Source organism: Schistocerca gregaria, chromosome 7 (assembly GCF_023897955.1).
Source record: "Schistocerca gregaria isolate iqSchGreg1 chromosome 7, iqSchGreg1.2, whole genome shotgun sequence".
NCBI classification, from domain to species: Eukaryota; Metazoa; Arthropoda; class Insecta; order Orthoptera; family Acrididae; genus Schistocerca; species Schistocerca gregaria.
This window is the reverse complement of record NC_064926.1, coordinates 504883416-504955504: the sequence shown is the minus strand read 5'-3', so window position 1 is coordinate 504955504 and position 72089 is coordinate 504883416.

Genomic DNA, 72089 nt, shown 5'->3' with positions numbered 1-72089 from the left:
AGAAGGCAGCCACGTACAAGCGCACAGGAACCCTTCTCTGCTACCAAAATATGTACTACGAGCAAATCCGACATCGCCTTATAAAAGTTTGAACAAACATTCCAGCTGGCTTTCTTTGGGGCTAGCAGCTGGTCTCACGCTAGGAGCTTCGTGTTTTCTACTGTCTTTCCGCAGCTAAATACATTCTCCGCAAGCCACCGTACGGTGCGTCGGAGAGGGTATAAATCATTATAAATCAATAAATAAAACAGATCAATGTAAGTAGCTTGTCAGGAATATTAGCTATAGTGCAGTACTATCATCTGGGACATCCGTTGAAATTGCTTGAAGCATTTAGAAGTTCCTCATTCTAAGATTCAATGTCAATATATTTTGTCACTGTACAATACTATCTTTTGTACAACTTAAGTTATTGAAGATCATTATGTTGAACACGTCTGGGGTAGTAAGTCACCCTCGTTTGGCCAACGACCTTATCAAACAGTGTAGAGGAGCGGGTGAAGGTTCAGAGCACCCTTTTTCCATTGTAGTGGGAAACTGCCCCTGAAAGGCGCACGAATCAGCAATGATCAACGGCATGACGATGCAGAAAGGCAATGAAAACCGTCGCCTTAAAGACACATAGTGTGTATTCACAGGAAATATCGTCCGTAAATGAAAATAAATATTATAATGATCTCCCTCGTGGCAAGAGATTCCAGACTAGTCCCCCATTCAGATCTCCGGGAGGTGACTGCCAAGGGGAAGGCGACGATGAGAAAAACTTTGAATAGTCAAAGAAAGGACAATATTCTAAGATTCGGGGCGTCAGAAGTATGAAAGTTGTAGGAAAACTGTAGAAACTGGAAACTATAAAAACCAGAAAATGCTAAGGTTTATACACTACTGGCCATTATAAAATTGCTACACCACGAAGATGACGTGCTACATACGCGAAATTTAACCGACAGGAAGAAGATGCTGTGATATGCAAATGACTAGCTTTTCAAAGCATTCACACAAGGTTGGCGCCGATGGCGACACCTACAACGTGCTGACATGAGGAAAGCTTCCAACCGATTTCTCATACACAAACAGCAGTTGACCGGAGTCGCCTGGTGAAACGTTGTTGTGATGCCTCGTGTAAGGAGGAGAAATACGTACCATCACGTTTCCGACTTTGATAAAGGTCGGATTGTAGCCTATCACGATTGAGGTTTATCATATCGCGACATTGCTGCCCGCGTTGGTCGAGATCAAATGACTGTGAGCAGAATATGGAATCGGTGGGTTCAGGAGGGTAATACGGAGTACCGTTCTGGATCCCAACGGCCTCTTATCACTATCAGTCGAGATGACAGGCATCTTACCCGCATGGCTGTAACGGATCTTGCAGCTACGACTCGGTCCCTGAGTCAACACATGGGGACGTTTGCAAGACAACAACCATCTGCACAAACAGATCGACGACGTTTGCAGCAGCACGGACTATCAGCTCGGAGACCGTGGCTGTGGTTACCCTTGACAGACAGGAGCGCCTGCGATGGTGTACTCAACGACGAACCTGGATGCACGAATGGCAAAACGTCATTTTTTCGAATGAATCCAGGTTCTGTTTACAGCATCATGATGGTCGCTTCCATGTTTGGCGACATCGCAGTGAATGCACATTGGAAGCGTGTATTCGTCATCGCCATACTGGCGTATCACCAGGCGTGACGCCTATTGTTCGCCTGAAGGCACTTTGAACAGCATCCGGAACTTTGAACAGTGGACGTTACATTTCAGATGTGTTACGACCCGTGGCTCTACCCTTCATTCGAGCTCTGCGAAACCCTACATTTCAGCAGGATAATGCACGACCGCATGTTGCAGGTCCTGTACGGGCCTTTCTGGATGCAGGAAATGTTCGACTGCTGCCCTGGCCAGCACATTCACCAGATCTCTCACCAATTAAAAACTTCTGGTCAATGGTGGCCGAGCAACTGAATGGTCACAATACACCAGTCGCTACTCTTGATGAACTGTGGTATCGTGTTGAAGCTGCATGGGCAGCTGTTCCTGTACACGCCATCCAATCTCTATTTGACCCAATGCGCAGGCGTATCAAGGCCGTTATTACGGCCAGAGGTGGTTGTTCTGGGTACTGATTTCTCACGATCTATGCACCCAAATTGCGTGAAAATGTAATCAAATGGTTCAAATGTCTCTGAGCACTATGGGACTTAACTTTTAAGGTCATCAGTCCCCTAAAACGTAGAACTACTTAAACCTAACTAACCTAAGGACATCACACACATCCAGGATTCAAAGCTGCGACCGTAGCGGTCGCACGGTTCGAGACTGTAGCGCCTAGAACAGCTCGGCCACTCCGGGCGTCGAAAATGTAATCATATGTCAGTTCTACTATAATATAATTGTTCAATGAATACCCGTTTACCATCTGCATTTCTTCTTGGTGTAGCAATTTTAATGGCCAGTAGTGTAGTGAGCGTCAGTGATGTGAAATGGAAAGAAGACAGGGATATCTGGTAAGACGAGTACAGGGTAGTACAATGAGGTGACGAAAGTCATGCGATAGCGATATGCACATATATAGATGGCGGTTGTATCACGTACACAAGGTATAAAAGGGAGGTGCATTGGGAGAGCTGTCATTTGTACTCAGTTGATTCATGCGGAAAGGTGACCTACCTGAATACTGCCGCACGTCGGTAATTAACAGGTTTGGAACGATGATTGGTCTTTGGTGTGACGTCATAAGCGAGTGACTGCGTGTGAGATCGCTCTCTAAGTTTTTTATATATTTTTAGGTTTCAGATACATATTTTAACGGTTTTTGTGATAATATTTATTATATAAGTGATTTATTAGTGGTTTCTTCATTCACCTCTGCCTTTCTTGTGTTGTGAGAGTTTCGTATCGAGCAACGCAACCTCTTACCTGTGTTTACATTTCGAGCTGACCAGTTGCAACTGTAGCGGCGCATCGAAAGCTAAGTACTAATTAATTGTTTGTGTATAGTGGCTTATTTAGGAACTTTAGTAGTCTTCAACCGGTGTTTTTTGTGTTTTCTGGTGAAATAATTTCAGAAGAACGTTTTGGGAACTGTTTTCAGCTTCCTTACTGTGTAATTAGACGTTTGATTTTCTTTCCGTATTAGTCTTTAGTTATATTCACATTTGTTGTTTATTAATACTGTAAATAATAGTAGTTACTTCCGTTGTAGAGTAAGTTTATGATTATTGTAGTCAGTTTTTCTTACATCTTCTCATTGTAGTAGCGGAACTTAGAAAAAGTAAAATTTTACCATGAGTGAGAAGTGTGGGCTTTGCCGTAGGTTCGTGAGTAGTGGATTGCGGTGTGAGACTTGTTCGAAGTATTTTCACTGGGAGGAAGCCAGTGGGCATTCTGGTGAGATCCTCTCCTGGAACTGCAGGTTATGTAGCAAGAGTAAGTTAATAGAGGAGCAGGAGCATAAGATCTGTGCCCTTCAGGTGCAGATGAAAAACGCACAGGAGGAGCTAGATAGGATGAGGAGGGAGAAGAGGGTTGGGGAATGGGAGCTAGCTGTTGGCAAGAGATCTGCTAGGAGAGGAAGATTTTCAGATAGTTTTACTATTGGTGTTTACAATAGATATGACCAACTGTCAGACTCTAGTGGAGAGGAATTTCTAGTAGCTGTAGATGTAGGAAGTATGCAGCAGTTCTCAGCAGTTACGGTTGCTTGGACAGTTGCAAAGTCGAAGAGGAAGAAGAAGGTTCTGCTGTTAGGTAGTTCTCATGGCAGAGGTGTAGGTAGGCCAGTAGTTGCAGAAAGTGCTGTGAAGTGAGTACCAGGTCACCAGCATTGTGAAGCCTAATGCAGAATTGGCTCAGGTGACTGTTAACATAGGGGGGTTATGTAGGGATTTTACTAAAGAGGATCAGGTAGTGATAGTGGGTGAGGCTGGTAATAGTATTGATAGGGATGGGGAGTATGACATAGATGGTGACCTGGAAAAGATAGCCAGTCAGACTGGCAACACGAATGTGCATTTCGTGGAACTGTTTCAGCGTCACGATCGGCCTCATCTTAATACAGCCGTCAGGCGTAATAACATGAGACTTGGGGGTGCGCTGATGACAGAAGGCATGGGTCACATTTCAGTGGTGTCGATGGAGTCTATCAGGAGGACGGGCTTCACTAGACATGGCCTGCACCTCAGCAGGTTTGGGAAGGGAAGGTTAGCAAAGCTTATAGGTGACCGCATAGGTGGGGTTGGTGGGATCACTCATGGCAAAATTTCTGCAGTAGTGGGAGTTAGAGCTGCACCTTTTTTAGATTGAAGTCAGCTGATAGGTATTCCTGCTTAAGGGAAGTCTCTCTAACAAAGGAACCACTTTTGACAAAGTTTAGGTATCCGAGTAATGAGGGAATTAATATATTTCATCAAAATATACAAGGTATTAGAGATAACGTTAGTGAATTGCTTATAGATGTTGACTCTGAAGTTATTGGTATATCTGAACACTTCTTAAATAAGGAGATAATTCAGAGGCTTCCTTTACCAGTATACAGGTTGGCTGGCAGCTTTTCTAGGAGCTCTTTGCGGTGTGGGGGAGTAGCCATGTATGTGAAATACGGCATCCCATTTGAGTCAGTTGATGTTTCAAAGTACTGCACTGAAAAGGTGTTTGAATGTTGTGCAGGTGTGGTTAAATTTAGTGGAGCTAAACTTCTTACTGTTGTTATTTATAGATCCCCAGACTCCAATTTCACAACATTTTTGCTAAAGCTAGAGGAGGTTCTTCGTTCACTTTATAGGAAATACAGAAAGTTAGTTATATGTGGTGACTTCAATATTAATTGTATAAGTGATTGTGCAAGGAAGAGGATGCTGCTGGACCTCCTTAATTCATATAATCTTATGCAAACCGTATTCATTCCAACTAGAGTGCAAGGGAACAGTAGAACGACCATAGACAACATTTTTGTTCATTCCTCATTGCTAGAAGGGCATATTGTTAGCAAAAAGGTGAATGGCCTTTCAGATCATGATGCACAAATTTTAACTCTAAAAGATTTTTGTGCTGCAACACATGTTAAATATAGTCATCAACTGTTTAGGATAGCTGATCCAGTTGCTGTAGAGACCTTTGTAAACCTTATCAAGGAACAAGAGTGGCAAGATGTTTATAGCGCTAATACAGTAGACGATAAATATAATGCTTTTCTCAAGACATTTCTCGTGCTCTTTGAAAGTTGCTTTCCGTTAGAACGTTCAAAACAGGCTACTAGCACAAACAGGCAGCCTGGGTGGCTGAGTAGAGGGATAAGAATATCTTGTAGAACAAAGTGGCAATTATATCAAAACGTTAGAAGTAGTCAAAATCTAAATGCAGCAGCCCATTACAAACAGTATTGTAAGATGTTTAAAACTGTTATTAGGAAGGCAAAAAGTATGTGGATGCAGATAGAATAGCTAACCCTCAGGATAAATTTAAAACCATATGGTCAGTCGTAAAAGAAGTGGATGGTCTGCAGAGACGGGACGAGGATATAGAATCAGTGCGTAGTGGGAATGTCTGTGTTACTGATAAGTCGCATAGATGTACAGTATTTAATAACCACTTTCTGAATATAGCAGGTGAACTAAATGGAAACCTAGTCCCAACAGGGAATCATATAGCGCTCTTAGAAAAAAGTGTTCCGAGACTGTCACCTGAAATGCTCCTCCACGACACTGACAAGAGGGAGATTGAGTTAATAATTAAATCACTAAAGACCAAGGACTCTCATGGATATGACGGGGTATCTAGCAGAATACTGAAGTATTGTTCCATGTATGTTAGCCCAGTACTTAGCCATATCTGTAACTTTTCCTTTAGGAGTGGTCGGTTTCCTGACCGATTAAAGTACTCGGTAGTGAAGCCACTTTATAAAAAGGGAGACAGGGATAATATTGACAATTATAGACCTATTTCTATGCCATCGGTGTTTGCTAACCTTATCGAGAAGGTTGTATATACAAGGTTACTGGATCACTTAATTTCACATAATTTGCTGTCAAATGTTCAGTTTGGTTTTAGAAATGGTTTAACAACTGAAAATGCTATATTCTCTTTTCTCTGTGAGGTTTTGGACGGATTCAATAAAAGGTTGCGAAAGCTAGGTGTTCTCTTTGATTTAACGAAGTCTTTTGACTGTGTTGACCACAAAATTTTACTGCAGAAGTTGGACCATTATGGAGTAAGGGGAGTAGCTTACAATTGGTTCGTCTCTTACTTTAAGAACAGAAAGCAGAAGGTAATTCTCCGCAATATTGAGAGTGGTAGTGATGTTCAGTCCCAATGGGGCACTGTTAAGTGGGGCGTTCCCTAAGGGTCAGTGCTGGGGCCACTGCTGTTTCTCATTTATATAAATGATATGCCTTCTAGTATTACAGGTGATTCAAAAATATTTCTGTTCGCTGATGACACCAGTTTGGTAGTGAAGGATCTTGTGTGTAATATTGAAACAGTATCAAATAATGTAGTTCATGAAATAAGTTCGTGGCTTGTGGAAAATAGTTTGATGCTAAATCACAGTAGGACTCAGATTTTACAGTTTCTATCTCAAAATTCAACAAGAATCGATATTTTGATCGGACAGAATGGGTGTATTATAAGCGAGACGGAACAGTTCAAGTTCCTAGGCGTTCGGATAGATAGTAAGCTGTTGTGGAAAGCCCATGTCTAGGATCTTGTTCAGAAACTAAATGCTGCATTATTTACCATTATAACAGTATCTGAAATAAGTGACACTTCAACACGAAAAGTAGTCTACTTCGCATATTTTCATACGCTTATGTCGTATGGTATTATTTTTTGGGGTAATTATTCTGATTCAAAAAGGGTATTTTTGGCTCAAAAGCGGGCTGTTCGAGCTATATGTGGTGTAAGTTCGAGAACCTCTTGTCGACCCCTATTCAGTAGTCTGGGAATTCTGACATTGCCCTCACAGTATATATTTTCTTTAATGTCGTTTGTTGTTAGCAATATTAGCCTATTCCCAAGAGTTAGCAGCTTTCACTCAGTTAATACTAGGCAGAAATCCAATCTGCATGTGGAATGCACTTCCTTGACTCTTGTGCAGAAAGGAGTGCAGTATTCTGCTGCATCCATTTTCAATAAGCTACCACAAGAACTCAGAAATCTTAGCAGTACCCCAAACTCTTTTAAGTCTAAACTGAAGGGTTTCCTCATGGCTCACTCCTTCTATTCTGTCGAGGAGCTCCTGGAAGAACTAAAAAATTAAGCAAATTCCAGTGTTAAATTGTTGATTTTCTTTATTGAAACTTACGACTTGTCACCTGAATATGTTTTTTTATATCTCATTTTATCTGTTTCTAATATCGTGTTATAATTTCATGTATTGACTCGTTCCATGACCATGGAGACTTCTCCTTAATTTGGTCCCACGGAACAGTAAATAAATAAATAAATAAATAAAATTGGTAGTTGGAGCTATACGCATGGAAAACTTCATTTTGGAAATCGTTAGGGAATTCAATATTCCGAGATCCATGGTGTCATGTGTGTGATGAGAATAACAAATTTCATTTATTAGCTCTCGCCACGGAGAACACAGTGGCCAACGGCCTAGTGCAGCTGCGTTTGCATAGAGTTGTCAGTGTTAAAAGACATGCAACACTGGGCGAAATAACCGCAGACATTAATGTGGCATGCCCGAAGAACGCATCCGCTAGGACAATGCTGCAAAATTGTGTATTAATGGGCCACGGCAGCAGGCGACAGACGCGAGTGCTTTTAGTAACAGCACAACATCGCCTGCAGCGCCTCTCCTGTGTTCGTGACCATATCGGTCGGTCCCTAGAGAACTGGAAAACCATGCCATGGTCACATGAGCCCAGATTTCAGCTGGTAGGATTCGAATGTGACGCAGACGCCACGAAGCCATGGATCCAAGATGTGAACAAGACATAATGCAAGCTGGTGGTGGGTCCGTAATGGTGTGGGCTGTGTTTACGTGGAATGGAGTGGATCCTCTAGCATAACGGAACCGATCATTAAATGGGAATGGTTATGTTCGGCTACTTGGAGCATCTGCAGCTGTTCGTGGACTTCCTGTTCCCAATCAAGGTTGGAATTGTTATGGATGGCAATGGGCCATGACACCGGGCCATAACTGTCAGCGATTGGTTTGAAGAACATTCTGGACAATCACGTACAGTAGCAGTACAGTAGCAGAAAATGGGACTCGTAATGAATAGGAAACTGGAGCATAGAGTGAGTTACTATTAACAGCTCTGTATAGGGTTGTTCTCATCAGAATCGACAGTAACCAAAACCAACAACGACAGTTCAGGTATACAAACAGCCAAAAGATGTAGAGACAGAGCAAGTATATGAGAATATAGAACAGATAATTCGGTACGTAATGGGAGATGTAAATCTAATAGTAACGCTGGGGAATGCGGTTATAGAGCAAGAAGTAAAAGAGAGGGTTATGGGAGACTGTGGTCTTGGTAGTAGGAACGAGAAAGAAGATTAATTGAGTTCTGAAATATATGTCAGCTGTTAATAGCATCACAAGAGGGGGGGGGGGGGGGCTATATTTGGAAAGGTCCGAGAGACACGCGAAGATTTCAGTCAGATTGCGTCATAGTCAAGCAGAGATTCCAAAGTCAGATATTAAATTGTAAGGTTTACCCATGAGCAGATGTAAATACAGATCACAATTTCACAATGATGATGAGTAGTCTAAAGTTTAAGAGACTAGTCAGGACGAATTAGTTGCAAAGAAGTGGGGTATGAAAGCACAAAGGTATTAAGAGGTAAGTTTGAAATTCACGGAGATTATACATACTGCAGTAGCGAATACGTCAGTAGCTAGACCTTTTGAATAGGAGTGGACGTCTACTAAAACAAGCGATCAGAGAGACTGGAAAGAAAAACATACGCACAACGAAGGTAACTGCGAAGAAACCAAGGGCAACAGAAGAAATACTTAAGTTGTAAGGTATCGTAAATAATTCATCTTTACTATACTGGGACAAAGTTGAATGAGCACGGGGCACGAGTAGTCAATAAGATCCTTGACTCTGTGTTTATCTGTCGTTTGCTTGCTGTCAGTTGGGCAGCGGAGGAGCATTCTTACTTGAGAGACAGAAGTGACCAGTTGAGTTTTTAGGGAAGGAGAATTGATATTTGTGAATCTGAGGGAAATTATCTGGAACACTTTATTACGGAGATCAAACTTGTTTGTAAACATATATTATTGATTCTACTGATGGAAAAATTGTTTTCGAGAGATGTTTCTAGGTAACAAATGCATGTGCAAGAATGGAATGCTTGTTTGTCAAAACTACACTCCTGGAAATTGAAATAAGAACACCGTGAATTCATTGTCCCAGGAAGGGGAAACTTTATTAACACATTTCTGGGGTCAGATACATCACATGATCACACTGACAGAACCACAGGCACATAGGCACAGGCAACAGAGCATGCACAATGTCGGCACTAGTACAGTGTATATCCACCTTTCAAAGCAATGCAGGCTGCTATTCTCCCATGGAGACGATCGTAGAGATGCTGGATGCAGTCCTGTGGAACGGCTTGCCATGCCATTTCCACCTGGCGCCTCAGTTGGACCAGCGTTCGTGCTGGACGTGCAGAACGCGTGAGACGACGCTTCATCCAATCCCAAACATGCTCAATGGGGGACAGATCCGGAGATCTTGCTGGCCAGGGTAGTTGACTTACACCTTCTAGAGCACGTTGGGTGGCATGGGATACATGCGGACGTGCATTGTCCTGTTGGAACAGCAAGTTCCCTTGCCGGTCTAGGAATGGTAGAACGATAGGTTCGATGACGGTTCGGATGTACCGTGCACTATTCAATGTCCCCTCGACGATCACCAGAGGTGTACGGCCAGTGTAGGAGATCGCTCCCCACACCATGATGCCGGGTGTTGGCCCTGTGTGCCTCGGTCGTATGCAGTCCTGATTGTGGCGCTCACCTGCACGGCGCCAAACACGCATACGACCATCATTGGCACCAAGGCAGAAGCGACTCTCATCGCTGAAGACGACACGTCTCCATTCGTCCCTCCATTCACGCCTGTCGCGACACCACTGAAGGCGGGCTGCACGATGTTGGGGCGTGAGCGGAAGACGGCCTAATTGTGTGCGGGACCGTAGCCCAGCTTCATGGAGACGGTTGCGAATGGTCCTCGCCGATACCCCAGGAGCAACAGTGTCCCTAATTTGCTGGGAAGTGGCGGTGCGGTCCCCTACGGCACTGCGTAGGATCCTACGGTCTTGGCGTGCATCCTTGCGTCGGTGCGGTCCGGTCCCAGGTCGACGGGCACGTGCACCTTCCGCCGGCTACTGGCGACAACATCGATGTACTGTGGAGACCTCACGCCCCACGTGTTGAGCAATTCGGCGGTACGTCCACCCGGCCTCCCGCATGCCCACTATACGCTCTCTCTCAAAGTCCGTCAACTGCACATACGGTTCACGTGCACGCTGTCGCGGCATGCTACCAGTGTTAAAGACTGCGATGGAGCTCCGTATGCCACGGCAAACTGGCTGACACTGACGGCGGCGGTGCACAAATGCTGCGCTGCTAGCGCCATTCGACGGCCAACACCGTGGTTCCTGGTGTGTCCGCTGTGCCGTGCGTGTGATCATTGCTTGTACAGCCCTCTCGCGGTGTCCGGAGCAAGTATGGTGGGTCTGACACACCGGTGTCAATGTGTTCTTTTTTCCATTTCCAGGAGTGTATTAACTGAGGGAAATCTTTGTCCCTCAGATAACTTATAACATTAGTGCTAATTTTTCCTCTTCGTTCTCATTATGTCAGAAATAACGCATTTTTTAAGTGAAAGTAAAATTCACCGACATCATTCTCTGTAAAGTTCCGAATATTTTGTCGTGTGTGCATTGCACCCTACGCCACACGAAGGCAAAGATTGTTTCTGCCAAGCAGAAAAAGAATTTTGCAGTGAGTAATTTATGTTTTCTTTAGCTGCTGCATCTGCTGATTTCTATTTGCTCTCGAGAACATCAGTGCACTACACGCAAAACAACATGCTGGCCCTGAGGCAAGTTAGTTGTAATTCAGGGCAAATCTCACTTTGCGTTCTTATGAGGAAAGAGTTTGTAATCAGAATTATGCCAAGCATTGTGCTAAGCAAGAAGATTAATTTACAGTGAATAGAGTAGCTAATCTCAAACAGTTATCTTTCTTCTGAGTAGAGCAGTATTTTATTTTTGTGGATATTTCAAGTGAAAAATTGGACTTCATGTTAGGCATATTTCTTAATGTAGCGTAAATCCGGGAGAGAAGGCGCACATTTTCAAAAACGCCTATGTAAAGTGGCATGGTGCACTTTTAGTAAAATTTCCTTTTTGTGCAACTAAAAACATCCGTTGACTATGACCATTTTTTTGCTTTTTGTTTTTCAATGTAACATTTAAACATATTTGACCATGAAAAAATCTTTACATTGTGTATGCTATGGGTGATATCCTGCATGCTAAAAACCGCAGAACTACACTGTCTTTTTAAGTCACAGCCTTTACATATATACTAATAAATGATTATTTGGTTATAAGTATGTTATTAGGTGAAGAAAATACTATGAAGTGTTAACAGTAGATTCAATACTACATTATTTATACGTTTAAATAGATTACTGGTTTGGACAACTAGTTTACTTACTGATAGTTGGAAACATTAAAAGTAAGACGTACACTCTATTTACCTTTAGTTAATACACACAATAAATCTTGGTGAAATCTTAAATCAAAGACAAAAGCTACATTTACAGACTTCGTGTATTCGATTTTCTTTGTATTTTCTCGGTCACAAAACGTATCATAAACTGCGCAGTCTTTGTGTAACCATAACTTACAACTTGTGCTACATAACTAATCTTTTATGTTTTTGTTTTGCTGTTTTCAGGTACAATTCTCCGCTCTCCTTAAACATATTTGTGGATACTTTTCTTTTATTCTTTTGCATCTTCATCTGGGCCGTCGGTATCCGTGCATGCAAAGCCATTTGAATGAAAATAGAAGCAAAACAGAAGTGTTTCCACTGACGTAAAACTGTTATTTGATTTGTGCGGGAAATATCGCAAACGGAAAAATGTGCGGCATATGTACCGGATTTTCTTGCGGCATGTAGGGGAGAGACGCCTCACTGTATAAATTCGTCACCTTGATAGCCAAGATGGCCGCACCATAATCAAAACATGCCCAATAGAACTTGCGGATAATACAGGTACGCAAACATTTGGAAATATTTGACTATCTGTCACACACTAACCTCAGTTATTCCCCCAGAGCTTACGTAAAACTTCCTCAACTTAACCAAATGTTTTATTACGCCCTGGCGTCCACTGAGAAACTGCAGTACTGATGCGCCCACTACGTGCTTTGTTTGCCGAAACTAGGAGGGGTACGCAGTCTTTTATCGCATGCGGTGCCTCTCCCCAATTTAACCTACTTCAGTACTGAGTTTCATTCAAATAGTTTTCACTGAGCACACAGTTTCATTTCCATTATTTCAAATTCAGCTTTACTGTAAGGTTAGAGTTTTGGTTCACGACACTGTTCACATGCGCAACACATGGCCACCCAAATTGCAGTGTTGCTGAATACGATACGTAAACCACATGTTACACGAGGAGAAATATTTTGGAAAAAAATTCTGTATTTTCATTTAGAGATAAAGTTTTATAGAAAAGTTCCACAGTTAATCGACGAAAGAAAGAATTCCAAAAATATGCAAGTAAATTCCGGAATAACGAAATACATTTCCCTTAGGAATGAAATAAATGTGCAGCGAAGCTAAGTCGAAATGGGTGCATGAAAAATGTAAAGAATTTGAAAAAGAAATGATTGTCAGAGGGGATGGCTCAGCATATAGAAAAGTCATAGCACCCTGTTGCGAAATATAAAAAAATGGCGGTAAAACCAAGAGTACGATGGGAATTCCAGTGTTACATGCAAAGGGAAGAGTGAAAGAGTACACTGAGGGCCTCGATGAGGGGTAGGACTCGGCGTGATAAAACAAGGAACAGGAGACGACAGGGAAGAGAAATGGGATCGATTATTAGAGTAAAAGTTTGAAAGAGCTTTAAACGATTTAGGACCAAATAAGGCAGAAGAAATAGATAATATTGTATAGGAATTCTAAAATTATTAGAGGAAATGGCAGCCAAATGACTATTCAAGTTGGTGTTTAAAATGCATGAGAAGCGATATACCAGCAGACTTACGGGAAAACACCATCCACACAATTCCCAACATAGCAAGAGCAGACAAGTGCGAGAATTGTCACAGAATTAGCTTAACAACTCAAGGATCCAAGTTTCTGACAAAAATAATGTGCAATGGAATGGAAAGGGAAATAGAGGAAGCGTTAGATGAGGATCAGTTTGCCTTTAGGAAAATTAATGGCACCAAAAAGGCGGTCCTAACTTGGCAGTTGATAATAGAAGCAAGACAAGAAAAATCGAGACACGTTCATAGCATTTATCGACGTGGAAAAACCGTTCGAGGAAGTAAGGTGGTTGGTTGGTTTAGGGTATAAAGAGACCAAACTACAGGATCATCAGTTCTTTTTTCCTGAAGCAAGCAAGGCTCAAGGTACAAAAACACCCAAAGTAGGTTCTAGAAAGAAAATGGGGAAAAGGAATGGAGAACCACGTCTAAAAAGAAAGCGAAAGGAACGAATAAGAAAAGGGGAAAACAATAGAGCAGATGATCTAGGCTGGCTGACGCAGTAATAAAAGAGGATGAGCCAGCCACTCTGCAACGCATTAAAATATCCACCCCCAGAAAGACAAATCGCGATGAACGCATATAGAGAAAAGACGACCATCAAGACAAACAAACACAAAGAAAGTGCTACAGAGTTAAAATCGAGGGAGGGTGGCGACCTCTGAGAGAAGGCTAAATGCCCACGATGGTACGATAAAAACCCTCCTCACGAATAAAACGTAAAACTAAATCTGCTCTTGAGGCACTGTCGCCAAACACCGAAGGTAGGGTGCTGGGAAGGTTAGAAGTCCGCCGCAGAGCGAATAACAGTGGGCAGTCCATCAAGATGTTGACAACAGTCGTATGTGAGCCACAGTGACATAGAGGTGGATCCTCGCGATGGAGGAGGTAGTCATGTGTTAGCCACGTATGGCCAATGCAGAGTCAGCAGAGAACCACAGAGTCCCAGCGAGAGGTCTGCATGGAGGTCTTCCACACATTCGTAGTCTCCTTAATGGCACGCAGAGTGTAATTCATACTGAGATTATGCCATTCCATGCCCCAAAGCTGAAAAACCTTGTAGCGTAATAATGATCGCAGGTCAGTTACGGGGATGCCGATCTCCAGAAGTGATTTCCGTGTAGCCTATTTGGCCAGCCTATCGGCAAGTTTATTTCCTGGGATTCAGACGTGGCCTGAGGTCCACACAAACACCACATAACAACTGGACCGTTCCAGGGTATAGATGGACTCCTCGATAGTCGCTTCCAAAGGATGGCGGTGGTAGCACCGGTCGATAGCTTGTAGGCTGCTTTAGAATTGAGTACAGAGAAGAAATGACTTGCCAGGGCATGAGCGGATGCGCTCAAGAGCACGGGAAATGGCCACCAGCTCTGCAGTGAAGACACTGCAGCCACCTGGCAAGGAGTGCTGTTCAATATATACTCCATGAACATACGTGAAGCCACCATGACCATCAGCCATCGATCCAGCGGTGTAAACACTTCATGCTCCCAGTATATGTCAAGAATTGAGAGGAAGCGACAGCGGAGCGCCGCAGGGTTAACTGAGTCCTTAGGACCATGTGAAAGGTCCAGGCGAAGCTTCGGCCTAGGTGTACACCATGGAGGTGTACGTGAATGGACCTCGAGTATAGGTGGTAGAGGCAAGGACTCCACTTCAGACAGAAGATATCGGATGCGAACTGCAATCGTAAGCACTGCACCTGAGCCTCCAATGCAGGAGATGAACTGCCGTGGATGGGGAAAGGAGATGGTAATTCGGATGCTCAGGAGAACGATGAATGTGTGAAACGTAACTGGTGAGCAGTTGTGCACGCCTAACCTTTAATGGAGGGACTCCAGCCTCCACCAGGACGCTCGTCACCGGACTCGTACTAAAAGCTCCTGCTGCCAGTCAAACGTCACAGTGGTGCACTGGGGGGAGTAAACACAACGTTAAGGGCGTCGCCAAATCATAAACCAAACTCCCATAGTCGTGATTGAACAAGGGCTCTGTAGAGCTGCAGCAGCGTAGAGCGGTCTGCGTCCAAGTTGGTGTTGCTCAGGCAGCGGAGAGCATTGAGGTGCTGCCAGCACTTCCACTACAGTGAGTGGATCGTCATTAAGGTAAAGTTCCGGTTCCGGATGAACGGTACGACGCTGACAGAGGTCCGTGACACACGACTTAGGGGCTGAAAACTGAAGCTGTTGGCTGGAGCCCATAACTGCGCCTTCTGAATGGCTCCCTGTAGGTGCCGCTCAGCCACACCAGCACTGGAGGAGCAGTACGAAATGCAGAAGTCGTCTGCATACAGAGAAGATGATACAGATGGCCCGACAGCTGCTGTACACCGTTAATAGCCACTAAAAATAGAGAAACACTCCATACATAGCCCTGTGGTACCCCATTCTCCTGGATATTGGGGGAACTATTGGAGGCACGGAAAGTACAGAACGATAGGAAAGTTCGGATAAAAATCAGGAGCGGGCCCCAGAGACCCCACTCATATAATGTGGTAAGTATATGATGTCGCCAGGTCGCGTCGTGAATCAAAAAAGACGGCAACGAGGTGTTGACGTCGGGAAAATGATGCCCGGATGGCAGACTCGAGGAAAATAGATTACCAGTGGTAGAGCGACCCTGGTGGAAACCACCCTGGCACGGAGCCAGTAGGCCACGTGACTCCAGGACCCAACTGGTGACTTGCCAAACATTCTAACAGCTTACAAAGAAAGTTAGTGAGGCTGATGGGCCGATAGCTATCCACATCAAGCGGGTATTTTCCGGGTTTGAGCACTGAAATAATGGTGCTCTCTCGCCATTGCGATGGAAAGACGCCACGCACCACATCCGATTGAAGATGACGAGGAGATGCCACTTGTAGTCAGACGAGAGATGTTTGATCATCTGGCTGTGGATTCGACCTGGCCCGGGACCTGCGTCGGGACAATGTGCCCGACCGCTTTTGGTCGCAGGTTCGAATCCTGCCTCGGGCATGGATGTGTGTGTTGTCCTTAGGTTAGTTAGGTTTAAGTAGTTCTAAGTTCTAGGGGACTGAAGACCTCAGCTGTTAAGTCCCATAGTGCTCAGAGCCATTTGAACCATTTTGGCAATGTTCAACGACGTTAAGGAGCTCCCACTCTGTAAACAGAGCATTATAGGGTTCACTGTGACGTCCATTTAACCAGAGGGTTTTCCTTTCCATCTGCCGTTAGAGGGTGCAAAATGTTAGAGGATAATTCTCCGATATGGAGGCTCGAACATAGTGCTCAACAAAGTGATCGGCAATTGTGTTTGCGTCGGTAGATAACACGCCATTGATGTTAACGCCAGTGACAGTTATCATGGTCTGGTATCCACAAACAAGTCTGACCTTCGTCCAGACTTGGGAAGGTAACATATAGCACCCAATGGTCCAGACGTACCTCTCCCAACACTCCTGTCTCCGTCTTTTTATCAGCTAGCGAATGCAGGCACGGAGCCGTTTAAAAGCTATGAGGTGCTCTAGGGAAGGGTGCCGCTTATGTCGCTGTAGAGCTCGCCGTCGCTCTTTAATGGCCTCACCGATTTCCGGCGACCACCAAGATACTGGCTTTATCTGGGGGCACCCTAAAGAACAAGGGATTGTGTTTTCCGCCGCAGAGACGATCGTTCCATGACCTGCTAAACTACCACATCGACGGGAAATTCAACGATGACAGCAGAAGTGAAAGCTTTCCAGACTGCCTTGTTTAAAGCCCATCTTGTAGACGTCTGTGGTAATGGCTCTGAGGGAGTGACAGGTAGATGAGAAAGTGGTCACTACAAGTCATCGTGGGCTCTACAGTGGACAGATGGGCTGCAGGGAAATAAATCAATGGTCGAGTAAGTGCCGTGAGCCACACTGAAATGTGTTTGGGCCCCAGTATTTAAGAGGCCGAGTTGAGACAGGAAAGTATCGACATCTCTATCTCAGCGAGTAAGGACGGTGCCACCCAACAAGGTTTAGGGAGTTGATGAATCAGTGTAGCCAATGCATTCACCATACTGCACCATCTGGAGGAAGATATACATTGCAGACAGTTATTTTCTGCGTCGTCCTTATCCTGACAGCTACAGCTTCAAGAGGGGTTTGAAGGGGCAGTGGTTCACTGTATACACTAACTCCACCTAGCACTCTATTACAGTCGCTATGGTTCTTGAAATATCCCCTACAGCCACGGAGGGCAGGGGTCTGAATTGCCAGGAACCAGGTTTTCAGAAGGGCAATGCAGAAAGCAGGTGTAAAGCCATAGCTCAGGCAGATGGTGGAAAAAAACCGCATAAATTCCACTGTAGAATGACGTTATCATGAGGCTGGGAAGGCATAAAGCACGCAATGAGGCTGGTTACACCTCAGGGTCACCTGTTGCCACAAATTGTGTATTTGTATCCATTCCCATTATGGATGAGGCATCATGAGATCCATGTTGATGTTGAGATCTCATCCGCAAGTGGAGAACTGATAGGGAGTGGTGGTGTTGGGGGATACCGGAGGGTCCTTTCTCTTAGCAGACTATTTTCCCTCTCGTTTCTCTTTAGGGGCTTGCTGCTGGGAGGACTTCTCCGAAGTAGCTGCAGGCACGGAGGAAGACCATGATGCTCTGCGTCCAGCAGCGTTTGGCTCCTTTAGCCACTGGCGAGTATCTGCTGTGGCATTAGTGGAGACATTGGGAGAAACGGTCCCAAGGGACCCCTTCCACACGAGAGTTGCCAGAGGGTGCTGTTACTTCTTCGGCTGGGGGCAGGCGAATGATGACCCCTGCATTTGGGGGGTGTCTTGCTCCCAAAATAGGTACTTTGGGAGCATGGGCAGGTGATTTTCGCCCTACCGCCAAGATGGCAGAGGTATTCTGGAGGTCCACAGAGTGTGGTATGACTGGTACTTGTGACGGCGATGGTAATGTGGCTGCAGCATATGTGGACGTCAACCGAAAGGGGTGAAGTCGTTCAGACTTACATTTTGTCTCTTGGTAAGTCAACACCATGATTTTCTGCTTCTTTTGGAGTACTGTGCAGTCTGGCGAGCAGGGGGAGTGATGCTCTCCACAGTTGATACGAGTTGTAGGAGGCGCACATGGAGTATCTGGATGCAGTGGACGTCTGCACTCTAGGCAAGTGGCACTGGAAGTGCAGCGGGAAGGAAGACATGTGCCTGAATTTCCAGCAATTAAAGCACCACTTGGAGGGGGGGGGGCTGTGTAGTTCAATGTCACAGTGGTAAACCATCACCTGATGCTTCCTTATTTTTAGTGTGGGTTGTCACTTTAGGGACAAAGCAGGTTACAGAATTTTTTAAAAATACCTTCCGGCCATCCTCTATTTAATTCTAGATTATCGGACATCACGCGTTTTTAATCGGATGTGCCTCGTTCTCCTGAGATTGCAGATGTATTCAGATGTGCTTTACTGTGCAACTATGATTTACTGTAACATTTCTAAGAGCTGTAAGTAGCCATATTTCAACACTGTCTCACACTTCACCACTTCCGATGCATTATCTGTCCTCCGGCTATGCTAGCCGTTCCGATCAAATTCGCCCTATTCTGAGTTTTACCCACTTCCAGCTAAGCGTAGCAACGCTTTCACAGCCTACCTGGGCTGACCAGCAAAGGACGCTCACCTTGAATCGGCCACCCCCGCCCTGCGGCCTCTTGCTAGCGTTCATCGTACCAACTTCAGGTAGCTGAATAACTCGCCTACACTGTGAAGACAAGATCAGACTATTTAAAGGTTTTCAATGACATTATCAGCATTTGTGCACTGAAATGAATAAACGGCAAAAGATGAAAATTTGTGCCGGACGGGAAACCGAACCCGGCTCTCTCGCTTAGCCGCTTCGGCCATCAGACCCGAATTCCCAGTTTGTTGCACAGTACCAGCGTAGCGTCACCTATCATCTACCCCTCGCTCGCCATTTCGAAGTTCCGAAAGAGATCGGGCGTGGTGTGCATCCACATTAAAATAATGAATCTCTGCTCGTTGCACGTCATTGACATACCGGCTCTTTCAGAAAGATTTACCCGATTTCAAAATTCATATTTATTGATCAAAAAATACGAGGGTCAGTCAAAAAGTAATGCCTCCTATTTTTTTTTCTACGTTTAATTGTCAGGAAATTTAAATGCAATTACATAGGTTGAAAACCACAACATTGAGGATCATTTTGTCATTTTTCGATGTAATCTCCGCCCATCTCTACAGTTTTGGTCCATCTTTGAACAAGGGCATGTATCCCAGCATGGTAAAAGTCACAGCTCTGCTTCCTAAGCCATTGACGCACGGATGTTTTGACGATGAGCTTCTTTTAGTGGCTCAAACAGATGGAAGTCTGATGGTGCCAGGTCAAGGCTGTATGGGGGATGAGGCAAAACTTCCCATCCAATTTTGACAATCTCGTCAGAGGTGTGACGACTGGTGTGTGGTCTTGCATTGTCATGCAAAAGAAGAACATCTGCCATTGATTTTGTTGGGCGAACTCGCTGAAGACGTGCTTTAAGTTTTTTGAGGGTTGTGACGTATTGAACAGAATTTATTGTGCATCCCTGCTCCAAAAAATCAACCAGAATCACACCCTCTGTATCCCAGAAAACTGTTGCCATAACTTTCCCTACCGATCGCACAGTTTTGAATTTTTTCTTCCTCGGCGAGCTTGTGTGACGCCACTCCATTGACTGCCTCTTTGATTCGGGTTCAAAAAAATGCACCCATGTTTCGTCCCTGGTCACAATTTTTTTCAGAAACTCATCTCCCTCCAAACGGAAGCGCTGCAAGTGTTGGGAGGCTATTGTTTTCCTTGCCTCTTTGTTCTGATCGGTTAACATTCTTGGAACCCACCATGCACAAACTTTTGAGTACCCCAATTGTTTAATAATCGTGATCACACTGCCTTTACTAAGAGAAATAATGCGACACACTTCATCTGCAGTCACCCGACGGTCACCACGAATGATGTCATCAACTTGCTGAATGTTGTGTGGAGTCACTGCACTCACCGGCCTGCCGCTCCGCTTTTCGTCAGTCAACGGTGTTTGCCCTTCAGCTTCCTTACAACGACGAACCCATCGTGTAACAGTGCTGACATCCACTGTCACAACACCATACACCTTCTTCAGTCTTTCATGAATGCGTATGGGCGTTTCACCTTCTGCATTCAAGAATTCAATCACACAACGCTGTCTCAAACGAACATCGATGTCGGCCATCTTACAAATTTCTGTTGTGCTGCCACCTGTTGACACAGAAAGTTACTACTGCAGTGGATTGCAGAAGAAGGTTTGAGGAATGGCGCCAAATTCAAATTTTTCACTTAACTTAATTTTTTTAAGTAGAAAAAAAATGGGAGGCATTACTTTTTGACCGACCCTCGTACTAAAAACATGGGATCAAAGGCAAAATGCACACCAAGTCCCAAAGTTTTAGCAATGCTATTACAAACGCTCTATGTATCCACCTGCAACACCGCGAACATCAAAATTCGTCATAAATCTTACGCAATGTGTCTGTTTTTACAAAAGCTATGACAGCTCATACTCTGTTCCTCACTTTTACAACATTACGAGGTAAAAGGTAGTTGAACGCACTTTGCTTCACATATCCCCACAAAAAAAATCGCATGGGATCATGTCTGGGGTCCTTGGAATCCAAGAATTCACGGCGCCCTATCCATCGTTGAAGCAGATTGTCATTGAGAAATTAACGTATGTTGTTGCGCCAGTGCGCTAGAGTTCATCCAGAAGGAAAATGAAGTTATCGGAGTCCTGTTGAAGTTGTGGTAAAAGCCAATTCTGCAGCATATGAAGGTAGATCATTCCAGCCATTGTGTTTTCCTCAAAAAAAAAGAAGGGACTGTACAATTTTCATGAGAAATGGCACAAAAAATGTTCATTTTAACTGAGTTTCTTTCGTACTCAAAAGTGATACGAGGGGTCTCGAGTTCCCGTATGAGCACATTACCTTCGCGTTATTTTAGCGCTAACATCAAATGTTGCTTCATCACTGCAAATTAACAGTGGTAAAAATGTATCGTCTTCTATGTCCTCTAGCAGAGCACTGCTGAAGTCAAGCCATTTCCTTGTATCACGAACTTGAAGAGCTTGTATTAACTGTAGTTTGTATAGTCTAGAAACCAAACGACGGCTTGACATTAGCCATACAGTCCTATGAGACACTGCCAATTCTCTGCTTGCGCAGTTAGTAGAATTCTGTGAACTCCAACTTTTGCCGAATTATTTCCACCATGTCATGAGAACTGCTATGTCGACCTGGACTTTTACCTTTGCACAAGCATCCTGTCTCTTCAAAGTGGCGATACGAGAGACGAATGTTTTTGGGTGCAGGCGGATCAGTGCCAAAACGCCGACGAAAAGCACGCTGGACGCAGATCACCGACTCACTCTTTGCAAACTGCAGCACACAAAACGCCTTCTGATGAGCAGACGCCATCTTACTTCTGATTGACTGTAAACAGAATATGCATTGATTGGCATCTAACGGAGTTTTTCTGAAACTCTAGGCCACGCCCATTTAAACAATACACATATCCTTGCCTGTACGTCCCATGTTTCGTAGTTATTACCGTCCATAATCAGTCATTCTTTTTCAAACACGCTGTATATATACAAAGATCAGATTAACTGCAGCGTCACAGAGGTGCTTAAGGAGTTATTCTCCCTGTGCACCTTACAGGTACGGAACAACAAAAAGCAGAAATATGTCGGAGAATGCAGCTGTGCCATGCACGTGACAGTGTCTGGCATAGTTTGGATGTAGATCGACACTCAGAAAAAATGCTAGTAACCCCTCATTCAGCACAGTCTCCGTCTAGTGAAATAAATCTTGATTCACAGCACAGTAAAACGTACACTTCGCCACTGAGATTCTTGTGATAGGAAATACTAGGTGTTGCTGTACATACACAGATGAAGGTCAGAAGTCGTCTTGAGTTATAAACGCGGTCTCTTCAAGTATTTCAGGTAGCTTTTCATTTTACTTTTTATTTTCTTCGTTGACGCTTAGTTGATAATGAAATGATTTGCTCGCAGTTGAATTGTCTGTTGTGAGCCTCAAATAAAACACTACATGTGGATACGTTCATTGTTGAGAGGTTAATCTTTTGGGTGTGCGAGCATCGCTGTGATAGGTACGAGAATTTCGTAAATTGTACGTTGTAATAGGCAGAAGTGCTTATTGTACCCGAACATAAAGTCTACAGATTTCACAGAAACATACAAGCTGACGGGCTCTTGGCTCGTGACGCCACACCAAGTCGTGTGGGTATGGTGCCGGGTCCAAATTTTTAACCTACTATACATTATACACATTTGTTTGGAAAATAATCAATTCATCTGTTATATTTTGAAAATGCTTAGAAACTGTTACGAATCCATGCAGTCTCTGTCAATCAACAAATTTCAGGCAGAAGAGAGAGCGCCAAACTACCGACATGACAAAACGATTAAAGTCGAGAATGAGGCTTAGTTCAAAGCCTGGCCCTGGAAAATAAATTAAATAAGCTAACAATAACGAATCACTTTGGTTTGCATGACATATTCCACTCAGTTCGGATTGTTAAGTTTCAGAAATAGAGCGGCCAACGCATCTCAAAGCACTAAATGGAACTTTAATCGAATATTATTGGAAAGCAATTAACAGTAGATCTAATTACGCTACAGTACTGTGGAATTGTTAAGTACAAACGAAAGACATTTCATCAGACGGTATTGTTTCGTCTTCAACAAACGGTACTCTTAACAATGCGTATTTCACGTATGGTCATTACGAGTTCAATGGTTCAAATGGCTCTGAGCACTATGGGACTTAACATCTATGGTCATCAGTCCCCTAGAACTTAGAACTAGTTAAACCTAACTAACCTAAGGACAGCACATAACACCCAGTCACCACGAGGCAGAGAAAATCCCTGACCCCGCCGGGAATCGAACCCGGGAACCGGGGCGTGGGAAGCGAGAACGCTACCGCACGACCACGAGATTCGTACGTTTAGCTGAATTCATTTACTGTGTAGTTTCTTTTTGCAAGTGTTTCGCGTTACGGTGAGTTACTTTGAGTGGGGAAATAGGAAGTGACAGTGAATATGAAAACACAAGCACGAAACTTTCGTGCACGCCGGAGAAAAAACGTCTAAAAAGAGGTGAAATCTCGAAGACAGGACGGCCAGTCCATCGACAACAAAAATTTCGTGATGAGTGGCTACATATGCCAGGTTTACGTAATTGGCTGGTGCGCGATAGTGATCCACTCAGGGCGCGATGCAGATATTGCAATACCAGTATGGTTTCCGAAATCCAGAATATTAAAAACCATTCCAGAAGTAAGAAGCACCCAAACATGGTGCAGTCTGCCACCGTGCGACAGCCTTCAGTTGCTCAATTTGTCACAAACACACAACCAGTTAAGAAGAAGGTTGCTAAAGCTGAAATCAAATTATCAGCATTCTTAGCAGAACATAATGTGGCATTTTTAGCTGCTGACCATTTATCCGGTTTGTCAAAAGATACTTTTCCAAATTCGGATATTGCAAGGGCAATGACTCTTAAACGGCACAAAGCACGTGCCATTGTTTCTAATGTTACTGGGACGTCCCACAAAGAAGTGTTGGCGAAAAAACTACAACACGCCAAATTTAGCATAATGACGGACGAGTCCACCGATATCGGAACTGTGAAAAATTCCTGCGTGGCGATCCACTTTCACGACAAAGATTCAGGTGAGTAATAATAAGAGCTAGTTTTGAAATAATAACCAAATTAATTCTAAAATAAATTTTCCTATTAAGTTACCACTTTGTTTCACATCTCCTTTTACAGGTTGTATTAAAATTAAGTTTTGGGAGCTATATAAAGTTTATGAAGATGAAACTTAAATGTTGAGAAAGTTTCTACTGCAGAAAATCTCTACAATGGTGTAGTAAAAACGTTTCAACAGCATTACATTCCATTTGCCAATATTATTGGCTTTGCAGCATATGGTTGCAATACTATGATGGGAGTTCGTAATTCTGTAGCAAGCAGATTCCGAGAATTTTTGTAATGAAGTGTGTTTGTCATTCGGTGCATATATGCGCAAGCGAGGCGTGCAGGAATCTTCCAAGAGCTTGTGAGGACCTCGCGAGGAAGATTTATGGTTTTTTCAAACTCAGTGCGAAGAAGCAGGCAGAGTTCAAGGAATTTCAGGTGTTGTAGCATTTTATATCACGTAGACTTTATTTTACGTCCGATCGTGTGGAATAGGCTAAACATGTTTTATTCCAGGTATTTTTAAACTTGGAGCCACACAAATTACTATATCCTTCACAGACACGTTGGCTGTCAATGATCGCGGTTGTTAGGATAGTGCTGGAAAACTGGGATGCTCTAATGCTGTTTTTTAACCAAAAATGGCTTTCTGAGCGAGTTCTAAGTGCTGAATAAGTTTTTAACTGTTTACATGACTCCTTTGCAAAAATTTATTATATGTTCTTAGAGTGGATTCTACCAAAATTTACTACTTTCAACGAGTATTTCCAGTCTAGAGCAGTAGTAATTGTTGACCTTCATGACAAGATTAGAGCTATCTATATCGAAATACTTCATTATTTCATGAAACGCACTTATGTCATGGGAAAAAATCTCAGTGATGTTGACCCAAAAAATTAAGCTCATCATCTGGAAGATTCACAACTGTATTTGGGTGTGAAAATTCTGAAGAACGTTGGCACACCAGAGATAAAGAATCACCCACATCTTATCAAGGATTTTTATCATCGATGCTGGAACTTCCTTGTCAGTACACCTCGTTTGCCTGAAATCATATATAATTTGTGTTTTATTTCTATACATGTGTGTGTATGTGTGGCATACCTAATGAGAGCTAATAATTCTCAAATATTACAGACAGCTTCGAGCCAGATCAAATTACGGTATGATATGGAGAATAAAGTGCTGTCCAAACTAGCGGCACTCAAACCTACAAATGCCCTGTCACAAAGTTTCCGAGATGCAATACCACTCATGCCTTTAATGGAACTGTTGCCACGTATAATTCCTCCCTCAAATCTAGATTTAGCACAAACTACAGATGACTTGTCTCCCAGACTCACTACAAAAGGAACAATCACCGGATAAAATGTGGAATATATTAAACAACGTATCTGAAGAATTTAAGGAATTGAGCGTTTTCGCTCTCTCCGTTTTGAGGTTACCTCATTCAAATGCAGACTGCGAAAGAGTTTTTTCTAACGTATATAAAGCAATGAAGCTAATAACTAGTTAATAATATGAATTCATACTCGTCAGGTTATTGAAGTTTCATGTTCAACTTCAGGTAAACCTCATGAAAACCAAAATTAGGAACAGACTCCAAACCAGTACACTGAATGGAGCACTTCTTGCCTCTGAATGCATTAGATAACGACCAGGAAACAACGGAACATGTGTAACTTTTGAGCCAACACATGAAATGTACGAGAAAATGGCGTCGTTCACTCTTTATAAAACGAAACAGGAAGAAGAAGATGTAGACATCGAATCTGTTTCATAAGTACAAATTCTTGTTCATAGTTTTATTCATTTGTAAACAAGGTTTTATATATATATATATATATATATATATATATATATATATATATATATATATATATATATATATATATATATATATATACGAATAAAAAAATTTCAAAACGTACGAGAATTTTTACTAAAATACGAGAATTTCATGAGGCTGGTCCGAGAATCGTGCTGTCTGGATATCACAACCCTGTGTGCGAGTAAAATGTGCGAGTAAGATGGCATGCAGTATGAGGATAGCATTTAAGGGTTCAGGTAATAATGGTTACAAACTCTCATGAGCTGATGAGTGCGAGGAGTCTGTATTAAGCGCATAATGCTATCCGACATCAGTACAGAATACATGGTTGTAATGGGAACTATTCGCATACTATCACCAACACAATATTGCACTAATATCAGTCTAATATCCGTTGCTCGTAGACGATCTTCTGTGTGAAGGCGGCGAGTGCAGTTCAGACCGTTTTCCACATAGATACTTAGGAGGCCACCTTAAGGTGGCGGAGGGTACCTGTTCCGCAGCTTGTCGTTTTCTTTTCTGTACTACTCGCAGATGGTGCGAGGGAAACACGACTGTCTACATGCCTACGTATGAGGCTCAATTTCACGTATCTTATCTTCACCTTCCTTATGCCTGATGTATGTTGGCGGTAGTAGAATCTTTCTGTATTCGGTTTCAAATGGTTGTTCTCTAAATTTTCGTAACAGCGTTTCTCGAAAAGAACGTCGCCTTCCGTCCACGGAAGTTACCCGAAGCATCTCCATAACACTTACGCGTTGTTCGAACCTGTTGTTGTTGTGGTCTTCAGTCCTGAGACTGGTTTGATGCAGCTCTCCACGTAACCCTATCCTGTGCAATCTTCTTCATCTCCCAGTACTTACTGCAACCCACCTCCTTCTGAATCTGCTTAGTGTATTCACCTCTTGGTCTCACTCTACAATTTCAACCCTCCACGCTGCCCTCCAATGCTAAATTTTTGATCCCTTGATGCCTCAGAACATGTCCTACTAACCGGTCCGTTCTTTTTGTCACGTTGTGCCACATACTCCTCTTCTCCCCAATTCTATTCAATACTTCCTCATTAGTTATGTTATCTACCCATCTAATCTTCAGCATTCTTCTGTAGCACCACATTTCGAAAGCTTCTATTCTCTTCTTGTCCAAACTATTTATCGTCCATGTTTCACTTCCATACATGGCTACACTCCATACAAATACTTTCAGAAACGACTTCCTGACACTTAAATCTATACTCGATGTTAACAAATTTCTCTTCTTCAGAAACGCTTTCCTTGCCATTTCCAGTCTCCAGTCTACATTTTATATCTTCTCTACTTATCAGTTACTTCGCTCTCCAAATAGCAAAACTCCTTTACTACTTTATGTGTCTTGTTACCTAATCTAATTCCCTCAGCATCACCCGACTTAATTCGATTACATTCCATTATCCTCGTTTTGCTTTTGTTGATGTTCATCTTATATCCTCGTTTGAAGGCACTGTCCATTCCGTTCAACTGCTCCTCCAAGTCCTTTGCTGTCTCTGACATAATTACAATGTCATCGGCGAACCTCAAAGTTTTTATTTTTTCTCCATGCATTTTAATACCTACTCCGAACTTTTCTTTTGTTTCCTTTACTGCTTGCTCAATATACAGATTGAATAACATCGGGGAGAGGCTACAACCCTGTCTCACTCCCTTCCCAACCACTGCTTCCCTTTCATGCCCCTCTACTCTTATAACTTCCATCTGATTTCTGTACAAATTGTAAATACCTTTCGCTCCATGTATTTTACCCTGCCACCTTTAGAAATTGAAAGAGAGTATTCCAGTCAACATTGTCAAAAGCTTTCTCCAAGTCTACAAATGCTAGAAACGTAGGATTGCCTTTCCTTAATCTTTCTGCTAATATAAGTCGCAAGGTCAGTATTGCCTCACGTGTTCCAAGATTTATACGGAATCCAAACTGATCTTCCCAGAGGTCGGCTTCTACCAGTTTTTCCATTCGTCTGTAAAGAATTCGCGTTAGTGTTTTGCAGATGTGACTTATTAAACTGATAGTTTGGTAATTTTCACATCTGTCGACGCCTGCTTTCTTTGGGCTTGGAATAATTATATTCTTCTTGAAGTCTGAGGGTATTTCGCCTGTCTCGTACATCTTGCTCACCAGATGGTAGAGTTTTGTCAGGATTGGCTCTCCCAAGGCTGTCAGTAGTTCTAATGGAATGTTGTCTGCTCCCGGGGCCTTGTTTCGACTCAGGTCTTTCAGTGCTCTGTCAAACTCTTCACGCAGTATTATATATCCCATTTCATCTTCATCTACGTCCTCTTCCATTTCCATAATATTGTCCTCAAGTACATCGCCCTTTTATAGTCCCTCTATATACTCCTTCCACCTTTCTGCTTTCCCTTTTTTGCTTCCATCAAAGCTCTTGATATTCATGCAAGTGGTTCTCCTTTCTCCAAAGGTCTCTTTAATTTTCCTGTAGGCAGTATGTATCTTACCCCTAGTGAGATAAGCCTCTACATCCTTACATTTGTCCTCTAGCCATCCCTGCTTAGCCATTTTGCATTTCCTGTTCTAACCTATCGGTATCAAATGTAGCAGCTCGCCTCTGAATTGCTTCGATGTCTTCCTTTAATCCGACCTGGTACGAATCCCAAGCACTCGACCAGTACTCAAGAGCAGGTCGTACCAGCGTCCTATATGCGGTCTCCTTAAAGGTGAATCTCTCTTTCTTAAAATTCTTCCTATAAACCGAAGACAACTACTCGCCTTCCCTATTACGGTTCTCCCATGCTCGTCCCACCCCATATCGCTTTGCAACGTTATGCCCAGATATTTAAACGACTTGATTGTCTCCAACAGAACATTAGTAATAGTATGTCCGAACATTACTGGTTTGATCTTCCTACTCATCTACTTTAAGTTAAATTTTGCACATGTAGACCTCGCTGCCATTCAACACACCAGCGAAAGTCGTCTCGTATCTTCCTAGCGTCATTCAACTTCGACACCTTACCGTACATCACGACATCATCAGCAAACAACCGCAGGTTGTCGCCCACCCTTCCAGCCAAATCATTTACTTATATAGATATCAACAGCGGTCCTATCACACTTCCTGGGGTTCCACCGAGGTCGCGCAGTGGCACACTGGACTCGCATTCGGGAAGATGACGGTTCTAATGTGCGTCAGACCTCGTGATTTTCCTGAACCGGAATGCGTCCTTTGAAAGGGCACGGCCGACTTCCTTCGTCATCCTTCCCTCATCCGATGGGACCGATGATCTCGCTGTCTGGTCCTTCCCTCCGAATCAATCAACCAATCTAAGGTTCCCTGGGGTTTTGGTAATTGCTTAGCAGGTGGAGACAGTGTGTATAGTAGCACGGCCAGCTCATGCCTGTTGGGCCACGGGCCGTCTGTTTGTTCTGCGCCCGTGTGACTTCCAAGTTGGTTTGGCTGAGCATCTTACGGACACGATGGAAATGCACATGACACGTTATTCCTTTGGCCGACCACGCCTTGAGGCGAGTGGTGGGTCGCCGTCACCCAATTAAACAGGGAACCGACTCGTGGAAATAACATCTTTGACCTACTGATAACAAACAGACCCGAACTTTTCGACTCTGTAAGTGCAGAACAAGGAATCAGTGATCATAAGGCAGAATCCCTGAATATGGAAGTTAATAGGAATATAAAAAAAGGGAGGAAGGTTTATCTGTTTAGCAAGAGTAATAGAAGGCAGATTTCAGACTACCTAACAGATCAAAACGAAAATTTATGTTCCGACACTGACAATGTTGAGTGTTTATGGAAAAAGTTCAAGGCGATCGTAAAATGCGTTTTAGACAGGTACGTGCCGAGTAAAACTGTGAGGGACGGGAAAAACGCACCGTGATTCAACAACAAAGTTAGGAAACTACTGCGGAAGCAAAGAAAGCTTCACTCCACGTTTAAACGCAGCCAAAGCCTCTCAGACAAACAGAAGCTAAACTATGTCAAAGTTAGCGTAAGGAGGGCTATGCCTGAAGCGTTCAGTGAATTCGAAAGTAAAATTCTATGTACCGACTTGACAGAAAATCCTAGGAAGTTCTGGTCTCACGTTAAATCAGTAAGTGGCTCGAAACAGCATATCCAGACACTCCGGGATAATGATGGCATGGAAACAGAGCATTACACGCGTGAAGCTGAAATACTAAACACCTTTTTCCAAAGCTGTTTCACAGAGGAAGACCGCACTGCAGTTCCTTCTCTAAATCCTCGCACAAACGAAAAAATGGCTGACATCGAAATAAGTGTCCAAGGAATAGAAAAGCAACTGGAATCACTCAACAGAGGAAAGTCCACTGGACCTAACGAGATACCAATTCGATTCTACACAGAGTACGCGAAAGAACTGGCCCCCCTTCTAACAGCACTGTACCGCAAGTCTCTAGAGGAACGGAAGGTTCCAAGTGATTGGATAAGAGCACAGGTAGTCCCAGTCTTCAAGAAGTGTCGTCGAGCAGATGCGCAAAACTATAGGCCTATATCTCTGACATCGATCTTCTGTAGAATTGTAGAACATGTTTTGTGCTCGCGTATCATATCATTTGTGGAAACCCAGAATCTACTCTGTAGGAATCAACATGGATTCCGGGAACAGCGATCTTGTGAGACCCAACTCGCTTTGTTTGTTCATGAGGCCCAGAAAATATTAGATACAGGCTCCCAGGTAGATGCTATTTTCCTTGACTTCCGGAAGGCGTTTGATGCAGTTCCGTACTGTCGCCTGATAAACAAAGTAAGAGCCCACGGAATATCAGACCAGCTGTGTGGCTAGATTGAAGAGATTTTAGTAAACAGAACACAGTATGTTGTTCTCAATGGAGAGACGTCTACAAACGTCAAAGTAGCCTCTGGCGTGCCTCAGGGGAGTGTTATGGGACCATTACCTTTCACATAGTATATGAATGACCTAGAATATAGTGTCGGAAGTTCCATGCGGCTTTTCGCGGATGATGCTGTAGTATACAGAGTAGTTGCAGCACTAGAAAATTGCAGCGAAATGCAGGAAGATCTGCAGCGGATAGGCAAGGAGTGGCAACCGACCCTTAACATAGACAAATGTAATTTATTGCGAATACATAGAAAGAAGATCCTTTATTATATGATAGCGGAACAAACACTGGTATCAGTTACTTCCGTAAAATATCTCGTAATATGCGAACGGAACGATTTGAAGTGGACTGATAATATAAAATGAATTGTTGGTAAGGCGGGTGCCAGGTTGAGATTCATTGAGATAGTCCTTAGAAAATTTAGTCCATCAACAAAGGAGGTGGCTTACAAAACACTCGTTCGACCTATACTTGAATATTTCTCATCAGTGTGAGATCCGTACCAGGTCGGGTTGACAGAGGATTTAGAGAAGATCCAAAGAAGAGCGGCGCGTTTTGTCTCAGGATTATTTGGTAAGCGTGAAAGCGTTACGGAGATGTTCAGCAAACTCAAGTGGCAGACTCTGCATCGCGGTGTAGCTTGCTCGCCAGGTATCGAGAGGATGCGTTCCTGGATGAGGTATCGAATATATTACGTCCTCCTGCTTATACCTCCCGAGGAGATCACTAATGTAAAATTAGAGACATTCGAGCGCGCACGGACGCTTTCCGGCAGTCGTTATTCCCGCGAACCATACGTGACTGGAATAGGAAAGTGAGGTAATGACAGTGGCACGTAAAGTGCCCTCCCCCGCACACAGTTGGGCGGTTTGCGGAGTATAAATGTAGATGTAGACCACTGGCGGCATGCATGCACTGCCGGATGGAAGGGCTGTAGTCGCGAGGGGCACAACCTAGTTGGCAACTGGACTCAGGAAGCTTAAACTGAGTGGACCTTAATTCAAATAGTGAAACTTCCACCATCGTGAGATCTCGCCATTTGCTTGCTTGTTGCTGCTCGCAGTGTCGCCGAGACGAAGAGCAACAAGTGGAGCGTTTGGGGAAGGCGAACCTAATTAGCCTTCCTCCACTTCTTATTATTAGTTGTTGCATTCTGTATGTTACTATTTGTGAAGTTCAACCAGTGGTATTTTTCCTGCCTAGTGGCCGCTAACGCCCCAGATACCTGCCTTGTAGCTTATTGTATGTTCGACAGCTTCCTTGATTTGTGGAGCAGTTGGTGTGCTTCTTTTTAATTTTTTCCTATTCTGGTAGTAGTGGTTCCTTTCTGCTTCCCGATGCTCTAAACACTGGATTCTGAAGACGTAGAACTTACCGCCGGTTCTGGTTCGAGTGTGTTATTCCATCGTTGCATTGGTCATCGGACGTAGGTAGATTCGACAAATGATTATTGGTTATGCGTTAAACTGCCACTAGTCTGAGTTACCATTTCGTGAAGTGAATGCAACTCTTAGCTGCCTGTCTCATCGCTTGCGAAGTTTTGAGGGACATTCCCAGGTCGATGCTTGGAGCAACGTCCGCGCCTCCCTCCTCTCCTCTTGGTTTGGTCAGATTTGACGTTTGGTTTTTCGTTTCAAATTTAAAATACTTTAATAACTGTAATTGCAAGTTGAAGAAGTTAACTGGTTCTTAAAAGATTGCTATTCAGGCCTTCTGCTGTGAAACAGTTTCTAAATTATTACTATTGGGGCTTTCAGCCGAGAAATAGTTGAATTTGTTGTCATTAAGGCCTTCAGCCGTGGAACACTTAATTTATTATCACCTTTTATTTGTTGTTGTTTCCAAATAAAGTGTACGTGATTGAAAAACTAAACTAACCAACAGTAATTTATTACGGCTCCGACCACAATCGCAACCTAATCCTGCCTTCCTTGGTACCAGATCTCAATTAACTTACCGCCGGAAATAGTTGCTTTGAATTTTTTTTCCGTCGGACTGGGAATGGCGCCATTCCATCGACTGTCATTTTGTTTCGGGCTCAAAATGGTGAACCCAGCTTTCATCATCTGTCACAATCACCCTCCGTTTCAAAACTTTGCAACAAATCAAGACAAATATTTTTCAGTGCGATTTGTGATCCATCGTTAGACACAGTGGGACTCATCGTGAACACACTTTTGAATATCCAATAGTGCGCATAATTGCATCCACACTTCCTTTGCTGATTGACAGATGCAGTACCAACTGCTGAGTCGTAATGCGTCTGTCCTCGGGAGTGACAACATCAGCTCGCTGCAACATGTAAGTTGAGGCAGCCGTGGTCTCCCCGACAGCTGCAAATCAATGAGTTCCGCCGAACCGTCTTCTGATGACGTCACCCTCCGTACCCAGCAACTAACTTACTTCTGTCGACAGCAGATGCCCCATAGGCTTTTCACATGCGATTGTGAATATTCCTCACAGTTTCTTTCTCAGCAGTGAGAAATTCAATGGTGGGCCTTGCTTGTAACGTACATCAACAACATACGCAATTTAGAAACTGTCCTGCAGCTGCGCTATCTGTCAGAAATGAGAAAAATTTGGCACACTCACTCAGGAGACCTCAAATAATACATACGTAACGTTTCGCATACGTAGCATTGTTTTCGGCTAAGAAAAAAAAATGCAGTGCATTACTTTCTGCGCAACCCTCGTGGTTAATGAACAGGACTTTAAAGATGAATTTCAGTGATGTTGACATCTTTTCCATTACTTATACCAAAATTTTCTACACAAGTTGCCAAATAAATCAGTTCTCAGAAAAACATGTAAGAATGAACTGTGACAAAAAAAATCAGCATTTTTAATAAACTTTTACTTTAGTGGCAGTTACAAAGCAGACCACAAACTATTCGCTTTACTTAAACTTAAAAATGTAGAGAGTTCAAAATAGAAAATATTCCATTTATGTAATAATCATAAAAAATTTGGTAAGGTCTGAAAAAACCTGACGTCTTTGGAAAGGTTAAAATGAGTTCATAATAGCTGCTATTACAGGTAAAAGTGTAGTGTTTTGCCTGTTATATTCTAGGTTATATATATATATATATATATATATATATATATATATATATATATATATATATATATTGAAAGGTTTTTATGCATGAATAAGTAAGAATAGGAAGTTCATCCTTGAGACAGTGTCATCTCGTCCTGCAGCATGATTTGAAAGACTTAAAAAGTAATTTTTCATATTTTATTGTATTATTCACTACGTGACATGAAAACTAATGAATGAGAAATGTTTATAGCACTCAGAGATCAAATGACAATATGAGTGCAAAAATTATGGACTAGCACGTGGAAGAAACCGGCCTGGAATCTGATGAACATTAGTTTCTAAAGTGGAATACCTGGTAAGGTGAGCAATATTGAAGGACATGAAGATGGTAGTGAAAATGTAAAAGACAATGTAAAATGTTGTTGAAAAAATATTTCATTTGTGTTCTAACCAAAAGGAGTAAGTTCCTAGCTAAGTATATTAATTTTGTTCTGTGATCTAAAGTACACTACTGGCCATTAAAATTGCTACACCAAAAAGAAATGCAGATGATAAACGATTATTGGGCAACAACAACAAACGAGTTTTCATTGGACAAATATATTATACTAGAACTGACATGTGATTACATTTTCACAGCAGTTTGGGTTCATAGATCCTGAGAAATCAGTACCCAGAACAACCATCTCTGGCCGTAATAACGGCCTTGATACTCCAGGACATTGAGTCAAACAGAGCTTGGATGGAGTGTACAGGTACAGCTGCCCATGCAGCTTCAACACGATACCACAGTTCATTAAGAGTAGTGACTGACGTATTGTGACGAGCCAGTTGCTCGGCCACCATTCACCAAACGTTTTCAATTGGTGAGAGATCTGGAGAATGTGCTGGCCAGGGTAGCAGTCGAACATTTTTTGTATCCAGAAAGGCCCGTACAGAACCTGAAACGTGTGGTCCTGCATTATCCTGCTGAAATTTACGGTTACGCAGGGATCGAATGAAGGGTAGAGCCATGGGTCGTATTACATCTGAAATGTAACGTCCACTCTTCAAAGTGCCGTCAATGCGAACAAGAGGTGACCGAGACGTGTAACAAATGGCATTCCAAACCGTCACGCCAGGTGATACGCCAGTATGGCTACCAATTTGCGTTCATCGCAATGTCGCTAAACACGGATGCAACCATCGGTTTGCTGTAAGCAGAACCTTGATTCATCCGAAAAAATGACGTGTCTTAATTCGTGCACCCAGGTTCGTCGTTAAGTACACCATCTCCGAGCTGGTAGTCCATGCTTCTGCAAACGTCGTCTAACTGTTCGTCCAGATGGTTGATGTCTTGCAAACGTCCCCATCTGTTGACTCAGGGATCGAGACGTGGCTGCACGATCCGTTACAGCCATGCGGATAAGATGCCTGTCATCTCGACTGCTGGTGATACGATGCCGTTGGATCCAGCACGGCGTTCCGTATTACCCTCCTGAACCCACCGATTCCATATTCTGCTAACAGTCATTGGATCTCGGCCAACGCGAGCAGCAATGTCGCGATACGATAAACAGCAATCGCGATAGGCTACAATCCGACCTTTATCAAAGTCGGAAACGTGATGGTGCGCATTTCTCCTCCTTACACGAGGCATCACAACAATGTTTCACCAGGCAACGCCGGTCAACTGCTGTTTATGTACGAGAAATCGATTGGAAACTTTCCTTACGTCAGCACGTTGTTGGTGTCGCCACCGGCGCCAACCTTGTGTGAATGTTCTGAAAAGCTAATCATTTGCATATCACAGGATCTTCTTCGTGTCGGCTACATTTCGCGTCTGTAACAATCATCTTCGTAGTATAGCAATTTTAATGGCCAGTATTTTACTACATTTTCCTTAAAGCACTTCAAATAATTCTACGTGGACTAAGATGTTTTCTTTTGGTCATAGTGCATTACCAATCAACAACATTTCGCCGGTTGAAGTCGGATTTATCAATATTAGTATATAAAGCCCCTGCCGCCATGAACCATGGACCTTGTCGTTGATGGGGAGGCTTGTGTTCGTGCATCAACGATACAGCTACTCGTAGTATCGCTGGTGCAACCACATTGGAGGGGTATCTGTTGAGGGGCCATACTAACGTGTGGTACCTGCTTTTAGAGATAAAATAGTGAAGGCATCAGGGGATCAAGTAGTTAAAGAGTCGAGCGCTGGTATAAATCCTTGGGTAACAGAAGAGATACTGAATTTGATTGATTAAATGAGAAAGTTTAAAATGCAATAAATGAAGCAGGCGGAAGGGAATACAAACGTCTATAAAAATCAGATCGACAGGAAGTGCAAAATGGGTAAGCAAGAATCGCGAGAAGACAGACATAAGGATGTAGAGGCATATGTCACTAGGGTTACGATAGACGCTGCCCACAGGAAAATCAAAGTAACCTTTGGAGAAAAGAGATCCACCTGTATGCACATCAGGATCTCAGATGTAAAACCAGATGGAAAAGCAGAGAAGTGGAAGGGATGTATAAAGGATCTATACAAGGGAAATGTGCTTGAGGACAATATTATGGGAATGGAAGAGGACGTAGATGAAGATGAGAAGAGAGATATGATGCTGCGTGAAGAGTTCGACAGAGCACAGAAAGGCTTAAGTCGAAACAAGGCCCCGGGAGTAGACAACATTCCATTAGAGGGGCTGAGCTCTGGGAAAGCCAGCCGTGACAAAACTCTACCACCTGGTGAGCAAGATGTATGAGACAGGCGAAATTCTCTCAGACTTCAAGAAGAATATAATAATAAAATAAGTCATGGTTGCACAATAGTGTAGAGAAGAATGGAAAAACTGGTAGAAGCCGACCTCGGGGAAGATTAGTTTGGGTTCCAGAGAAATGTAGGAACACGCGAGGCACTACTCATAGTAGATAGGTAGTATTTGTAGACTGAGAGAAAGCTTCTGAAAATTTGACTGAATTTGAAAATGATTACTGAAGTACACTCTTTTAAATTCTAAAGGTGGCAGGTATAAAATACAGGAAGTGAAATGTTGTTTGCTATTTGTACAGAAGCCAGATGACTGTTATAAGACCCGAGGGGCACGAAAGTTAGGCTAAGCAGTGTTTTCGAAGGAAGGAAGACAGGTTTGTAGCTTACGTCCGGTGTTATTCGGTCTGTATATTCAGCAAGCAGTAAAGGAAATAATAGAAAAATTTATCAAAGGAATCAAGGTCCATGGAGAAGAAATAAAAACTTTGAGGTTCGCCAGTGACATTGCAGTTCTGTCAGAGATAGCAAAAGATTTGGAAGAGCAGTTGAACGGAATGTACAGCGTCTTCAAAAGAGAATATAAGATGAACATCAACAAAGAGAGGAAATGCAATGTACTCGAATTAAATCAGGTGAAACATTGAAGATAAACAGGTTAGACATGAAGAGAATGGAAGCGCTTGAAATATGGTGCTACAGCAGATTGCTTAAGGTTAGATGAGTAGATCACGTAACTAATGAGGAGGTACTGAACAGAATCGGGGAGAAGAGAAACTTGTGGCACAACCTGACTACAAGAAGGGATGGGTTGGTAGGACGCATTTTGAAGCATCAAGGGTTCACAAATTTAGTTCAAATGGTTCAAATAGCTCTGAGCACTATGGGACTTAACATCTGAGGTCATCAGTCCCCTAGAACTTAGAACTACTTTAACCTAACTAACCGAAGAACATCACACACATCCATGCCCGAGGCAGGATTTGAACCTGCGACCGTAGCAGTAACGCGGTTCCGGACTGAAGCGCCTAGAACCGCTCGGCCACCGCGGCCAGCCCACAAATTTAGTACAGGAAGGAATCGTGGGACGTAAAAATCGTAGAGGCAGTCCAAGAAATGAATACAGTAAGCAGATTCAGAAGGAGTGAGTTGCAGTAGTTACTCGGAGATGAGGAGGCTTGCACAAGATAAAGTAGCATGGAGAGCTGCATCAAACCAATCTTTGGAGTGAAGATCACACCAACCACAGTATATAGGGTAGTATAAAGAAAATGTTTTTGTGTAGTTGTTACTTACAGACATTAGCCGGAGATAGTAATTTTGGGTTAGTCAAAATGCTTGAAGACATTTTCATGAAATACTGCCACTGTGATAAAATCAGCGCACGTAGCTTTATGTCACGGAAAGACTTACAAGTAGAAATATTTGTTATGTGTATCATCTTTTTCTTATCCCATCTATGTTATATGCAATTTGGTAATCATTCGAGAGCTACAGAACCAGAGAAAAGTCAGACATTTTTGAACATTTGTGAGACAAGAACTTGGTTTGGTGAAATTATGCTTCTCCTCTGAGTTGAATGAAGTGATGATGCTAAGGTAGAAAAAAATATTGTATATCATGTAATGAAGAGCCTATCAATATTGATTTTTATACTCCATATCTGGCTGACACAACCAATTTAATTATTTTTGTATCAAAATTTTTCTCGCATTTCATACTTTCAATTAAAACTGGTTATGGTGAGATAAACTGCACTAACCGTTCTTTGATAATATGAAAGGACTGATCCCAAGTTAAAGATTCAAAACCCAGAAACCCACTACCAAACAGCTATACGAAAATTTATAAACGTTAACATATATGAACACTTTATGTAATTATTGTAGACTTCTTAAAAAGACAGCAATGGTAAACAATGAATAGAGCGATATATGATAATATTTTGTTTGATACATGTTTTCATAGGGAAATTTTTGTTCTTGTTCGGTATGAGTGTGGAATACGAGCTATATATGTGTGTGAGTTAGTATGGAGGTTGAACTTAATTGCACTGTGAAGTGAAATAGTTAAGAATATATCGATTCGATAACCGAAACTGAACCACTGCTCATACCATTTAAAAATATGAAACCGAACATATCCTAGACCACTAATTGAAGCTGCATTTCAGAATCTTGCATAGGCATGGGTTGCAAATCTACAACTTTCGACAACAACGAAGGACAGTAACAGATGAGTACGATGAAAACGGTTTATGTAAATTCTACCACTGGCACCTCTGTCTACATTGTGTTACCATCTCAGTATGCCAAGTGCTGTGAAACTGTGACTAGCTGTCCAAATTTGAGCTCACTTCAAAATCAGTGAAGAGGGTAGTTTTAAGAAGGTCGTAACGGTTAGAAGTTCCATGCCTGTTGCACTCGGTCGGTCCATAAAGGGACGGTTAATTCTGGCTGTGGATGACGCTGGAGTTGTCGTCCGATGATGTCCCATATGTGCTCAATTGGAGACAGATCTGGTGATCGAGCAGACCAAGGTAACATCTGGTTACTCTGCGGAGCACGTTACAACAGCGGTGTGTCGGGGAGCGTTATCCTCTTCGAAAACACCCCCTGGAATGCTATTCACGAATGGCAGCACAACAGACGAATCACTAGATTAACATACAAATTTCCATTCAGGTGTGTGGGACAACCACGATAGTGCTCCACCTGTTACACCAAATCGCACTGCAGACCATAGCTCCAGGTCTATGGCCAGCGTTTTTAGCACGCTGACAGGTTGGTTACAGGCCCTTAAATGGACTCCTTCTAACCAACACACCACCGTCGTTGGCACCTAGGTAGAACCAGCTTTTATCAATAAACAAAACAGCCCTCCAGCAAAATATACAAACTGAGTAGTCCATGCACAAGATAGACATCAGCTCAGGAGCGCCGTGGTCCCGTGGTTAGCGTGAGCAGCTGCAGAACGAGAGGTCCCTGGTGCAAGTATTCCCTCCAGTGGAAAGTTTACGTTCTTTATTTTCGCAAAGTTATGATCTGTCCGTTCGTTCATTGACGTCTCTGTTCACTATAATAAGTTTAGTGTCTGTATTTTGCCACTGCACCGCAAAACCGTGCGATTAGTAGACGAAAGGACGTGCCTCTCCAATGGGAACCGATAACATTTGATCGCAAGGTCATAGGTCAACCGATTCCTCCACAGGAAAGTACGCCTGATATAGTCTATACCACACTGGTGACGGCATGTGCGTCACATGACAGGAATATGTTGTCGACCCACCTAACTTGTACACTTGGAGAATGGGTAAAAAGATTCTTCTATCTTGCCCGATTTAGGTTTTGTGATAATCACTCCCAAAAAAGTGATGAAAACATAAGAGTTTGTCACATAAACTGCAACAAATGAATGCAACAGTTTCACAGTCGCACAGCTTTCCCTGTGCTCTGTCAAAACGAATGTTTTTAACTTTTTCAAATTTTTCCGTGTGTAGACCGTCAAATCCTTCATATGTCCAAGCAAATCTGAACATGTTCTGGAATTTTGGAGAGCGAAGTTGATCATGTGTGAGTGCCTTAACTTGAACCAAAGACCTCTCATGCCGCAGCTGCTCACGCTAACCACGGGACCACGGCGCTCCTGAGCTCACACAATGCTTGATGTTGCCTATCTTGCGCATGGACTACTCAGTTTGTATATTTTGCTTATTTTTTTCATAGTTCCACACATCTTCTTCCTGTTTTCTCGATTGATCCGTGTTCAGTTTTTCAAGGCCTGTCCACTGTGCCAACTTTAAATTTGAGGGGGGTGCGATGAGGAGGTTTCCTTGTGAAAAGTAGCGGCTCCGGTCTCGTAAATTGACATACGGCCGAGAGAGCGGTGTGCTGACTACATGCCCCTCCATATCCGCATCCATTGACTCCTATGGGCGAGGATGACATGACGGCCTGTAGGCACCGTTGGGCCTTCATGGCCTGTTCGGAAGGAATTAGTTAAAGGCATTCTTGATTAGCATCAATTTACCACGTCCAACCTCAAAGGTAACTAGGCTCACGAATGTTACAGAGTGTATTTCAAGTAAACCTAATTTGCATCCTCATAGTGGTGCTACTAAACCATTCTTAAGCGACTGGCCTGAAATTTGAATGGACATCCTCTTTCAGATGTAGAAACAGGCTTACCAGTTTCGTTTACGCCGCACAATTACTTCTTCCTACTTCAGTTTTTTTTGTCAATGAATACGTGAATTTAAGCGTATTATAATGGTGGGTCTCAAGGAAATGGACTTTTCATACATTACAATTTGCGCTGGAAAACTATGCACAAGTACCTACAAAGCACGCCGCATGCTTATGCGAAAGTAATGGGAGGAGAGAGTCGTTAGCAGAGTCGGTCATGTTGTGTGAGCACGGTACAGAATAACTGTCATCTTGTCCACATGGCTCCAACGTATCGTGTGGTCTCATTCACAGTGTGGTCGGCAATGGAATATTGCAACACGTGCTGAATTTTTGGCTTCAATTCTTCCACGAGAGTGTGGCTCATTTTAAGTCAAATAAGGTACTTTGATATGTCTGTTCCCGGTCAGTATCCCAACAACAGACTCCGTAGTATCGTGCTTCCTCTATTTTTATTCGGGAAGGGACACATCGTCCGTCACTGGTTCAGGTCTCGTGATTGCGAAATACTAACACGAATTATTTACAGAAGAATGGAAAGTCGGTTAGAAGCCAATTTTCGGAAGATGAGTTGCGATTCTGGAGAAATGTGGGATCATGCGAGCCAACGATGTCCTAACTATTTATCTGAGAAGATAAATTTAATGAAATCTAAACCTACATTTATATTATTTGTAGATTTAGGCAAATAATTTGAAATTGTTGGAAAAATACAGTCTTTGACATTCAGAAGATGGTAGGGATAAAATATAGGGAGCGAAAGTTTATTTGCACTTGTTCGGAAACCGGTCCATAATTATTAGAGTCGAAGTGTAATACTACAAGTCCCCTATAGTGTTACTCCTTTTCTAGCAATCAGAGTTGAGCGTGATCGTGCACTAATGGAAAAGGGTTACGATTTGAAAGAAAAAACAGTTATGCTCACGGGAAACAAGCCAACGATTTTAAAGTCGCAAAGTGCAGCTGTTATCCTTCAAATCAAAGACGGTCCGCAGCCTAGTTAGGTAAAGTAATTTCAGCTCACGAAGAATAAACTTTACTTGAACTAGAAATCGGTTTGGTAAATCGGACATGAGAGCAACACAAACTACATAGCAAACTATTCATGACTAAGGCAGATAAATTTATAAAATGTATACGCAACAAACTGTTTCACACTAACAAACACTGTCTGCTTTAATGTGTGAAAGACAAAGCCAATTACGGTGTATTACTTAATAGCGGAGAAATTCAAATAATTCGAATATGAGGCGGCCGTAATACTTCACTACTACGAGACAGTAGTTTTAAAGTAATTACCAAACTGTTATTTTAACGACCATGAATACTGTTTGTTTTCGTGGGATACATATTAGCTTTTGCGTTACACAGAACATGAGCGATGTTTAGCTATAAAAAGCTATTTATTGTTACGAGAAAGCGTTTGTAATAAAGCGTCGTGGACTTAACACTTGTTGTCTCTGGGTTATGATCCTGACACCCCAGAGTTTGAACGCAACTTGTCTTCATCTTTTGTTTATGTGCGCCCTTGCGCTCTGTTTTAGTTGATCAAAGTTTAGTGCTAAATTGGTAAAGACACACAGCTTAACCTCAAGGAAATCTTAAAATTTTATTATTCAGCAGAGGAGGTGGGCGTTCAGATACAAAGTTAACCTCTCATTTGACTGAAAGTGGCTGGAGTGTTGCTCTTCTGTGGCTGTGTGGTGTGATAATGGTTCTTGATGGAATATCCTGTGTAATTTGGTGTCAAAATTTCATGTTTCAGCGCATACCAGTGAATGCCATAATAGAATCACAAATAGTAATCAATATCTATGGCATAATTATTCAGTATTGCTGTAATTCTTGGCTTGTTAATCAGTCTGGATATTAAATTCTTGGATGCTGGCCACCGACTATATGTCGCAAAGGCTTATCGCGCTACTTCACGCGGATCCATCTTTTATACTCCACCTAAACCCTTTCGTTGTGGAGGGGCTTCTGTCCAAATTTCACATTTCATACAACCCTACAGTCCCCAACCATGAACCAATTTTACATGTAATAATTAATACACACGTACCATAAGAACACAGTTTGAAAAAGGACATTTACAAATGAATTTTTGGTTTCATAAATTTATAGAAGAAAAACAAATATTTTCATTTGTTTCAGTTTAAAGAACATAATAACACAGATATTATAATATTCACAGGAAAAGGCGTCACAGCACTAATCAAATCTCAATGTCTTTAAGACGCAGAAACTTTAATTTTAAATAGGAAGAGTGGTACTGAAGAAATTCAAAGGAAGGAAAGAAAGATTATTAGGAAAATATTAGGCCCGACAATTATTGATGGATAAACTGATAGGCTGAGAAGAGAAAACGAAGGCTCAAAATTTTATGGACACATTAAAAGAATTGTATCCACTAGGTTGACATAACAAGGAGCAGAATTCTACTAAAACAGAAGTACGGCCAAACAGCAAGTTAAATGGATCACTGCGATTAAGGAGGACCTTAAAGTAGTCGGTTTAACTCAGGTAGAGGTTACAGATAGACGACAACATTCATACAAAAACATTTGATTGGAAAGTTGGTCAGAGCAAAATTAGAAAACGGACTGGAACAGCATTTGGACACAAAGGAAGACCAAGCATCAAAAGCGCGAGATTGATTAATCGTACCTCACGTGGTCTGTTGGGCCCATATGTGAATAATAATAATAATAATAATAATAATTCATAGTAAAACATAGAGATTACGTAACAGCATTAAAAATCGGTAACTGAAATAAGTTTTACAGAAGGACGTGAAAGAAAGGCAGTTCGTAAGAGGTAAGTGAGACACTGTTGCAATTTGTTGCCCATGTTGTATAATCCGTACGTTGAGCATGCACGAAAGGATACCAAAAGTAAATTAGAATAGGGGAAGGTCAGAGAGGAGAATTAAAAACTTTGAGTCTCGCCGTTGAGATTACAATTCTGTCAGAGACAACAACCGACTTGGAATTAAAGGTCAGGAGCGAGCCCCGTATACTAGCTTTTAACTCATCAGCGAGTCCTGTGACGCCATCTCCGCACTCACCGTCTCCGTATGCCGGTGGACTCTACTCGTGAGTCGCAGCCACAGCCCACTCGTTGGTTGGTTGGTTGGTTGGTTGGTTTGGGGAAGGGGACCAAACAGCGGGGAAGGAAATCGGTTGTGCCCTTTCAAACGAATCATCCCAGCATTTGCCTGAAACGATTTAGGGAAATCATGAAAAACCTAAATCAGGATGGCCGGAAGCGACTTCCTTCCGCGTTATTCCCCAATTCGATGAGACCGCTGACCTCGCAGTTTGGTCTCTTCCCCCAAACAACCAAACCAACACCCCATGATTTCCGCTTTATAGCCATTCTCACCCCCCTATGAACCAAGGACCTTGGCGTTGGTGGGGAGGCTTGCGTGCCTCAGCGATACAGATAGCCGTACCGTAGGTACAACCACAACGGAGGGGTATCTGTTGAGAGGCCAGACAAACGTGTGGTTCCTGAAGAGGGGCAGCAGCCTGGATGATTGACTGATCTGGCCTTGTAACAATAACCAAAACGGCCTTGCTGTTTTGGTACTGCGAACGGCTGAAAGCAAGGGGAAACTAAGGCCGTAATTTTTCCCGAGGGAATGCATCGTAACTGTATGATTAAATGATGATGGCGTCCTCTTGGGTAAAATATTCCGGAGGTAAAATAGTCCCCCATTCGTATCTCTGGGCAGGGACTACTCAAGAGGATGTCGTTATCAGGAGAAAGAAAACTGGCGTTCTACGGATCGAAGCAAGGAATGTCAGATCCCTTAATCGGGCATGTAGGTTAGAAAATTTAAAAAGAGAAATGGATAAGTTAAGGTTAGATATAGTGGGAATTAGTGAAGTTCTGTGGCAGGAGGAACAAGACTTCTGGTCAGGTGAGTACAAGGTTATAAATACAAAATCAAATTGGGGTAATGCAGGAGTAGGTTTAATAATGAATAGGAAAACAGGAATGCGGGTAAGCTACTACAAACAACACAGTGAACGCATTATTGTGGCCAAGATAGATACAAAGCCCACACCTAATTCAGTAGTACAAGTTTATATGCCAACTAGCTCTGCAGATGACGAAGAAATTTAAGAAATGTATGATAAAATAAAAGAAATTATTAAGATAGAGAAGGGAGACGAAAATTTAATAGTCATGGGTGAGTGTAGGAAAAGGGAGAGAAGGAAACGTAGTATGTGACTATGGATTGGGGCTAAGAAATGAAAGAGGAAGCCGCCTGGTAGAATTTTGCACAAAGCACAACTTAATCATAGCTAACAGTTGTTTCAAGAATCATGAAAGAAGGTTGTATACATGGAAGAACCCTGGAGATACTAAATGGTATCAGATGGGTTATATAATGGGAAGACAGAGATTTAGGAACAAGGTTTCAAACTGTAAGACATTTCCAGGGGCAGATGTGGACTCTGACCACAATCTATTGGTTATGACCTGTAGATCAAAACTGAAGAAACTGCAAAAAGGTGGCAATAAGGGAGATGGGACCTGGATAAACTGAAAGAACCAGAGGTTGAACAGAGTTTCAGGTAGAGCATAAGGGAACAATTGACGGGAATGGGGGAAAGAAATACAGTAGAAGAAGAATGGGTAGCTTTGAGGGATGAAGTAGTTAAGGCAGCAGAGGATCAAGCAGGTAAAAAGACATGGCTAGTAGAATCCTTGGGTAACAGAAGAAATATTGAATTTGATTGATGAAAGGAGAAAATATAAGAATGCAGTAAATGAAGCAGGCAAAAAGGAATCCAAACGTCTCAAAAATGAGATCAACAGGAAGTGCAAAATGGCTAAGCAGGCATGGCTCGAGGACAAATGTAAGGATGTAGAGGCTTATCTCACTAGGGGTAAGATACATACTGCCTGCAGGAAAATTAAAGAGACCTTTGGAGATAAGAGAACCACTTGTACGAACATCAAGAGCTCAGATGGAAACCCAGTTCTATGCAAAGAAGGGAAAGCAGAAAGGTGGAAGGAGTATATAGAAGGTCTATACAAGGGCGATGTACTTGAGGACGATATTATGGAAATGGAAGAGGATGTAGATGAGGATGAAATAGGAGATGCGATACTGCGTGAAGAGTTTGACAGAGCACTGAAGGACCTGAGTCCAAACAAGACCCCCGGAGTAGACAACATTCCATTGGAACTACTGACGGCCTTGGGAGAGCCAGTCCTGACAAAACTCTACTATCTGGTGAGCAAGATGTATGAAACAGGCGAAATACCCTCAGACTTCAAGAAGAATATAATAATTCCAATTCCAAAGAAAGCAGGTATTGACAGATGTGAAAGTTACCGAACAATCAGTTTAATAAGTCACAGCTGCAAAATACTAACACGAATTCTTTACAGACGAATGGAAAATCTGGTAGAAGTAGACCTTGGGGAAGATCAGTTTGGATTCCGTAGAAATACTGGAACACGTGAGGCAATACTGACCTTACGACTTATCTTAGAAGAAAGAATATGGAAAGGCAAACATACGTTTCTAGCATTTGTAGACTTAGAGAAATCTTTTGACAATGTTGACTGGAATACTCTCTTTCAAATTCTACAGGTGGCAGGGGTAAAATACAGGGAGCGAAATGCTATTTACAATTTGTACAGAAACAAGATGGCAGTTTTAAGAGTCGAGGGAAATGAAAGGGAAGCAGTCGTTGGGAAGGGAGTAAGACATGGTTGTAGCGTCTCCCCGATGTTATTCAATCTGTATATTGAGCAAGCAGTAAAGGAAACAAAAGAAAAATTCGGAGTAGGTATTAAAATCCAGGGAGAAGAAATAAAAACTTTGAGGTTCGCCGATGACATTGTAATTATGTCAGAGACAGCAAAGGACTTGGAGGAGCAGTTGAACGGAATGGACAGTGACTTCAAATGAGGATATAAGATGAACATCAACAAAAGCAAAACGAGGATAATGGAATGTAGTAGAATTAAGTCGGGTGATGCTGAGGGAATTAGATTAGGTAACAAGACACTTAAAGTAGTGAAGGAGGTTTGCTATTTGGGGAGCAAAATAACTGATGATGGTCGAAGTAGAGAGGATATAAAATGTAGACTGGCAATGGCAAAGAAAGCGTTTCTGAAGAAGAGAAATTTGTTAACATCGAGTATAGATTTAAGTGACAGGAAGTCATTTCTGAAAGTATTTGTATGGAGTGTAGCCATGTATGGAAGTGAAACATGGACGATAAAAAGTTTGGACAAGAAGAGAATAGAAGCTTTCGAAATGTGGTGTTACAGAAGAATGCTGAAGATTAGACGGGTAGATCACATAACTAATGAGGAAATATTGAATAGGATTGGGGAGAAGAGAATTTTGTCGCACAACTTGACCAGAAGAAGGGATCGGTTGGTAGGGCATGTTCTGAGGCATCAAGGGATCACCAATTTAGTATTGTAGGGCAGCGTGGAGGGTAAAAATCATAGAGGGAGACCAAGAGATGAATACACTAAGCAGATTCAGAAGGATGTAGGTTGCGGTAGGTACTGGGAGATGAAAAAACTTGCGCAGGATAGAGTAGCATGGAGAGCTGCATCAAACCAGTCTCAGGACTGTAGACCACAACAACAACAACAACAACAGCCATTCTCAGGTGCGAGTTGAAATGTCAAAAAATGTTCGACCTGCCTACCTGGCAGAAGCAAGTTATATGCCACTATAATAACTGATCAGTTAGCTGTGAACATTGTTCTATTTACACATATATTTACGTTGATAAAACTTTTTCGAAGCTTGTTGTAATTTTATTTTAATATTTAATCTCAATTCACTGGATACTTTCGAGGCGTTACAGAGTCTCTAACAAAAAAAAAATTGTTCACATGTGTGTGAAAACTTATGGGACTTAACTGCTAAGGTCATCAGTCCCTAAGCTTACACTACTTAACCTTAATTCTCCTTAGGACAAACATACACATCCATGCCCGAGGGAGGACTCAAACCTCCGCCGGGATCAGCAGCACAGTCCATGACTGGAGCGGCCGAGACCGCTCGGCTAATCCCGCACGGCCAGTCTCTAACAACAGTATCAGAATGAAAGAAAAATGGCTCTAAGCACTATGGGACTTAACATCTATGGTGATCAGTCCCCTAGAACTTATAACTACATAAACCTGACTAGCCTAAGAACAGCACACAACACCCAGTCATCACGTGGGAGAGAAAATCCGTGACCCCGCCGGGAATCGAACCCGGGATCCCGGGCGTGGGAAGCGAGATCGCTACTGCACGACCACGAGCAGCGGACAGAATGAACGACATAAGGATGCATTCTGAAACGTCCCCTTGGAAAAATTATACACGACTGTGCTTAAACTGACACACAATAGTTTTTAGCGCAACGCAATCTGACTTTCAGTAATCCCTACAAGAGAATGGCCCTGACTAACATTAACCTATATGTTTCACAAATCACTTACCTCACAAAAATCTTCGTTATTCGAAATGCTGCAATACAACGAGCGCCACTACTGGCAGCTGACTAAAAGATTCAAACTACGGAACTCACTAACTACTGATAGGCACAGTTAGCAAATGAAAGATTTTAATAGAGAACAAACAATGTATTTATCTTTATAGTCATAATATATATATCAGTTCATGACACCAATTCTTACAAATTTCAAAACTCCGCAATCTCTCTCCCCACGTCCACCACTGGTGGCGGCTCACCTCCAACTGCCCAAAGCTATAATGGCACACAACAATGCAAACCAGCCACAGAGTGCACACGCCACAGCCAGTGATTTTCATACAGAGCGCTACGTGGTGGCGGCGTTACCAATGAAACATCCTAAACAGCCTACTTACATAGCCCCCATACTCCCCACAAAAAAATTTACAAATTATTTTGGGCACTGGCCAATAATGATTTGATAAAATTTTTCATAATTACAATAACAAAGATATCAAATACACACACTTATTGATACAATGTTGATCAAAAGCTAAAATTTTCTCTGAGTCCATAAAGACAGTCCTGATCGTTCATCACAGTAAAATTGCAGTGTTTTTCTCAAAGTCTGAGCAATAAAAAAAATTCACTTGGAAGTAGTGGGTTTCTAAGCAGTCTTGAAGAAGTAGTGTTGTCCTTTCAACGAAAAGACAGTGCTGACTCTTGACATGCAGACAGGTAATGGGCCACAACAGAGCAAACCCACAGCAGAGTCAGTCGAAGTTTTGAAGAATATTGGTAGGTAGGTCGCCACAGAGTAGACCCACTCTAGTCCTGGTAGAGAGTATTGTAGTGGTGGGTCATCACAGGTGCAGACCCACTGCAGTCCTTGTAGAAATAATGGTATTGGTGGGCCATCAAAGATGCAGACCCACTCTAGTCCTTGTAGAGACGGCCAACAGCCATGTGTTGCGACTGTGCAGGTGCACAATCACCCTCGAAGAGTCTTGCCGAGAATATAGCAAGTCCATAAACCACCACTTGTCCAATCACAAAGAATTTGTTTGAAATGTCCTTAGAACCAGCAATGCTGTTATCCAGTCCCTTGCTGAATTATTAACACACGTGCAAACACTATCAGTCCCTACTTCTCACATATTGTCCATATACTATGACCAACAGAAACGTGTGCAGTGAAATGTAATTTACAAGTTACTTAATTTGATGAACTGGTGTCAATTACAATTTTATAACATGAGAATACAATAACAAAGGCACAAAATATATCATTAAAGAACATAATAGTACAGATAACATTGGCAGTAATACAGGCTTTACAAAAGAATCGAAATAACAAATACATCAGTGTTATAAAAATTATGACATAAGTACATACATAAAATATCAGAATAACTTTTGAAACATCAACTTCACACATGAGCATTAGAACAAAACAGAATAAATAATGTGTAAACATCTTTATGAAGTAAATAACATGTTATTAACGCAAATTATACTTGAGGATAACATTATTCCTCATCATAGGGAATGTAGCTTAGTATTAGAAGAGAAAAAGTACTATGTAAATGTACACAGAGACAGGAAGAAAATAAATACACAAGGGTACACAAACACATAGTGGGATAACTCAAAAGGAAAGGACAGGGTTTGTTTTCAGGGCAACATTTGGTACTGCTGACCAACACAAAACTTCATTCCATAGATCGTCCCTCTTATTCAAACATTTGCTCCAGCCAAAAAAAAAAAAAAAAAAAAAAAATCCTATCCAAGCATGCTTTCTGTATTTTGTTCACATCCTCTTTGAAAAATAGTTTTTCTTTACTGTACACTACTTTTTTGGTCAAATCATTTTCTTATAGCTTCTCAATGCATTTCTTCCAATTCATCACAACTCGTTCTCTTTTATAGCCTATCCCATCTTAAGCTAACTTAAATCTACTGAACTCAGGTGCTAAACTAAGGGACGACGCAATGCAGCAGTACAAAACAAATTAACACAAACAGCAATGACCCAAAAAAAAGCAGATTTGCAAAGCAAGCAGCAGTAAATGTAATAACTTATATCTAAACATGACAAACCCACAAGCAGAAAAAATAGTATGCTAAAGACAACAATGCAGATAAGGGAAAGTTATAATCACATCTTAATGTCTATATAATTAAAGTGGCACACTACAAAAACTAATTCTAAAAAAAATTACCAAGTACTGGAAAAGAAAATTATGTATGCAGTCACTGTTACTAGTCCCTTCTTATTGTTCTTTCCTTTCCAAGTGTTCCTTTTTTTTGAAGAATGTGGATCATAAAATTATTATTTAACATATCTGTTCACAGAAAATTTTCACATTAGCAAATGCATTTAATTTTATTTTATAAAACCAATGCTGTAACACAGCTGGAAAACAGATATCAAATGAAACAAGCAACTATGAAAAGCAAAGCATAAAAATATCATTCAATAGTCATGTGACATTTCATAAGTTAGTACAAATTCTCTCAACTCTCGTAGAAAGACGCTTGTCATCGTCAGGTATGCAGATGTAGGAAAATATCTTTCCAAGTAATGAGCGTGTCGTTTTTGCGATGTTTTCTACAAAGGAATGAATGTCAATAGCGAGGATAATGGCCTCTTTTTTTTTTATTTTACCGAATGGCTTTCTTTTGTCAGACGACTACCTCTCAGCTGGGCGCCCAAAACGCATTACGTCAAGGTCACTTACCTTTCTTACTGAAATATTTATGACAGCAGTTTCCGCTACAGTGACAGTCTCATTTAAAAATATTTTCACAGGTTGAGAATTGGCGTTACAAATGTATAGAAAATAAAATCCTGTAAATATAACAGTGTCCAAAAAAGTTCCGTCGCCATTGTAATACATTCACGCATTTACATACATTTCATAACTCTTAAAGTACGATTCTTGGTTTCCAACAACCTTTTTCACAAATCAGAGTCCCTAACCACTACTCATTATTCCTTACCTTATTATACATATACATATTCGTTGACACTTCTTCCATATTTCATCATAAGAAATACGTAGCACAATCAAATTCCTCATATATGGTAGCATCATCTTATTGATCATAAACATACCTCAACAGCATAATACATATCGTCGTCGTAAAAATAACATCATAACACCTCAGTCAAATCTCTAAAACACCGTAGCTTTCTGCAATAATGTCAAAACCTAAAAAATTCTCGGCTCATTTCAATATTGTCATCTACCTCAAATGTACTTTAAAAATCATGATCCCATACCAAATACATCATTCAAAGCTCTCCTAGTATCACAATGGTTCTGAAAAAATATGAACAGTTCACAAAGTACAGACAAAATACAATTTCGTAAGTATGAAGTTATCCAACTGTGTAATTACGTAAACATCTGTCACTGATGTAGTAAAATGAATGTTTGTCTCTTCCAGTTAAATGATCAGATAGCTGTGTAATTAATGTGTTAGAGAAATATGGGACCGATGTGTAAAGTTGTATAAGCAAATACCATATTAGCTAGGGCTCCTTGTGCTTGCCATACACATGGTACACAAAGTAAGCGTGAAATGTAGTTATATCCTCAGATGTTACAGATTACAGCAATGGAATGAAATGTATCACGGAAAACCTTTGTATCATTGTATTTCAAATATCTTTAAAAATAAATGTTTTAAGTACAAAATTATGCACTCAAACACGCGTACTGTAGCGCTAAACTGAGCGTCGTGTTGTAAGATAATCTCTGTGAAAGTGTCGTAGTTACCGTCCTCCGAAAGCTAAGTTCTACAGAAGTCAATGTACGTACCTCATGATAAACAAAAGTGAAATGCTTTGCGTATAGATATCGTAGTTACTACGCTTATTGCCGTGATGAAGTAAGTACTGTACTGTAACGTATTGTTGTGCTATAGAAAAGGCTGTCTCATTGTAGCTGTACCACAAAGTTACTACTAAAACATGTTTTACTTTCCAGAATAATACAGAAAAACTGTGCAGATATAAAACAGATGTAAAAGCAACATTGTAAATTGTCACTCATTAGTAGCGTCGTGATAAGATCGTGTAGCTGTCACATAAACTAACCACTGAGTCATCTGGTATCTCACTGAAAGTACTTTAAATCCAGAATTTATTTTCAAGTAAACCAAAATGTTGCATTAAAATCTCATTAGCAGTACTGGTCACTGTTCTAAGTATGTCAGCCTTATAGTCGTTACGTAATCGTGCAACTAACAAGCAAGAATGTACACGCACAGTAACACTGTGACGTCTGTTCACTATAACAATGCATTCGTAATTTCTGTTTAAATAAGTTCCCTTGGTTCTTGACTGGATATTTAGCTTCAAACATGGTTGCATGTTAACAGATTCTAAGTCTGACAAATTGTACTAGTAGCGTGAAGTGAAAAATTTTATGGCAAAGACAAAGTTAAAAGCAGTTTATCTTTCAATAAACGGTTTTACATGTGAAATGTGGTGTAAACCTTTACTCTTCCTAGTACGCAGAGTTTCAACTTCAACGCAATTATCATGTGGTATACGTCGAATTCTGTAAGGTCCATTGTAAACTAGAAAGAATTTGTGACTCAAGTGTTTCTTCTTATGTGACAATGAATGAGCTTTAATGAGATCTTTCTGACCAATATATAATTTCTTTGCATTTGCTTTACCGTGTAATTTTCTCCTTTTGTCTGCAGCAGAATTTATATTTTTAATAGCCGAATCAATTATGTCTTTGTGACGAAGTTTACGTGTGTTCGGAAAAGGTACAAGCTCTCTAATTCTGTTCGGTGGTTCTTTATTCTTCAGTACAAGAACAGGTGGTAAAGCAGTGGAGTCATGAGGCATTTCATTCAGCACGTTTTGAAATAAGTGTAAATATCTGTCCCAATGTTGATGCTTTCTGTGACAATAAAGTCTGCAAAGCTTATTGATTTCTTTCATAATCCGTTCAGACGGGTTACAATGTGGTGAGTACAATGAAATAAAAACAGATTTGATTTTATGGTTACGAAGCATGCATGACCAAACAGCAGATCTGAATTGCAGTCCGTTATCTGAAATTACTTTACTAACGTGTCCAACTTCACGTAAGAAATTTTTAACAAAGGCGTTGGATATGACTAACATTAACCTATATGTTTCACAAATCACTTACCTCACAAAAATCTTCGTTACTCGAACTACTGCAATACAGCGAGCGCCACTACTGGCATACGGTCGCAGGTTCGAATCCTGCCTCGGGCATGGATGTGTGTGATGTCCTTAGGTTAGTTAGGTTTAAGTAGTTCTAAGTTCTAGGGGACTAATGACCACAGCAGTTGAGTCCCATAGTGCTCAGAGCCATTTGAACCACTACTGGCAGCTAACTAAAAGTTTCAAACTACGGAAGTCACTAACTACTGATAGGCACAGTTAACAAATGAAAGATTTTAATAGAGAACAAACAATGTGTTTACCTTTATAGTCATATATATCAGTTCATGACACCAATTCTTACAAATTTCAAAACTCCGCCATCTCTCTCCCCACGTCCACCACTGCTGGCGGCTCACCTCCAACTGCCCAAAGCTATAATGGCACACAACAATGCAAACCAGATACAGAGTGCACACGGCACAGCCAGTGATTTTCATACAGAGCGCTACGTGGCGGCGGCGTTACCAATAAAAAATCCTAAACAGCCTACTTACAATTCTCTTAAAGGTGTTAATTATTTTCAAAAATACAGTTTAGAACTAGCATTCTATGAGAAAAACGTAGAAAAAGCGAAGGATTTTTATTCAGAAAATATCTGTCTTTCATGTCATGAGTACCACGTGAAACCGTAATTAATTCATAAAGAAAGAATAAAAGAAAAAAAGGCAGTATGACTGGACGTTTAGCAGATCGCAATTTGGAAACTTTAAAGTGAGAAGAAGGCTTTTTATCGAGATCATTTTATTTTATCGTTTGATATTCAAATACCTCTAACTGGCAAGAGTGTAAGCCTCTAAACGTGTAACTGTGTCTTCGCAGTGCTTTACTTTGTGTTTCAATCTAAATAAATATAACGATACATTTAATAGTCCCCCACCTAAGCAACACATGTAAGATGGATAGTGTTAAAATGCATGGATACAGTTTTGATGCAGCTCACCTGGACCTGCTCTCTTCTGCCAACCTCCTTATCTCAGAGTAGCGTTTACATGCAACGTCTATGACCCTCTCTAGTACCATGGAACTCATTCCACGATGGATTAACATCTGTGCTGAAGGCGAAGCTGGAACCGGTATGGTTTCTCCAGTACTTGTGCTAATGAGAAGTGGTTGAAATTCTGTAAGTACAAATATTCGGTCCATCGTCACGATAAATATTAATAGGAATCAACAAAAAATCTTTGTCAAGATAAAAACGGCACAGCGGTTGACGACATAAAAATGTGAATTGTGAGTTGCGCGTATCATACTAAGAATTCTAAAATATGAAAGAACTAGAGACACAATTCTGCATCACATGATACTCTTAACTGGCATCGTTGGATTACTTTAAATTCACAAATAAATGTGATGAACGAAGGCCTTGTTAGACAATGGTACAAAATGACGACACATTTTAGTGAAATCCTTACTATGCTGCGTCCATCTAAAACGTTATGTACGATCTTTATTTATGAAAGACACTTATGTCTTGTCCCCAAACTGATTTCGAAATCGTATTTATAGAAATCTATTAATACTATAATTAATAGTAAAATATTTTTTTCTGTTTTTTCTATGTGAAAAAGTACGTCAGTACTTCTCTTTCTTCATGTATTATTCCACATTAAATTCGATGCAGATGCCTTAAGGTAATTCGTAAAACGAGTCCGAAAAACATAAAATTATAAATTGCAGCAAGAAAATTGGTGTTTCACTTTATAAGGCGAAAATTTGACATAGCGTTCTGAAATTTTGGTCGGAAACAGCTCAGTTCAGATGTCTCAACCTACGTATTCGCCGTACAGACTTCCCTGTGAGTTGTGCCCATTCACCAATCTCAATAAAACCAGAAATGAACGAATTTTTGCCACCTTTGACAAAGCTGGCGAAGTGCTTTTTAAATTAGAAAAAGCGATGGACTGATATCTTACACCCCATTAGAAATACTTTGAACGGGATAATGTTTATGTCCGTGAACAAATAAAAATGCTTTGAGAAACAAAGTACTAAATATTTTCATCAAACCTCTCACAAGCGAAGTACTTCTTAAGCTGTGAGTGTTGCATTCGTGCCTCACTCGCTGCAGTCAGGCTAGAATCTATCAATACCAGTTTATCTATTCTCGCCCGTCTTCAACCTGAAGAATGGTCTGTGGCAACTATCTGCGCTTATCTATCACCTACATGTCTCTTATGTTGTTCGTAACTCTTACAACACTACAAACTACATCTCTGAACCTGTTTACTAATCGAGCCTTGGTCTTCCCTTACAAGTTTTACCCCATCTCTCTCTCTCTCTCTCTCTCTCTCTCTCTCTCTCTCTCTGTCTCTCTCTCTCTCTCTCTGTCTCTTTTCCTCTTTCACCAAATTAACTATTCTTTGATGTATCAGTACTTGGTCCTACACTATTAAATTTTCTTTAAGTAGAGTTGTTTCAATAAGTTCTTTTGTCCGCGACTCGATTGAATGCCTTTCCGTTAGTTACTCTATATACCCTCCTGATCGACTGTAGCAATACATATCCAAATCTTCTATTCTCTTGGCAGTACCATTTGTTGTCCACGTTTCATTTCCGTAAAAATATACACTACAGACGACTACTTTCAGAAGTGGCTTCCGTGTCGCATTTACATTTCACGTTAACATATTCCCTTTTTTTGAGAAGGATACTTCGAGCTATTGCCTGTCTGCATTTATATCCTCTCTACTCTGCCTGTCTAAATAGCAAAACCCATCGACTACTTCTAGTCCCATTTCCTACCGAAATACTCTCACTTACTTCCTCGTAGAACAAGCCCACCTTTAAAGCAGGCACAGTTGTACGCAATACATACATACCCACAAAAAAACAACATTCAGAAACACCACCGACGAAACTTACAAAGCACTTGTCCATACTGGATCGACATTAGATCAGACGTGGAACAGTTAAATGTACAAAGAGGACACTAGCAAAGGTTTTCCACCGTTTGCTCTTCTCCACTCCGACACTCAGTAACCTCCCACGTTAAACCTCATAGTTTAAGGGAGGACGACGCCATATCGACGCCAGTTATTTGGCGTTTAACAGACCTCCAGAGACCCCTCTCCTCTTCGTGGCAGGCTGGAAGATGTGCTCTCGGTTCCATCCAATCTTATCGTATGGTTTTCCATTGAAAAAGTCTTGCCTTGTTTGGAGGGAGTTTTGAAGGCTCAGCGTTTCGAAGAAAATTTTTTCTTGATTTTAACCTATAGTGAGGGAGTTAATAGATAGACATCAAGCTTCCTTTAATTTTACTTCACACCATTAACCTTGTTTACCTTTACTGATGTTCATCTTAAAACATTGTTTTAAGAAACAATTCATCTCGATCAGCTGATCTTACCAGCAATTTGCTGTGTCTGACAAGGGGAAGGCTTCAGACACGGCCAACCGATTCGGCTCAAATTTGGCAGGTCACTTGTGTACAAACTACGCGAATAGTAAATGGTTGTGAAAACACACTTGACCTCTTAGCAACACCAATAATCATGAGTTAATAACGAGCATCAAAACCGATTCAACGATTATTGAAAACAGGGCTCTCGTGGCGAGATTGCATATTGTAATCCCCAAATCCTCTTAAAATAAGCGAAAAGTATACCTATTAAATAGCAGATAAAAATTCACTTTACGCCTTCCTGAGAACCTCCATTCATTCCAAATTAATAATATAAGTGTAGCCCAGATGTGGCTTAAATTCAAAGAAATAGTATAGGCGTTTTACGGATCGGAGCGTGGAATGTCAGATCCCTTAATCTGGCAGGTAGGTTAGAAAATTTAAAAAGTGAAATGAATAGGTTAAAGTTAGATATAGTGGGAATTAGTGAAGTTCGGTGGCAGGTGGAACAAGACTTTTGGTCAGGCGAATACAGGGTTATAAATACAAAATCAAATAGGGGTTATGCAGGAGTAGGTTTAATAACGAATAAAAAAATAGGAGTTCGGGTAAGCTACTACAAACAGCGTAGTGAACGCATTATTGTGGCCAAGATAGACACAAAGCACACACCTACAACAATAGTACAAGTTAATATGCCAACTAGCTCTGCAGATGACGAAGAAATTGAAGAAATGTATGATGAAATAAAAGAAATTATTCAGATAGTGAAGGGAGACGAAAATTTAATAGTCATAAGTGACTGGAATTCGATAGTAGGGAAAGGGAGAGAGGGAAACGTAGTAGGTGAATATAGACTGGGGGGAAGAAATGAAATAGGAAGCCGCCTAGTAGAATTTTGCACAGAGCACATCTTAATCATAGCTAAAACTTGGTTCAAGAATCATAAAAGAAGGTTTTATACATGGAAGAAACCTGGAAATACTGACAGGTTTCAGATAGATTTTATAATGGTAAGACAGAGATTTAGGAACCAGGTTTTAAATTGTAGGACATTTCCAGGGGCAGATGAGGACTCTGACCACAATCTATTGGTTATGAACCGTAAATTAAAACTGAATAAACCGAATAAAGGTGGGAATTTAAGGAGATGGGACGTGGATAAAGTGCCTAAACCAGAGGTTGTAGAGAGTTTCAGGAAGAGCATAAAGGAACAATAGACAAGAATAGGGGGAAAGAAATACAGTGGAAGAAGAATGGGTGGCTATCTATCTCAAATGAAGGCAGCAGAGGATAAAGTAGGTAAAAAGACGAGGGCTGCTAGAAATCCTTTGATAACAGGAGAAATATTGAACTTAATTGACGAAAGGAGAAAATATAAAAATGCAGTACATGAATCAGGCAAAAAGGAATACAAACGTCTCAAAAATGAGATCGACAGGCAGTGTAAAATGGCTAAGCAGGCATGGCTAGAGGACAAATGTAAGGAGCTAGAGGTGTATTTCACCAGGGGAGAGATAGATACTGCCTACAGGAAAATTAAAGAGCCCTTTGGAGAAAAGAGAACCACTTGTAAGAATATCAAGAGCTCAGATGGAAAACCAGTTCTATGCAAAGAAGGGTAAGCAGAAAGGTGGAAGGAGTATATAGAGGGTCTATACAATGGCGATGTTCTTGAGGACAATATCATGGAAATGGAAGAGGATTTAGATGAAGATGAAACGGGAGATCTGATACTACGTGAAGAGTTTGACAGAGCACTGAAAGGCCTGAATCGAAGCAAGTAAACAACATTCCATTAGAACTACTGACAGCCTTGGAAGAGCCAGTCCTAACAAAACTCTACCATCTGGTGATCAAGATATATGAGACAGGCGAAATACCCTCAGACTTCAAGAAGAATATAATAACTCCAATCCCGAAGACAACAGGTGTTGACAGATGCGAAAATTACCGAACTATCAGTTTAATAAGTCACGGCAGCAAAATAGTAACGCGAATTCTTTACAGACGAATGGAAAAACTAGTAGAAGCCGACCTCGGGGAAGATCAGTTTGGTTTCCGTAGAAACATTGGATCACGTTAGGCAGTTCTGACCCTACGACATATCTTAGAAGCTGGATTAAGGAAAGGCAAACCTACGTTTCTAGCATTTGTAGACTTAGAGAAAGCTTTTGACAATGTTGACTGAAATATTCTCTTTCAAATTCTAAAGGAGGTAGGGGTAAAACCAGGGAGCGAAAGGCTATTTAAAATTTGTACAGAAACCAGATGGCAGTTGTAATAGTCGAGGGAGACGAAAGGGAAGTAGTGGTTGAGAAGGGAGTGAGACAGGGTTGTAGCTTCTACCCGATGTTACTCAATCTGCATATTGAGCAAGCAGTGAAGGAAACCAAAGAAAAATTCGGAGTAGGTATTAAAATCCATGGAAAAGAAATAAAACATTTAGGTTCGGCGATGACATTGTAATTCTGTCAGAGACAGCAAAAGACTTGGAAGAACAGTTGAACGGAATGGATAGTGTCTTGAAAAGAGGATATAAGATGAACATCAACAAAAGCAAAACGAAGATAATGGAATGTAGTCGAATTAAGTCGGATGATGCTGAGGGAATTAGATTAGGAAATGTGACACTTAAAGAAGTAAACGAGTTTGGCTATTTGGGGAGGAAAATAACTGATGATGGTCGAAGTAGAGAGGATATAAAATGTAGACAGGGGACTGGCAATGGCCAGGAAAGCGTTTCTGTTGTTGTCTCCATGCTACTCTATCCTGTGCATGCATCTTCATCTCCCAATACCTACTGCACACTGCATCCTACATAATCTGTTTAGTGTATTCATCTCTTGGTCTCCCTCTGCGATTTTTATCCTCTACACAGCCCTCCAATGCTAAATTTGTGATCCCTTGATGTCACAGAACATGTCCTACCAATCGAACCCTTCTTCTTATCTAGTTGTGCAACAAACTCCTATTCTCTCCAATCATATTCAATACTTCTTCATTAGTTATGTGATCTACCCATCTAATCTTCAGCATTCTTCTGTAACACCACATTTCGAAAGCTTCTATTCTCTTCTTGTCCAAACTTTTTATCGTCCATGTTTCACTTCCATACATGGCTACACTCCATACAAATACTTTCAGAAATGACTTCCTGTCACTTAAATCTATACTCGATGTTAACAAATTTCTCTTCTTCAGAAACGCTTTCTTTGCCATTGCCAGTCTACATTTTATATCCTCTCTACTTCGACCATCATCAGTTATTTTGCTCCCCAAATAGCAAACCTCCTTCACTACTTTAAGTGTCTTGTTACCTAATCTAATTCCCTCAGCATCACCGGACTTAATTCTACTACATTCCATTATCCTCGTTTTGCTTTTGTTGATGTTCATCTTATATCCTCCCTTCAAGACACTGTCCATTAGGTTCAACTGCTCTTCCAAGTCCTTTGCTGTCTCTGACAGAATTACAATGTCATCGGCGAACCTTAAAGTTTTTATTTCTTCTCCATGGATTTTAATACCTACTCCAAATTTTTCTTTTGTTTCCTTTACTGCTTGCTCAATATACAGATTGAATAACATCGGGGAGAGACCGCAACCCTGTCTCCCTCCCTTCGCAACCACTGCTTCCCTTTCATGTCCCTCGAATCTTATTACTGCCATCTGGTTTCTGTACAAATTGTAAATAGCCTTTCGCTTCCTGTTTTTACTCCTACCACCTTTAGAATTTGAAAGAGAGTATTCCAATTAACTTTGTCAAAAACTTTCTCCAAGTCTACAAATGCTAGAAATGTAGGTTTGCCTCTTCTTAATCTAGCTTCTAAGATAAGTCGTAGGGTCAGTATTGCCTCACATGTTCCCATATTTCTACGGAATCCAAACTGATCTTCCCAGAGGTCGGCGTCTACTAGTTTTTCCATTCGTCTGTAAAGAATTTCCGTTAGTATTTTGCAGCAGTGACTTATTAAACTGACAGTTCGGTAATTTTCACATCTGTCAACACCTGCTTTCTTTGGGATTAGCATTATTATATTCTTCTTGAAGTCTGAGCGTATTTCGCCTGCCTCATACATTTTGGGTACCAGATGGTAGAGTTTTGTCAGTACTGGCTCTCCTAAGGTTGCCAGTAGTTATAATGGAATGTTGTTTACTCCCGAGGCCTTGTTTCGACACAGGTCTTTCAGTGCTCTATCAAATTCTTCACGCAGTATTGTATCTCCCATTTCATCTTCATCTGCAACCTCTTCCATTTCCATAATATTGTCCTCAAGGACATCGCCCTTGTATAGTCCCTCTATATACACCTTCCACCTTTCTGCTTTCCCTTCTTTGCTTAGATCTGGGTTTCAATCTGAGCTCTTGATATTCATACAAGTGGTTCTCTTTTCTCCAAAGGTCTCTTTAATTTTCATGTAGGCAGTATCTATCTCTCCCCTGGTGAGCTAAGCCACTACATCCTTACATTTGCCCTCTAGCCATGCCTGCTTAGCCATTTTGCACTTCCTGTCAATCTCATTTTTGAGACGTTTGTATTCCTTTTTGCCTACTTCATTTACTGCATTTTTATATTTTCTCCTTTCATCAATTAAATTCAGTATTTCTTCTGTCACTCAAGGATTTCTACTAGCCCTCGTGTTTTTACCTACTTGATCCTCTGCTGCCTTCACCAGTTTATCCCTCAAAGCTATCCATTCTTCTTCTACTGTATTTCTTTCTCCCATTCTTGTCAATTGTTCGTTTATGCTCTTCCTGAAACGCTCTACAACCTCTGGTTCTTTCAGTTTATCCAGATCCCATCTCCTCAAATTCCCACCTATTTGCAGTTTCTTCAGTTTTGATCTACAGGTCATAACCAATAGATTGTGGTCAGAGTCCACATCTGCCCCTGGAAATGTCTTACAATTTAAAACCTGGCTCCTAAATCTCTGTCTTACCATTATAAAATCTGTCTGAAATCTGTCAGTATTTCCAGGCTTCTTCCATGTATAAAACCTTCTTTTATGATTCTTGAACCAAGTGTTAGCTATGATTAAGTTGTGCTCTGTGCAAAATTCTATTAGGCGGCTTCCTCTTTCAATTCTTCACCCAGTCTATATTCACCTACTACGTTTCCCTCTCTCCGTTTTCCTACTATCGAATTCCAGTCACCCATGACTATTAAAATTTCGTCTCCCTTCACTATCTGAATAATTTCTTTTATTTCATCATACATTTCTTCAATTTCTTCGTCATCTGCAGAGCTAGTTGGCATATAAACTTGTACTATTGTTGTAGGTGTGGGCTTTGTGTCTATCTTGGCCACAATAATGCGTTCACTACGCTGTTTGTAATAGCTTACCCGAACTCCTATTTTTTATTCATTATTAAACCTACTCCTGCATTGCCCCTATTTGATTTTGTATTTATAACCCTGTATTCACCTGACCAAAAGTCTTGTTCCGCCTGACACCGAACTTCGCTAATTCCCACTATATCTAACTTTAACCTACCATTTCACTTTTTAAATTTTCTAATCTATTTGCCCGATTAAGGGATTTGGCATTCCACGCTCCGATCCGTAGAACCCCAGTTTTCTTTCTCCTGATAACGACGTCCTCCTGAGTAGTCCCCGCCGGGAGATCCGAAAGTAAAGCTGCATGCCCTCGGGAAAAATTACGGCCGTAGTTTTCCCTTGCTTTCAGCCGGTCGCAGTACCAGCACAGCAAGGCGGTTTTGGTTAATGTTACAAGGCCAGATTAGTCAATCATCCAGACTGCTGCCCCTGCAACTACTGAAAATGCTGCTGCCCCTCTTCAGGAAGCATACGTTTGTCTGGCCTCTCAACAGATACTCCCTCCGTTGTGGTTGCACCTACGGTACGGCTATCTGTATCGCTGAGGCACGCAAGCCTCCCCACCAACGGCAAGGTCTATGGTTCACGGGGGAAGAGAAATTTCTTAACATCGAGTACTGATTTAAGTGTCAGGAAGTCGTTTCTGAAAGTATTTGTATGGAGAGTAGCTATGTATGGAAATGAAACATGGACGATAAATAGTTTGGACAAGAAGAGAATAGAAGTTTTCGAAATGTGGTGCTACAGAAGAATGCTGAAGATTAGATGGTTGTATCACATAACTAATGAGGAGGTATTGAATATTATTGGGGAGAAGAGAAGTTTGTGGCACAACTTGACAGGAAGGAGGGATCGCTTGGTCGGGCTTGTTCTGATGCTTCAAGGGATCACCAATTTAGTATTGGGGGGCAGCGTGGAAGGTAAAAATCGTAGGGGGAGACCAAGAGATGAATACACTAAGCAGATTCAGAAGGATGTAGGTTGCAGAAGAAGCCTTCACAGGATAGAGTAGCATGAAGAGCTGCATCATACCAGTCTCAGGACTGAAGACCGCAACAACAACAACAGTATAGGCAGAAATTGAGAGGTTTATAGCAAATAAACTAACAAACGACGGAGCTGATCCTGTTTGGTAGACAAAACGGGTTAGAACTTTGTTGCAGAACATAGCGAAACAAACATGCTAAATCTAAACAGACGCTAAATCTGCAAGGTTATCAATCTTTTACAGAAGCTCCACTAAATTACAAGCCCATATCGTTAACGTCGATATACAGCAGGATTTTAGAACGAATATTGTGTTAGAACATTATGAATTACCTCGAAGAAAACGATCTATTGACACACAGTCAACATCGGTTTAGAAAACATTTTTCCTGTGAAACACAACTAGCTCTTTATTCACATGAAGTGTTGAGTGGTAGTGATAAGGGATGTCAGATCGATTCCGTATTTGTGGATTCCCAGAAGGCTTTTGACACTGTACCACACAAGTGGCTCGTAGCGAAATAGGCAATATCGCCTCCGTTATGTGACTGGTTTTGTAATATCCTGTCACAGAGGTCACAGTTCGTAGTAATTGTCAGAAAGTCATCGAGTAAAACAGAAGTGATTTCTGGCGTTCTCAAGGTAGTGTTATAGCCCCTTTGCTGTTCCTTATCTATATAAACGACTTGGGAGACAATCTGAGCGGCCGTCTTTGGATGTTTTCAGATTATGCTGTGGTTTACCGACTAATAAAGTCAACAGAAGATCAAAACAAACTGAAAAATGATTTAGAAAAATATCTGACTGGTGCAAAAAGTGGCAGTTGACCCTACATGACGAAAAGTGTGAGGAAATCTTTAAAAGAAAGGCGTTTTTCGTTGCGACGGAATCTTCTCACGAAATTCCAATCACCAGTTTTCTCCTCCGAATGCGAAAATATTTTGTTGACACCGACCTACATAGAGAGGAACGATAACCACGATAAAATAAGGGAAATCAAAACTCGTAAGGAAAGGTATAAGTGTTCATTCTTTCCCCGCGCTATACGAGATTGGAATAATAGAGAATTGTGAAGGTGGTTCTATGAACCCTCTGCCAGGCAGGGTCCACAAACGCATACTTTTCCAGAAATCTAGGAAAGAAAATTTTACAACCACTGCTTGTTTACCCACATGGAGAACAGATTCCGGAGAGAACGCTGGTAGCGCAACGGTCGAGGTAACAAACTGCGAAGCGGTGTACACGTGTTTGAATCCCGAGGAAACCGTACGGTTTTCATTCTTTTTAACTTGTAATTTTTCGTATCAGGATTCGTAGGGATGGTAGGGTTAATAACGTATGCAGCTCAACACGGAATAATAATAGTGATAAGGTAGGCAAACTAGTTTCCCAAACGACGTGAATTAGTACAGAATTAAACTTTTAAGCCTTGTCGCATAGAAACAACTTCGAGTAAGAGTGCTGCGAATTCCTCACGAGGGACCACAGACAGCCAACCGCGCGAAGCTGGTTTACAGCGAGACACGGGACAGAATGCACGCGGGAGAGTTATGCTGTCCCGATTGCTGTTCGTCATATCGCAGTTGTGGAACTCGGGGAGTGAGGGTGTCCAACGCGAACCTTATAGAAGTTAACCGGGAAGAGTTGTTTTACGTCATTAGGCTGCCGCGAACCTCGAGGACACATGTAATGCTTTTTTATCCTTAATCCGCCGAATAAATAAAATATGTTTTGTGAAAGAATACAGTTATCTTCCGTAAATAACATGTGACTTGTACAGTATGTAGTTTGTAGTAATTAGCTTTTCTGTTTATGCCGAAGTTCAAATGGTTCAAATGGCTCTGAGCACTATGGAACTTAACTTCTGAGGTCATCAGTCCCCTAGAACTTAGAAGTACTTAAACCTAACTAACCTAAGGACGTCACACACATCCATACCCGAGGCATGATTCGAACCTGCGACCGTAGCGGTCGCGCAGTCCCAGACTGTAGCGCCTAGAACCGCTCGGCCACCCCGGCCGTATGCCGAAGTGACCAGTTAACGTTTGTTGTGGCATATCTTTCAATTGCATAATCTGAGTAATGGAGGATGTAAACCCTTCGACTAGCGCTGTAATATATAGTAGGGAGCCTGTCACAGACGACGGCAAGCGGCAAGTTTCTAGTTTGTAAAAGTGTTGCAAGAGAGATGTTATATCGTAGCAAAAAATGGGTCAAGTATTTTAATGAAAGTAAGTCTGTTGATTGCTATTGAGAATTGTTAAAACTTACCGAATACTTTTTCAGTATTTCAGGGTACAATGGAAATGCAGAAAGAGTACTTTCGCTCATTACAACACAGTGGACTGATGACAAAAACTAGGTTGAACGTTGAATCTGTTGCGGTATATTGATGGTCCAGTATAACTTAAAAGGTATTTCCTGTGTATCTTTTTGCAACTACCTGCTACGCAAGCCTACACTTCTACATAAAATTCAATCTTCAGAAGAGTACCAGTAAAAGTTAAACAATTTATGTTATGTCTATTAATTAAGTAGTAGTAGTAGTAGTTTTATTCATCCGTAGATCTCTTTTTACAAGGATATAGGTCATGTATTTGTAATTTATTACATCTGAAAGGAGGATTCCGTGTATCCTCCTTGTTCTAACTTCGTCTCTTTTTTGAAGCTGTTTGTCCTCTTTTTGATACGTCTGCATCTGGTCACCCTAAATATTCCACACACTGAAGCTCCATGGAATACGTTTTGGGGATCCCTTTCGTGTAGCCCTATTATAACTAGAAATGAACAATAGGCCTGAGGAAGCGGTTGTTCAGTAGTCGCCTAGCGTTCATTAATATTGTTTACACAACCCCTGTTCACCGGTTTTCGTAGTGCAATAACCCGTAATGCGAGTCGGTAGGTGGCGGCTTTTGTGCCGGGCAGGGGGGAAAGCGCACGCACAGTTTGTAAACGTCAGACCACCTGCGGCTGTGGCTGCCGCAGTGGAATTACTGGCTGGCCCCACAAAGTCGCCCGCACGGGCTACAAAGCGATTTCTGGGCGCCCGCGACCGGAGATAAGATTCCTGGGCGCTGTTAACAGTCGCCTTTACCGCCGAGTCTTCACCCTCACAGGTAGCGGCAAAATAAAAATAAAAAAGGGAGCTGGCGTGGGCGCGTTTGTTGGCACCGGGCAGGCCCGCCTGAGGTGTCGTCCCGGGCTGCGCACGAACAAAAAACGACGTGGCCGCCTGTTCAGGAGGCGTCGGCGGCGACAGAGACATCAGCACCAGATAACAATCTCCTCCCTACCTGCTCTCCACAGCACCGAGGACTAGCTCTGACCGACAAACGGAGACCGATGGCTGCCTATTGGAATGGAGGTCCGTTTAGGGGCGTTTACGAGGGACCGCCGAATACTGCACGTATCTCTTCGGCAGGTAGGTGGGTCTGAGCGGGGTACATGTGCCGCTTGCTACTGGAGCTCCAGCTCTCTACGGCGTCAAAAGAAACTGTGCGGATCCAGTGTCCTTTTCAAGTCTCCAACAGCTATGATGTAGATATGCCGACCGCAGCAACGAATGAACATTTGTACCTAGACCGGGAGATCCGTGTTCGATTCCCGGCCTTGGTACAAATACTCATTCTTCACTTCAGTCTGCGTAGATGTCATAGATGTTTGAGACACGACAGTGTCCCTGTAACCATATACCGTAGTTTGGTTTGTTCAAAGACTCGACTTCCTGGTTTCATGCAGGATCGCAAGTTTCGTTCGGTGCTTCACTACAGTTGGAGAGCTCTGCAGTGCTCTCCGAGTTTAGTGGGCATACCAAGTGCGCTGAGGCGTGAATGGGAATTTTGATTGAGCAGGGAGGCGTGCAAGGATGGTCCGTTCGGTTGTGCAGAGCTGCTGTGTCAGCATGTCGCAGTGGTAGCGCATCTGCCTACTTTGCAGGACACAAGGTTCGAATCCCGGCCTTGGCACAAATTTTCATTTGTGGCTATACACGATGTCAATAAAAAATACCCTGTATTTTGAGAGGTAGGACTGTGGTTCAAACCAGAAATACAGCGTCCAGTGAACATGAGCTGTAAACTGCACGACTTAAGATCTATGAGCATTTGCTCTCTTTCGATACTGTGAATCACGTCTCTCCTATTGCAACCTTTTTGCGTTTTAGAGAGGTGTTAAGATGGATGAAAACAAGACAAAAATATCCCGTAAAAATGGGTTCTAAAACACGTACCTTAAGAGCTATGGTCTTCGCTACTGTGAAACACATTTCCTCTACTGAATTAGCGCCCGTAACTTCTACGGTAAATATTTTATAGCCGTTATTTACTGGAGTTTTTTTCTAGTTTTGGTCCCTATTACCGCCTCTCAAAATATTGGAAGGGAAGAGTTTGCAGTAGAAGAGTTGTACTTTCCAGTAGCGAAGATGAATGAGTGTTCATAGCTCTTAAAGATTAGATTTCAGACCACACACTGCACAGTTTTTTCTTACTTTGGTCCATGTTACCACCTCTCAGAATATATAAATACTGTTTTAAACATTATAGATACCTATGTACCTAGCAAAATAAAGAAAAGACCATTGGTATACAATCAACAGCAGCAAGTTTGCTTGCTTTTTAAGCTGACCGGACGAAATGCTAAGATAGCCCTTAAAAGACCACACTAGTGACGTTGGAGTGTTGTAGATGATGAAGAAATGGTACCGGGTGGTCACATCACACTACGCCGCTCACGTGAAACGTGGCAGTGAGGTGACAGCAGTTGGTTGTATGGAATCGGTTCAGTAAGGTGGGTCGACGAGGCTGCGTGACACATTGGCGGAAAGGAGCTATTTTTATTTATTTATTGACGTGCACCGAAAATAAAGCTGCTCAATCTGTCGGTTTGTAAAGGCAGACAGTCAACGTGTGTACCAGGTACGGTCTACCAGTCGTTGCCACGTAGCAATGCCTAAGAACAGCCCGCCCAGGAGCGTGCTAACCGACAGGGACCAGGGAGGACGGTCATGCCACGTCAGTTACAAACGGTTACAATTTGGAGAGGAACTGGTGCTACCAGTGAATGCAATTCCATCTCAGACACTTATATAGCAAATATTGCAAAGGAAGCTGCATTTAATGGACTTTTGAAATCATGTACCTGGTGAAAAATCATCACTCGCTGAGTCACATAAAGCTGCACTTCTTCAGAGGTCCAGATCAAAAGAGAAACTGGACAGTCAAAATGGCTCTAAGCACTATGGGACTTAACTGCTGAGGCCATCAGTCCCGTAGAACTTAGAACTACTTAAACCTAACTAACCTAAGGACATCTCACACATCCATGCCCGAGACAGGATTCGAACCTGCGACCGTAGCAGCAGCGCGGTTGCAGACTGAAGCGCCTGGAACCGCTCTACTGGACATTCGCTGACTGGGGTCGCGTTTACTGCCGTCCGACGAGTCGCTATGATGTCTCTTTTCCCAAATGATGCAGGGCGTCACGTTCATCGACTGTCCAAGCAGGCATAGCGAGCACAGCGGAGTACCTCGTGGCCACTTTTCGTACCGTGAGCTAGACGCTTTCGTTCAGTTTGGCGTGAACTTTAACCAGGATGTTTGCTTCAACATTGTCGTTGACCAAGTGTTGCTCTGTCTTCTAGATCTTCTTGATTAGTCCACAGTGAACGAGATTTAATTTTGCCATTGAGTGGTTTCAGCAGGATACGGTATACCTGAAGGCTCTTGTGGACTGTGTTCTACGCCGAACTCAGGGCACTATTAGGGCTAGAGTTGGTACTAGCGTGGACTGTCTCAGACGTGACTGGTTTCTGGTCTGGTGTGACTATAAATCAACCTACTGCTAAACTCAATATGTTTTGCTCTTATCTCGTAATCAATCGGTCGAAAATGCAGAAATTTTGAATGATTTTATTTTTTGCACATCGTGAAACGTCCCCTTAGAAAAATTATACAAGACTGTGCTTAAACAGACACACAATATTTTTTAGCGCAACGCAATATGACTTTCAAAAATCCCTACGAAAGAATGGCCCTGACTAACATTAACCTATACCTTTCACAAATCACTTACCTCACAAAACATCTTCGTTACTCGAACTACTGCAATACAGCGAGCACCACTACTGCCAGCTAACTAAAAGATTCAATCTACGGAAGTCACTAACTACTGAGGTACAGTTAGCAAATGAAAGGTTTTAATAGAGAACAAACAATGTATTTACCTTAATAGTCATAATATATATATCAGTTCATGACACCAATTCTTACATATTTCAAAACTCCACCATCTCTCTCCCCACGTCCACCACTGCTGGCGGCTCACCTCCAACTGTGAAATGCTACGCGCTGTTAGCATCCAGCTGCCGCTGCCCAACACTACAATGGCAGACAACAATGCAAACCAGCCACAGACAGCACACGGCACAGCCAGTGATTTTTATACAGAGCGCTACGTGGCGGCGGCGTTACCAATATAAAAAACCTAAACAGCCTACTTACAATCGCAGTATTAAAATGAGGAAATTGGTACGAAGTAATTTCCAAGCATCTCATATCAGCTACAATGTCCTCACGAAGAGCAACAGTCTTTATTAAAAACTAACAATAGAAGAAAATTTCATCAAGTGTATAAAGCAAGAATTAAGTTACAGAAGGCGTTATACGACTATGCAATTCCAATAAATAAAACCAATTTTTCCACATTATATGATCTATCATCAAATCATCACTTTCACCAGAAGAAACACAATTTTAAAGTTCTCTCTCTCTCTCTGACTCTTTGTCTAGATCTCTCTCTGACACACACACAAACGCATGCATTATTTTACTTACGCCGGCCGCTGTGGCGGAGCGGTTCTAGACGCTTCAGTACGGAATCACGCTGCTGCTACCGTCGTTGGTTCGAATCTTGCCTCGGTCGTGGATGTACGTGATGCCTTTAGGTTAGTTAGGTTTAAGTAGTTCTAAGTCTAGGGGACTGATGACCTCAGATGTTAAGTGCCATAGTGCTTAGAGCCATTTCAACCATATCATTTACTTACTATACACACTTATACCAAACATTTAAAAACTGTAACAACAACAGCAATAAAAGGAATTTGAGTGACTGTAACATGTGTCCGACGGTGTCAGGCATGATATGAACTTCTGATGAGTTGTCGTCTAGTGGTCCACGAAAGAGAAAACGTTAATAACATTGCCTCACTCACTACGATCTTTCAGCTCAGCTTAAGTTTATGAAGTGGGCATGAAAGACGACTTATCAGTGTCGATTTCTGTGTGGGACAGAGAATACTTAATACACTATGTCTTACTTGTACGGATATATTCACCCAATATCAGCCTTTTTTGCAGTAAATACATAAACGTGAATTAAACTTAATATTCCTTCATGCAAACGCGATATATAGGTATCAGCAGGGAAACCAGGGATAATTATTTTCTATCGGAAAGTAATTGTAATTGAGAATCCAAGAAGTGAAAACAGCAAAGGAATAATTTACAGCGGATTTTTGTCCTTGTTGTAATCTAGAGTATTTACTGCAGCTGAATTGTGAACTAATACGATACAGTTTTTGGTATAGACAACGGTGATATAGGAAAAAGTCTTTCCAGAAGAAGCTCTATAGTAAGCCTTTGAAGCTGTTTAATGGGTATTTGTAATAAACGACAATAAAACAGAATGAGATTTTCACTCTGCAGCGGAGTGTGCACTGATATGAAACTTCCTGGCAGATTAAAACTGTGTGCTCGACCGAGACCTTTGCCTTTCGCGGGCAAGTGCTCTACCATCTGAGCTACCGAAGCACGACTCATGCCCGGTACTCACAGCTTTACTGTCACAGTTTGACAATAAAACAGTATTACAAGTGAAGAGATTTATCAGTGAAAATAGAATACAATGCTCCTAGATTCTAAATGAAGGGCACTTATACAGCTATCTCATGACTATTAAATAATTTTCTTCCTGTTCATTCTAATGTGCAGACATCACGTTATTTTTCCCAACACATCGACTACGAGTATTGATTTTCCACTCATCGAGTAAACGTAATACAACTGCTATTGCCCACACAATGCACCCGCTTCTGCATGCTTGCATTCAACATTGCAACGCTTACATCGTTTATTAATGTAGAAACATTTCACATTTAGAATGACTTATCTCACGCTTATGTTAACCTGTGGTCTTTCAATGTTAATCAATTAAAAATGTTACCTAGATAGATGTATTCCTGAAATTTCATTAGTCTACATTAATTACTTTTTGGAATTTCGTTTTTCTTCGTCATTGTATTAATACTTTCTTTTGAAGCATGTAGTGTTACATGGTTTTAGGTTACGTTAATGTTTACATTATTTACTATTACTCGATTATAATTTAGCTCTGGACTCATACATCCCTTGATAAGTCTTCAACCAACAGTGTGTCGTATTCCTACAATTTACTGCGCCTATCACGCTACATCTTCGGCTTTGTGTGCGTTTTATATGTATACTTAGCAGTCAAAAGCCGATCGACAACTACCGAAGCTTACGTGGTTCCTTTGTCCCCGTACAGTCCTCGCGGAAAGGGGTTCCTGACGCTTCACATTCAAATCGCCGGCGATCTCAATGACGGTAGAGATTAGAATACCCCGAATGGCTCTGTAGAGGTGACGAGGCGACGTTACGTCTTTTGTTATCGTATTTATGCTTTTTTTATGTTGAGCTGAGAATCAGTGGGAACATTGTCCTTCTGTTCGTGCTTTTTTGTTCGTTGAGCATATGTTTTTCCTTCCTTCTTATACCTAACTTTGTCTTATATACAGTCCTGGAAATGGAAAAAACAACACATTGACACCGGTGTGTCAGACCCACCACACTTGCTCCGGACACTGCGAGAGGGCTGTACAAGCAATGATCACACGCACGGCACAGCGGACACACCAGGAACCGCGGTGTTGGCCGTCGAATGGCGCTAGCTGCGCAGCATTTGTGCACCGCCGCCGTCAGTGTCAGCCAGTTTGCCGTGGCATACGGAGCTCCATCGCAGTCTTTAACACTGGTAGC